The sequence below is a fragment of the Tenrec ecaudatus genome, chromosome 2, assembly GCF_050624435.1.
Source record: "Tenrec ecaudatus isolate mTenEca1 chromosome 2, mTenEca1.hap1, whole genome shotgun sequence".
NCBI lineage: Eukaryota > Metazoa > Chordata > Mammalia > Afrosoricida > Tenrecidae > Tenrec > Tenrec ecaudatus.
The window spans coordinates 43,041,044-43,113,132 of NC_134531.1; positions in this window are offsets into that span (position 1 = coordinate 43,041,044).

Genomic DNA, 72,089 nt, shown 5'->3' on the forward strand with positions numbered 1-72,089 from the left:
AATGCTCCTTTCTCTAATCCTGATCCTGGGTTCTTCTTTGTATAGTCTAGTTCCTGAGATTATTTGCTCAGCATATAGGTTGAATAAATATGGTGAAAGGACACAACTCTGATGAGACCTTTCCTGATTTAAATCATGAAGTATCTTGTTCTGTTCCAGTGACCACTTATTGATCTATGGATAGGTTTCACATGAACACAGTGACGAGTTCTTGAAATCCTATTTTTCACCTGGTAATTCATAGTTTGTTTTGGTGCCTAACAAAGTTGAATGCCTTTGGACAGTGAATAAAATATGAGTAGGCATCTTTCTGGTGTTCTCTTACATTAGCAATGCTATCTCTATGACATGTCCTTTTCTGAATGTGGCTTGAATTCCTAGAGGCTCCTGAACTATTGCAACCACTTTTGAATTATCTTCAGCAAAATTAAGCTTACACGTGATATTAATGATAATTTTTGATAATTTCCGTATTCTGTTGGGTCACTTTTCTTTGGAATGGGCACAAATATGAATATTTTCTGATTGATTGGCTAAGTAGCTATCTTCCAAATTCTTGGCAAAGAGTTGTGTTTCCAGAGCTGCATTAGTTTGTTGAAACTTTTTCAATAGGTAGTCATAAATTTCTGGAGCCTTGATTTTAGTGCAGCTTGGATTGCTCCCTCGAATACTATTGGTTTTCGACAATATATTGCCTCTTGGAACACAGTGATACCTGTTGAACTCAATTTACTCCAAATTCATGTTTGAACACCTAAAAGTTTGAGAATTGAACATATTTTTCTAATAGAAAATCAAACAATTGGTTCCGAGGCACAAAAATTACACTTGTAAATTCATTTTTCCAGGACTTTAACACAAAGTTAACAGCTCTAGGTTGTAGAAATACCCCCTAAAGAAAGAGGGACTACACTTCAACCTGGTGCTCCAAGACAAGAACATAACACTCTGATATGAAGCAGGGAACCAGTAGAGAGGCCTGAGCAGTCAGCCCATTACCAATCAAGTGGATAGCACCACCCTGCCCCCCAAAAGCATTAAATTCAGAGGACAGCACTGAAGCTACAGCTCAGGGAGAGGGACTTGTCTGGTGAGAGCACACAGGAGCCAATGAGGGGGGGAGGGGAAAAAAGAGTGAAACACAACCTGGCTCACCAAGCCCTAAGGACAATGTTTCTGCTCAGAGCAGCAATGTACAGAGATGACCACGGGGCTGGCCCCACCATAGGACACAGCATTCCTCACTGACTGACCCTTAGCACCATGGGGGACAACACTAGAGATATATGGCAGGAATTGTGCCCACCTTGAGCCCCTTCCCACCCTGAGCCATCCATGCTGAAGTCAGCCACTGGGGGCATGCAGCAGAGGAGGAGAGTGGGGAACAGAGAAATGAAGTCCCCAGGGATAGATGTGGGGCCAGGGCATGGCACCCCATCAGACTCAACTGGAAAGCACTCGTAAAGGATGACAAATAGACCCTGAACCATTTATAGGGTATTTTGTTATTGCTGTTGTAGTTATTACAGCTATTGTTTTATTTTCTATTGTTGCTTCATTGTATTCAGTCTTGTGATGGTACATGTGTGGTTGCTGTATGTCTACCTGGAAGGGATAGGTGGGATAAACAAGACTGAAGAGAGAACAATGGGATGACAGTTCTGGGGGACATGGGAGAAGGGGAGGTGGGGGAAAGGAAGAGGGTGTTAACAAACCCAGGGATAAGGGATCAAGAAGTGATCCAAAATCAGTGGCAAGGTGGATGTAGGAGGTTTGGCAGGGCTGGATCAAGGACAATGTAACTGAAAGGAATTCCTGAAACCCAAATGAAGGCTGAACATGATAGTGGGACAAGAGAAAAGTACAAAGACATAGAGGAAAGAAGTAGGAGGCAAGGGGCAGTAATAGAGATCTAAGTACAGGCATATACAGATGTAAATATATTTATATACAATGAGAGGGCAATAGATCTATGTACATGTATTTATAGGTTTAGTATTAAGGAAACAGCTGGACAGTGGGCCCCTACTCAAGTACTCCCTCAACACAAGCCCACTTTGTTCTAATAATTTGGCAGTCTGAGATGCTCACCTTCCTGGTACAATCGCTGAAGACAATGGGTGTACAAGCAAATGTAGTGAAGAAAGCTGATGGTGTCCAGCTATAAAAAAATATAGCATCTGAGGTCTTAAAGGCTTGAAGTTAAACAAGCAGCCATCCAACTGAGAAACATCAAAGCTCACATTTAAGAAGCACACCAGCCTATAAGATCAAAAAGCATAGATGGGATCAGGTATCAGACATCAAAAACCAGAAAAATCATAGCATTGTGAATGGCAGGTGGAGTGGGGACCCAGGGCCCATCTGTGGGCAATTGGACATCCCCTTGCAGAAGGGTCATGTGGAGGAGACGAGCCAGTCGGGGTGCAGTGTAGCAATGATGAAACTTATACAACTTTCCTCTAGTTCTTGAATGCTTCCTCCCCCCACCCCACTATCTTGATCCCAATTCTATCTTACAAATCTGGCTAGGCCGGAGTATGTACACTGATACAGATAGGAAATGGAAACACAAGGAATCCAGGGCAGATGCTCTCCTTAGGACCAGGGGTGAGAGTGGTGATACCGAGAGGGTGGAAGGAAGGTGAGGGAGAAAGGGGGCATAGATTACAAGGATTTACATATAATCGCCACCCTGAGGGATGGACAGCAGAGAAGTGGGTGAAGGGCGACGTCAGACCGTGTAAGATATGACAAAATAATAATAATTTATAAATTATCATGGGTTCATGGCGGAGGGGGGAGCAGGAAAGAAGGGGGAAATGAGGAGCTGATACAAATGGCTCAAGTAGAAAGCAAATGTTTTGAGAATGATGATGACAACATATGTACAAATGTGCTTGACACAATGGATGTATGTATAGATTGTGATAAGAGTTGTATGAGCCCCCAATAAAATGATTAAAAAAAGAAATGCCCCCTAAAACATCTAAACACAATAAATACAGTATATTAAATATCAAAACACAAGACAGCAAATAAAATTAACTTATTTTTCAATGTGTTTTGTTGTTTTAAAACCTGTGTCTTTTTGGAATACTACACTAACATGGGCTTGACTTTAAAATGCCCCCTAACATTCCCACACAGCAACAGTGAGCCTACGTTTCATAAGCTTGTGGCCTGGCAATGCCTTTTCCTCTTTAATACTGAATGCCCTGTTAGGCATTTTTTCCCTAAAAAAAGTCCAGTTTCTTTGCAGTTGAACACTTGCTGGGGTCCTAAATCCCTTAGCGTCCATGTATTCAGAAAAATTAAGCCAGGAATTTATTGGTTTCAGCTTTGTTTCCTTTGCCCCTAACTCATGCTTTACTACACGGTGTATGCCTGTTCTGTTTGTGACTTTTTCTAACCAGCCACGCTGGCTTTGAATATTTTGGGTTGTTCAGCACTTGCTCTGGCAAGGTTTTTCATTAAATCACGGTGGAAGCTTTTAGCCTGCCTTCAGGTTCCTGTCCCAGATACGCTGTTGTCATTGAGTTGTTTCTGATTTATCTAAATTGACCGTATCTTTCCAACCTCTTTGATGGTTTTTGCTACATTAGGCACTTTAATAATACCCCAGCCTCCGAATGTTAATGATACCGGTTTAGCCACTTTGTATTCAGCCATCAAACCAGGTGCGCAGTGACCAGATTCACATTTTGAAATGATTTCTTTCTTGAACTCTATTGTGGTTCTCGAAGTTCTTCTTTTAGCTTTACTGCTGGTATCACTGTGGTAGTCACCCAGTCTGGTGTCCATTTAAGGATGAAGAGTGTAGGGGTGGAGTCTAGGCTGTCAATCTGGAGATAGCCAATGAGGCTTCTGAGACTTCTGGGAAATCTGGTATTTTCTCCTTGGAGGCAGAAGGCACCTCTCTGTCTCTCTCTGCTACTCCCTGGGAGACATTGCAGAAGACAAGCCACATGGACACAACCAGACCTCAGAAGCCAGAGAAGCCACAGAGAGACCCCTGCCAGTACTGAGATGCTTACAACACCACTGGACACAAAGACTTTCTACCCACTGGCCTGTGATCATCTGCATTTGGCATAATTGCATGCATTTCATGAGTCTGAAGAGGATTTTATAGATTGATATCAGAAATATGGGCTAATATCAGACGAATGGATTTCATCTGGACTGGGCTGGGATGTTTTCTCAATGTTCAATTGCTCTTGTATATAAATCTCTTTCTTATACACATATGTGTGTCCATGGATTTGCTTCTGTAGTCTACCCAGCCTAACACAATCACCAGCTTTCTCGGGAGCCATGGTTACTATATTTTACATACATAAGGTGTAAATAAATGAAGAATGACTAAAAGCACAATGACAAATGCTTTAAGGCACCGACACAGGGAGTCTGTATGTTGTCTGAGTGAGGACAGCGCTTAGCCTGACGCTGCATCACCTCTGTGTGTCAGTTGTGAGACATGACTTCTGACTCAAGCTCAGCCCTACAGGTTTCCTCAGTCTGATTGTCAGTTAGACTAGCAAGCAAAGTTATGAACCCTGAGCAGAATTTTTCTCGAATTTTGCTGTTCAAACAGTGGAAAGTTTGAGCTCAGAGCTGTTTGATAACCAGGGTATTACTGTGGTTGAATGTAGATAAATCCTTTTTGTATGCATTCCTTCCATAACTTTTCTTGCCTTGTTCACTATTTTGCCCATGAAATTCCTCAACATAGCAACTTGAAGTTTGAATGTTTTCCTTCAATTCTTTTAGCCTTCAATACACATACTGTTCTTTCATTTTGGCTTTCTAGAGAATGAAGCTCTCTACGCCTGAGAGTTAGTCTTGGAGATCCACAGGGGCAGATCTACCCTGTCCGGTAGGGTCACCGTGAGTCAAAATGGACTCAATGGCAGTGAGTTTGGTTTTGTTGATTTCACCTATTCCATTATAATCCTCTTTTTTTTTTGGTGTTTCCCTTTGAAGTGTTGTAATCACCTCTTTTACTTTGTCATTTATTCCATTTGCTTTAGTTACTCTAGTTCAAGAGCAAGTTTCAACGTCTCTCTGACATCTATAACTGGGCATTTTCTTCCTTTCTGTCTTAAACATAGTTTTATTGATATAAAATTCACATATCATACACTTCCACAGTTGAACTCTTTTAAAAAGAATTGTATAAACATCACGAAAATCATTTCTAGTGCTCCCTTCCCACTTCCACATTCATTTTTGCTCCCCAATTGCCGTAACTAACCCCTCTTCCCAATAAACCACTGCATCAGTTATTGTCTCTTTGCATCCCCTTCTTCTGTGCTTCAGATACTGGGAAACCTAACAGAAAGAACAAAAAATAAAAAGCAAAATTAAGCAGAAATAATAATTATAATATAAAGGTTACAAATAAAAAGTAAGAAAGAAAAGACCAGTAGCAATATTTTAAAAGACAGAGAAGAAATTTCTGTCATGGAACAAGCAAGATTTATTTAACTTAGAGCAAATTCAGGATGGGTCAAGGGGGAGGTCAACTGATCAAGTATTATATCACTCCATAGTTCCACCCACAATAATCAAGTTTACAATAATCTCTTTTTCCTGTCTGTTTAATGACATTTTTATTTCTTCATGTATAATGTTCTTGATATCATCCCACAACTTGTAAGGTCTTCTGTAGGGACTAGTGTTCAATGCATCACCTATGTTCATGAGGTGTTTTCTAGAATCAGGTCAGATATACTCAAGGTTGTAGTTTGGCTAATATGGCCTTGTTTTAATTTTCTTCAAACTTCAATATGAATGTGCATTTGAGCCATTGAATGCTAACCCTTTTTGCAGTCAACTCCGGGTCTTGTTTTAGCTGATATTGAACTGCTCCAACTTCTCTTCCCACAGATGAAGTCAGTTTGATTCTTCTGTATTCTTTCTGATGAGGTAGAATTTTGGTAGAGGTTGATTTTTTTTGACCCCACCCCATTAAAGGTCAGTTTGTTAAAAGAAGGTATTTGCCCTTCTTATTGCTAAAAGAAGGTATTTGCAATGAAGAAAAATTGGTTTTACAATTTCTTTTATGTGATTGCCAGACTGATTTCTAGCACTAAGCCATATTTTCCAACAATTATCCTTCTTTTTTGTTTCCACCTTTCCCATTCTAATCCTTAATGATTGTTAATGCATCTTGATTACATGTTAGATCAACTTCAGTTGTAAATGGTAGGGTCCTTCAATTTTGTCCTCACTAGCTTTCAGTAGTTAATAGTAGTTGTATTAACTAGATTTCCTTGTAGGTGAATAGATCCCATCACATTGTCCTTAAGGAAAGATCTTGAAGTGTTCTTTTTGATAATGAATGCAAATCCATTTCTTTAGAATTTGTCACACCTGGCAAGTGATCAATATCAGTCCATTTCAGCTCACTAATGCCTAGGATATCAATCTTCATGCACTGATTTTCATTTTTGAGATCTTCCAATATTCCTAGATATATACTTCCTACTTCCACATTCCAATTTTTGATTAACTTTGTAGCTGTTCTCCCCCACCCCCACCTCCCCTTTTCATTTCGAGTGTGGCTCCTAAGCAAATGAAGGATCCCCAAACTTTAGACCATCTGCATCTTTAAGGCAGATTCTGATTTAGGGAGGCAGCTCTTCCCCATCATACAATGAGTGCTGTATCAAACAACACAAGCTCTGGGGGCACAGTGGCTTGGTTACATGTTGAGCTGCTCACTACAAGGTCAGCAGTTTGAAACTATCAGCTGCTGTGTGTAAGAAGGATGAGGTTTTCTACTCCTATAAAGGTATACAGTGTCAGAAACCCACAGGGACAGTTCTACTCTGTCCAAAAGGAACAATATAAGTCAGAATTGACTTGTTGGCAGTGAGTTTGGCTTCATCAGACCATATTCTATGGCTATTCATAAAGTTTTTAGAAGCTAATTCTCTAGTAATCAGAAACCTATTTCTTCTTCCTACTCTGTTATTATTCTGCAAACTTTGCTGAAACCTGTTCACAAATGGTGACTCTGCTGATGTTTGAAATACTGGCAGCTTAGTTTCCAGCAGAAAGATAATGCACAAGTCATCAAAGTATGACAAACTGACTGATGAATGATGGTAAATTCTCATAGCTGTTATATGTTATCAATGTATTTTATATGAGAGACTTGCCTTTCTTGACTTTTTGACCACTTGCATTTCAGCACTTTCCATTTAATTAAGAGGACAGAGTATCAGCCCTCTCCTGTAGTAGTGATCTATTGTTACATAATGGAGGAAATGCCTTGCACACTGATTACTGCGTGGTGTTGTTGAATATTTGGCTGGATTCCTAGAGGAGGAGAAATCATTAAGTGTCATCTAAACTTTGCAATTCTCTTTTAAATGTTCTTATACTATCTGGCAGATGTGAAGTTGAAGTTTATGTTGAAATATAATAATAGAAGACCAGGGATCAAGAACCCAACCCAACCCAATGTGATTGAGTCAAATTCCTACCCATCGGGACCTGTATGATAGCGTAGAACGTCTTATAGAATTTTCAGCACTGTAAATTATTATCAAGTCTGCAGCCACTCTTTCCACTTCTGAGCAGCTGGTTGGCTTGAACCACTGACTTTTCAGTTAGCAGCCCAACCACTATACCATGATGGTTCTTTTGTTTAACAAGGGAAATCTATACATAGAAAATGGAGTAGAATAATTTCCAATAGGTTAACTCATGAAAATGTAATAATTTAAACTAAAGAAAGTAAGATGATAAAATACTGGACTCTACTCCCAGTACTGATGGTGGAGGGGGCTTATATTTCAGCAAATAATGCTTGCTCTATTCATCAAACTCTATAGCATGATGTATAGGAGGCAAAAGAGTATAGCCAAACCAAATGCATTACCCTCAACTCATAGAAACCTTCTAGTACAGAGTACAGAGTGGACTTTTCCCATAGGAAGCAGACTGCCATATCTTTTTCCCATAGAGCGCTTGGTGGGTTCAGACTGCTAAACTTTTGGCTACCAGCTTAATGTTTAACCAGGACTTCAAGTTGGGGTAGCAATGAGAAGCATATAAGTTTGATTTTTGTCACTTATCAAAACCACATTAAAATTTCTTTTTTCATTCTATGATTATTTTATTTTGGGTACTTTTGACATCTCTATCTAAGTGTTACTGAAAGGGAATGGAGACTTCAAGTCCCCCCTCCCTCCATTCTTGTCACTCTTGCAAGAATGTTCTCAGAGAAGAGATATCAGCAATGTTCAACTGGTATGAATGAGTTTATTTAAGGTGATGTCCAACAAGACAGTGCATATGGGCATCTCAGCTGGTCTGAGATGGATATTCACATTTTTATACTGCTGATTCCACATTTCCTTTTATTGGCTAGCTTCTAGGCACGTACCTTCTCTTTATAATTCCCTTTTACAGATGTTGCCTGGGCACCCCAAATTCTTGCTGTGTCATTTTTGGGTCCCCAGATCTGAGGTTGTCTTCTTCCTGACATTCTAAGGTCAATTCCTTCATTTGTGGGGGCTGTGTGTACCACCTACCCATCCTAGTCCACCTCCAACCTTCTCCTGCCTCCTCTACCCTTGAAAATCAGTGATAAAGGAAATGTATCTTCTTTACCCTTTAAGGCCCTTTGTGCTGGGAATTCCTTACATTGTTACCCTTTCTCTGATTCCCCAATCTTCCTAACATAAGATACACCGGTAAGGAAATGTACAAATGTATATACATTTTCATAGTTTTTCCCATCGATTCTTTTTTTCTCTGTAAAGAGTCCAAATGATATTCTTTTTAAAAAAAAAAAAAGGACAGTTTTTAGGGGTGGCAATATCTAGATGTAGCATGGGTATGAACTGGCTTTCTGACCAATCCTATTCTGTCTGCTGCATAATCTCTTAGAAAATAATTTGGAATCATTAGAGATTACATATAGAACTATCATGGCAACAATAAGAGAGCAAAGCAAGCAGGTGAAGAAATGACAGCCAGCCAGGGATTCTCTGGACTTGAGCAGATACAGGGAAAAGCCTTCCAAGCATCTGCTCTTGAGTCAAGGCACAAGGAGGTGGGGGTGGTAACAACCTGTTCACTGGCAGTAGCTATCATAATATAAGGCCCAGGCAAACAATCCTGGGAGGGGAGTTGTCATGGACTGCAGTGGATTTATGGGTCTTTTGGTATTTGAGTTTCAATTAGAAAGATTATTTTTTCTTGCTACCAATGACTCCTATCTGAAAGGAATATGAGGGGGAGTCCCAGGTTTGATAAGCTACAGGGTGTGAAGAGGAAGAGAGAAATGAGCTCAAATACCAAATGAATTGCAGACAGCTGGAGGCAGATGGATTCCTCAAGGATCTTGAGGCCTGTACGACAGTAAAAGAAGAGGGAGGAGTGGCTGTGAGTGTGGAGGACAGAGTGGGATGCTGGTGTGTTTGACAGTTTTTGATGATGAATCTTAGCAATTAGTGGGGCATATGGTTGACTTGTTAAAGATTGGGGGCCGGGGGAAATGCACTTGATGAAACGTTTCCTGCTTCTTTGTACTTGTCATTTTCCCCTGAGTCTGCATTTCTTTCCCCTCCTCATGTCTTAACTTTATTTTACAGCCTGTGGTATAAGGAATTTCTACTAATGGGAAAACTACTTTTGTGTCGCTTTCCTAGGAATACTCATACATTAAATATATTAGGTAGTAGCATGTGTTGATTAGATAGCAGTTTAATCGCTTGTCGTAGAGGTGGAGAGCCACATGGCGATCGAAAAGATAATGTCCCACTTTTTGACTGGCCTGGTCCATGGACCCGGCACACAAGGACATTTTTTGTGGCCGTTCCGATGTGTCAATTAAGTTACAGCCTCCTTGACACTTCCTGGATGTTAGAAGCCTTTTCTCTAAGAACTAGGGAGTTTGGGAACTGCTTCTGTCTCCACCATTCTGCCTTCCTGCTGGGACTTCGCTAGAACTTGGCTTGTCTCCAAGGGTGGCCCAATACTGGCCGCTGAACACTGAGCGCTGCCGGGTGCCCTGCTGTGTTTTCCCTGATTTTGGAAACACACCTCTCTGCACCCACCAGTCTACGATCTTTCTGTGTCACTGGCATGTGGCCGCGGAGTTGAAGAGGGTCTTAATGGACTAGCTTTGGACCTATGGACTTGAGTTGGCTGGAGCTCCCTCATGATGTAAAGTTGCTGCTTGATATAACATTTTGTTTCTTATACGTAGAGAAGTGTAACTAGATTTTTTTCTCTGGACAACGTGGCCCAGAGCAGCGCTGTTCTCATCTTTCCACTACCTTGTCCATATTCTGGTAGGAAGCAAAGAGGAAGAACAGCGCATCCTTTTCCTTTAAGGCTCTAACCAGGAAGTTGTAAAAATCCTTTTGCATTTCATCGGTGCGATTTCATTCGTGGTTACATTGAGGTGCAAGAGAGACAGGCAAATGTGACATATCTTTCATCCCCAAGTGGAGTGACTGCTCCTGGATGAAAATTGTGAATTCTGCTTCAATAGAAATGGACAATAGAAGAGTATTTACTCGGTGGCTGTCAATTTGTTGTATTTTATTGGCATATAGCTCACATGTTATCCAATTCAATAGTTGATGATATTGAGAAGAGTTGTGTGATCACTGCCACAATCAATTTTAGAACATTTTATTCTCCCTACTGCTCCTGGTGAGCTGCCCAGTTCCCTCGGATCTCTCCTGCCAAGCCGCTAGGTAACTTCGAATCCAGTTACTCCTTCTCTACATTTACCTAGCCTGGATTTCATATATAAAAAATCATACAAATCAAAAACAAGAAACAAACACCCTACAACAATGGCAAAATAAAAAAAGAGGAAGACTTCAATAGAAAAGAAAGCAGAAAATATGAAACATGGAAATACCTTTAAAATGGTTCAAATGGGAGAGAAAATGAAAAGGTGCTACATTTTAACCTAGCCAAATCTGCCATAATTGGCTTTACAATACTTTCTGTTTGATAGGAAGGCTGTTCACGGTCAGCGGGGATTGGTCATAGTCTTAATCTGTGTGGAGACACAGCAAATTAATTTTGAGCTTTAATAGCCAAATGTAAATATATGCTGCTAATGTAGTGTTATATATAAAAAAATAGTCCTATGAGATTGTATAACACCAAAACTTAGCATTGTTTAGCAGTCAGAAAAAAGATTTCCTTGAGTGAAATTTGAGCAGCGATCTAAGCGATAGAATGGATAGAGAGTGGGGCACCCTCAGCAAATAAGATAGCATTATTAAGATAGCACGTACAAATTGAGAAATATTTAAAATACAGTATGGAATTGACGTACTTTAATTGACACCATGCCTTGTAGAAAAAGAGAATGAAGTCTTGGAGGAAATGGAAAATTTGAAGGCTATTAGGAGATGAAGGAATCAGGAAAGAAGCTCAGGTACAAAGTATGCAGAACAATGGAAGGCAAATTGGGAGCTCTTGGTGTTGAAGAAGGCAAAATAAGTTTCCAGTGCTAGAGTCGTTCGTTGTCATCCAGTCGATTCTGACTCATAGCAACCCTACGGAGTACAATTGCCTGTGTGGGTTTCAAGGTTGAAAATCTTTACTGGAGAAGGAAGCTTACTTTGTCTCTTATGATGTGGCACCTAACTGAAAAACACAAACTTACTGCCTCCAAGCCCCAAACTCACAGGGACCCCCTGTGGGTTTCCACAACTGTTGCAGGAGTAGAAAACCCAGTTATCTCTAAGTTGCTGGTGGTGGTCCTGAACTGCTGATCATGCAGTTCAATACAGAACCATTGCATCATCAGGACTCCTCATTGACCTGCAACATCAGGGCTCCTTAGATGCTAAATAGAAGTCATATAAAATGGGAACAGAAAATGTCCTCTGAATTTAGCAAAAAGATTTGTTAGCAAAATGAGAATTAATTTGGATGCACGAGAGCCACTGGATTAAGGAGAGAAGAAATAGCGACAGCAAGTTGGCATTTTAGGGACAAAGTGGGTTACTGACCTTTTATGTCTAGCTCATAGACTCAACTTTATTTTCTTTCTTTCATTTGTGTACTTTTCCCCCGCTGACCTCAAAACACTGTCCTTTGTCCCCAGTGACCACTACTTAAATAAAATTGATTTGCCTCACTCATTCTATTTTAAAAAATATCTTTAATTACAATTATACTTTATCCTTGAAAAAGATATAATATTGCTCTGATTTTTCTTAATATTTCTTTTGTATCCAAATAATATTGTAATGTGCATATTACTCACTTTCTTGAAATTTTTACCCAATTATTAACAATGTTCTTCAATTCATGTAGATCTAGTTTAATTCTTTTCTTGATGTAATCTATGTCTTTTGTGTTTTATTTTGTTTAAAGTCCTCAAGCCTTCACTACCATAAAACAAACAAACAAACAAAAAGCTCACTGCCATCTAGTGAATTCTGACTCACAATTACCCTATAGGACAAGGTAGAACTGCCCTTGTGGGTTTCTAAGACTGTAAGTTCTTAGAAGTAGAAAACCAAGAATTTCTCTCAAGGACTGACTGGTGATTTTGATCTGCTGGCCCTGCAGTTCCCAGCCAAACTTTAAAAATTAAAAACAATGATATGATTTTTTGTTCTTTGATGCCTGGTAACTGATCCCTTTGGGACCACTCGATCACACAGGCTGGTGTGTTCTTCCATGTGGACTTTGTTGCTTCTGAGCTAGATGGCCGCTTGTTTATCTTCAAGCCTTTAAGACCCCAGTCACTATCTCTTTTGATAGCCGGGCACCATCAGCTTTCTTCACCACATTTACTTGTTCACCCACTTTGGCTCCAGCCGTTGTGTCGGGAGAGTGAGCATCATAGAGTTCCAATTTAATAAAAGAAGGTATTCATGCATTGAGGGAGTGTTTGAGTAGAGGCCCAAGGTCCTTCGCCACCTTAATACTTGACCTATAAATATAGACACATAGATCTATTTCCCCATCCTCCTATATATATTTGCATGTACATGTCTTTGTCTAGACCTCCATGAATGCCCTTTGACTCCTAGCTCTTTCCTCCATCTCCCTTGACTTTCCTCCTGCCCTACTACCATGCTTCATCGCCACCTGGGCTAGAATATACCTCTTCTCTAAGCAACCTTACCCTTGATCATTTCCCACCAGGCCTGCCACTCCCCCTTCTCTACCATTTGGGGTCCCATGTTTTTCCCTTGTCCCTGGGTTTGTTAACACCACTTCCTTACCCCCCCTACCCCCCCACCCCAAGTCCCCCCGGAACTGTCGGTCCCGTTGTTTTTCCTCCAGATAGTTCATCCAGCCTGTCCTATTCAGACAGACCTGTGGAGTCACTAACATGCACGAAAACTAGACAGAGGAAAACAAAGCAACAGTATACAACCAGACAACAAAACAACAAAAACAAACCACTGACAAAGAACAGAACAAAACAGTTCACAAGAGAAAAGCTTGTAGTTAGTTCAGGGATCGTTTGCTGGCCCTTAGGAGCGTTTTCCAGTCCAGTCTGTTGGGGCACCACGCCCTGGCCCCAAAGTCCACTTTCAGCATTCCCTGGGGACCTTGCCACTCCATTCCCTTGCTGTTCCGCTACACTCCCCCAGTGCTTTGCCTCGGTGTGGTGGGATCAGGTCAGATGCAATTCCCACACTGTGTCTTCGGTGCTGTCCCCTGTATCGCCCTTAGTCACTGAGGGGCGTGCCCGGCTATCAAAAGAGATAGTGTCTGGGGTCTTAAAGGCTTGAAGGTGAACAAGCGGCCATCTAGCTCAGAAGCAAATAAGCCCACATGGAAGAAGCACACCGGCCAGTGCGATCACGAGGTGCCCAAGGGACCAGGTATAAGGCATCATGCAAAAAAAAAAAAAGATATAAGTGTGTGTATGTATGTGTATATATGTGTATATGTATATATGTATGTATGTATATGTATATATATATATATCACATTAAATGAAGGGGGAAGTGCAGAGTGGAGACCCAAGGCCCAAGTGTCGATCAATGGAGATCCCCTCATAGAGGGGTTTAGGAGAGGAGATGGGTTAATTAGGGTGTGAGGTAGTATCGATGAAGAACACAGCTTTCCCCCAGATCCTGGATGCTTCTTCCCCCCAACTACCATGATCCGAATTCTACCTTGCAGGGCTGGATAGGGCAGAGGTTGTACACTGGTGCATATGAGGGTTGGAGGTACAGGGAATCCAGGGTGGATGATACCTTCAGGACCAAGGGTGTGAGGGACGATGCTGGGAGAGTGGAGGGTGAGTGGGTTGGAAAGGGGGAACTGATTACAAGGATCCACATGTGACCTCTTCCCTGGGAGAGGGACAGCAGAGAAGGGGGGAAGGGAGACTCCGGATAGGGCAAGATATGACAAAATAACGATGTATAAATTACCAAGGGCATATGAGGGAGGGGGAAATGGGGAGGGAGGGAAAAAAAAAGAGGACCTGATGCAAGGGGTTTAAGTGGAGAGCAAATGCCTTGAGAATGATTGGGGCAGGGAATGTATGGATGTGCTTTATACAATTGATGTATGTATATGTATGGATTGTGGTAAGAGTTGTATGAGTCCCTAATAAAATGTAAAAGAAGAAAAGAGAAAAAAATGATTAGGGCAAAGACTGTACAGATGTGCTTTATACAATTGATGTATGTATATGGATGAACTGTGAAAAGAATTGTATGAGCCCCAATAAATTGTTAAAATAAAAAAAAAATTAAAAACAAATTTTACTGGGGGTTCTTGCAGCTCTTATAATATTCCATACATCAATTGTATCAAGCATATTTGTGTATATACTGCTATCATTTTCAATGTTTATTTATTTTATATTTGAGCCTTTGGTATAAACTCCTTTTTCCCTCCTTCCCTGCCCTCCCACCCTTGTGACCCCTTAATAAATGATAAATTATTATTGCTTTCATATATTACACCGACCACTGTCTCCCTTCACCCACGTTCCTGGTGTTCATCTCCCCTGTGTGGGTGGGGGCTTATGTGTGGATCTTTGCAATCAGTTCCCCCTTCTTCCCCTTCTTTCCCACCATCTAGCTACCCTCCTGGTATCGCTACTGCATTTCTGTTCCAGAGGGCGTTATCTGACCTGGATTCTGCATGTCCTGAGAAGTTATCTGCACCAGTGCACATGCTCCAGTCTAGCCTGAAGTGAAAATCAGGACTGAGGTCATGATAGTGGGTGCTGAGGAAGCCTCAAAGCACCAGAGAAATATTGTGTGTTTCATCAGCACTATACCAAGCCTGGTTGACTCATCCCTTCCTTGTGACCCTTCTGTGAGGGGATGTTCTATTGTCTACAAATGGGTTTTGGGTCTTTGCTTTGACCCCCCCCACCCCTTGTTCTCAGTAATATGTGCTTTTGTTTTGTTTGGTTCTTCTGGTGCCTGTTACCTAATTCCACTGAAACCTCATGATCGCACAGGCTGGTGTGCTTCTCCTAAGTGGGCTTGTTGCTTCTCTGCTAGATGGTCACTTGTTTATCTTCAAGCCTTTAAGATCCCAGATGCTATATCTTTTGCTAGCTGGGAACCATCAGTTTTCTTCACCACATTTGCTTATGCACCCATTTTGTCTTCAGTGATTGTGTCAGGAGGGTGAGCATTACAGAATGCCAGGTTATTAGAACAAGGTGTTCTTGTGTTGAGGGTGGGCTTGAGCTGAGGTCAAGAGTCCTCCCACTTCCTCAACATATTGCCATATAAATACATGTACATAGGCCAGTACCTCTATTTTTATGATTTAATGTGTTTACATGAGTGCACACCTATGTTTAAACCTCTATGCATATCTTTGTTTCCTAGATCTTTTTCCATTTCCATTTACCTTCCTCCTGCCCCAACATCATACTCACCCTTCTTCTGCCACTTAGTAATTCCTCTCAGCTAGATTGCTGTTGCTCCAACACCACTGGAATCTTACATCCCCCTCATTGTTGTTTTTAATTCCTTAGTTGTCCCCCTGTCTATGGCGTTATTTTCTCACCACTCCCTTCTCCCACCTCCTCCTACCCCCATGTGCCCCTGGAACTGTCAGTCCCATTGCTTTCTCCTCGGGCTTGCTTCCCATTCCTATTTTATATTGGTAGGCAAAGCAACAATAACAGACAAAAAAAGAGAAAGAAAGAAAAATGGATTGAATAAAAAGAGAGGGAAAAAGAAAAGAAAAAAACCAACTGGTCAGAAAAAAATCAAGAATGAAAAACATGCATAACTTCACGTCTGTCCACTGACCTTTATGACTATCTCCCCACCAGTCCTAGGGGGTTCTAGGAACTGTCACTCCTAGCCTAAAGTCTATCTTTGGGGTTCCTCAGGGGCTTTGTGGCTTTACTTTGCTCCTGTTGCTGACCTGTTATGTTCCCTTCTTGGTTCTCCCCACTGTGGGGGTGTCAGATCAACTCACTTCCCACTGTGTGTCCCTAGTATTGTCCTCTGTTGTGGTATGCTCCAGCGAGGGGACATCATGTCTCAGCTGTTGTCAGTCCCACAGTCCTCTCTGTGCCTTAGCAGCTCTGTGCAGGGACGTCATTCTCAGGGCTCGGTGTGCCAGTATGGGGTCTAGTCTCTCACTCTCTCTTTTCCTTCTTGATTTGCTTCTATAGGGACATAGCAGGCCAGGCCCCTCTCCCCAAATGATAGGTTTTGTGTTGTCCTCTGCAGCCCATACTTCCAGAGTGTGTGTGGGGTTGTCAGTTTGGGTCTGATTGGGGCTGCCCCTGTAGACCTCTCTGTTTATGAATTGCTCGATATGGTTATGTTGCCGTCAAGGTTTGGTGTGCTGTGGTGGGGTCTGTACTCACACTCCCATTTCTGTGGAGACATAAGCAATAGTCTCCCTCTGACCAGCCCAACCCTTAACCACCACGACACCAGGACTACTTGTTATTGTAAATGGTATTATGACAAATGCTATAGTGTATGTGGCTAGTTTTACTTGCTTTTGGTGTGTCTTTGAGGTCTATGCTTGGGAATGGAGTTATTGAATGGCAGAATCTGCACAAGCTCAGTTCCATAAAGTACTTTCCGGCCATGCTGCAGAATGTCCGATCAGTTTGCATTCTTGGCAGCATTCCCTCACATGCTCTTTAGTACTCGCCTTATCTTTTTTTGATATGGAGCATTTATTTTATTCCAGTTTCTTTGATTTGATTTACGGAGATATTATAATGGTAGATAGTGTTGAAGTACACAATACATCTTATGTAATGAAACTTTAAGGAGAAAATGAATGTACGTACAATTAACTCAAATATTTAATAGTGAGATTATTCAACTCAGGCTCCCTCTTCGTGGTTGGCCACATCTCTTCTTGCTTTATTTATACTAAAATGCTTATAGGGAAATCCTAATAAAACCCATCATGTTCCCTTGAACTTAAACTGGGAAATTACCAGTTAACAGTAGGTTAGTTTGCAAATTCTAAAAAATTACGTTTTTTAGTGGGAAGCTACTCTTTCATGGTTTTGCGCACCCTGAGATCATTCCCAGAATTTTGAGAACGCCTTGCATGATAATAAGGCTTTGAGCCACCCAGTTCCAGGAAAGTTCTAGAATTAAGAAAATGCATTGTTGCTGGAAAGCTGCTGTCGCGCCTTTTCCAACCCACGCCGACCTTACCCATGTGGAATGTGGCTGCTGTGGGGCCACTGTCCCGGTGATATAGTTATGCTTGACTCTGCTGCTGTGGGTTCTTGTGTTGATCTACTTCGTTGAGAGTTTTTCTCATTTTGGCTGACCCTTGCCTTTTCTAAATATTGGTCTTTCTTGATGCCATGTTCAAAGAAGGGAGCCCAAACCCGGCCAACCTGACTTTTAAGGAGCATTTTGATGGCGTGTTTCTGAGATTGATTTCTTTGGTCTTCTGGCAGTCCACCATCATATAATCATTATTCTTCACCGACACCACAATTTGAGCCTATCGGAGTTCTGTCTGTTTCATTTTACACTATGAAATGTTTGCTTGCACCCAAGGGAAGTGAAAACACCACAGTGTGTGTCAGGGACTGAAAATACCATGGTTTGGATCAGGCACACCTTAGTTCTCAAAGTGGCATCTTTGCTTTTTGAAAATTGTAAAGAAAAATACCAATAGATAGCTTATATTCTTATTTCTTTGGTGAGCCTCCTGCTTGGCGTTATACAGGCAGTCATTATAACTCTATATTCTTCTCTTTCCAGGAGCTATGCATAGAAGTATTTTCAATCAATGTATTTCATTCTTATTTATGCTCCATGTTGCAGTTTACCCACTCAAATTCAGGCATTTCTGCTACAAAAATATTTTTATTCACCCTTTAAATAATAAAGTTATATATGTGCTTACTAAAAAGAGAAAAACAAGCATGTATAACTCAGAGGTACCCAGACAGTGGATTGCCTTGCCACCAATCCTTCCTCACTAGGACTTTGTGAAAGTTTGGTAGCCTGGGGGCTTGGGATGTATCTCAGCATTTTTCTATTTGGATACTTTGGTCTTGATTCTTATTTTTACCCCATTAATCCTGTTGACTGAAGAAATAATTATCTTTTTGGTTCTTTTAAGTTGTAAGAAACAGAGGCATGCTCAGATTACCTTACTTAATGGGGTTTATTGTCATGATACCCTGGGAAATTAGGAAGCAAGAAACAGTTTCAACCACCAAACTTGTAGGCCCCCAGGGCATTATTGAGTTTGGGGGTTGCAGTTATTAGTGTCTCTGACACCCTGAGAACCTGAAAATCCCTGCTTCCTATTCCCCGGCTCACCACCATCTTGCTGATATGATTTGCTTCTTCTTTATCTACCACTTGTGTGACTTTTCATGGACCCTTTCTTTACACATGTGAAGTTCACACCCCCACACCCCAAAGGGTGGCATAACAATGGTCCAATTTTGGGTGCCCCTCCCACTGTTCAGAGTCCTCGTATGTGATCAAATTAGCATTTTCTAGCCGGTCTTGAGTTAGTTGCTGATTCCTTGTCTAAACTCCTGTGGCTACTTGTGTTTGGCATCTCTTAGTGTGTGTGGGAAGTGCAGAATTCCACCCCCGTCGAAGACTTCTTCAATGTGGCATATATTATGAGAAGGTACCTCCTAGCCGAGGCGAATGGAAATGATGTCTGTATGTTTTGTTAAGCATGTCGAGTGACTTACATCCTTCACCTGACGACACTTCCATGCCAGAGGTGACTGTTTTCTGTTTCCTTCAAAACTAACTTGGCTCCCAGGTGACTGACTCGTTCTGCTCCCCTGAGATTTCTGGGCTTTGCCCTGGGTCCTGGGAGACCTCTCGTTACAGGAACACTAGGCGGGCTGATCATCACAATGGCGTGGTCTTTCTCTTTGCCTCCATCTCCTTCCTTTTTTCTAGCCCTCTTTCTTCCCACAGATACTTATTGAGAAATGGCAGTGCACATTCCACTTGTTCAGGCTTGTGATGGTCTCTCTGGCATGTCCACTTGGCTGGGCTGCCAAGTCCCCAAGCCCACTGCCATTGGGTTGGTTATGACTGCTAGCAACCCTATGTAGGGTTTTTGAGGCTGCGGATCTTGACAGGAGCACTTTGCCCCATCTTTCTCCTGCAGTGAGTTTGAGTCGCTGGCCTTGATGTTGGCAGTCCAGTGGTTCCCCTGCAGCACCCCCAGGGATCCACTAGGGAGTGGATAGTGCCGTTCAAACAAGTTTACGAACAAGTGGTGATTTGCGGGGAAAGGAATTATAGCCTATTCAATGTATTAAGCTTAAGAGAGGTGGTGAAGCACAAAGATTGCTGGTTAATAATTTTAACTTAAGAGTGACATTAGAAGCCATTATGTATTTGCACCAGTGTTGGAGTGATGTGATCATGTTAATTCCCTAAGTCATTCAGGACAGACCGAGAAGCCTGGAAAAGTCAAGGCCATGGTAGGAAGACAATCCTGTTTTATAACATCAAATGTTTTGGGGAATAAAAAAAAATTCTTGAGCTTAGAAAATGACTTTCAGTAATGGTAGTCTATTTACCCAGCCATATTTTCATGGGAAGGAAAATGATGTCTCTGAGCAATCTGAACACTGCATTAGTTTCCAACAGTTGCAACAAATCACCACCGATGTGGTGACTTGAAACAACACAAGTGTGTTCTCCTACAGTTTTCTGCAGGTCAAAGTCTAAAAAGTATAGGCCACCCTTCTTTCATTCTGGAGGCTCGGAACGAGAACATATTTTCTTGCCCATTCTAGCTTCCTCAGGCTGCCTGCATTCTTTGTCTTGAGACTGTCTTTCATCTTCAAAGCCAGAAATGCAGCAACTTTGAATCTCTTTAACCATCATCACATTGCCGTTTCTGACTCGGACTTTCTGACTTCCTCTTCTAAGGAATCTTGTGATTACACTGGACCCAAATAATTCAGGAACATCTCCACCTCAAAGTTCCTAACAACCCACACTGTCAATTTCCCACTACCATTTGTAAGCGAATATAATCACAGATTTAGGAGATTAGAATGTGGACGTCTACAAGGGACCACTATTCTGCCTGCGACCCCACGCTGTGGGGATGAGTACCTGAGTCTTAGAGTTTGAAAAATAATGTTATCTATTTGTCCCTGGAAATTTACTCTGACACTTTAACTGGCCCATTTTGAAAAACTAGATCATTAGACGGTATTCTTTCAGAATGAGAAGATGTTGGATGACGTTTTAAAGAAAACATTCATCTTATTAATTTTATGGGAACATTGTAGATCGAGAACATGAGTTCTGTTTGGGTCAGTTTGGTTTTTTCTTTAAGCAATCTTCTTTTATGAAAGGTTCAGTTTCTTTAGCAAGACAAATCATCAGGACTATTGGCAATGTCTTCTGTGTTCCCATCCAGCAGAAAGACCCAATTGGGCTCAATTGATCCTTTTGAAGAAAAGCGAAAAAGGAGCAAATAGAGATGAGGAAAAGGGTAAGAAAAAAGAAGAGAGAGCAATGATGAGCTGAGGCGCAGGGATAATGAAGGATTAAACTGCTCCACCCAAACAGGCGTTGGCATCCTAACCCCCATACCTCTGTATGCAGTCTTGGTTCAGAATAAAATTTCTTTGTGATGTTAACGAGCTCATGGCTGAGTAGGAAATGTTCTAGTTATAAAAGAACAGTTTAGTCATAGTGCGGTAGAGTAAAATTTTTTTAATATGACTCTTCTACCCATGTCTCTGTAATTCCCACCAAATGATTGGGTGGGGCTATGCGAGTAGGGCGTGTGTAACACTAGTAGAGGGGAGTGGTCAGTTTTTGTTACCACCCCCGGGCTACAAAGAGGATCCATCCTTGAAGCAGTAACAAGGGAGATCCTAGGGATCTTGGATGATCCTGCTCAGGATCTCTGTCAGACGTGTCGGAGACTGCAGAGACCAGTGTATCCCATGGCCCACCAGCCCGGGGCACGGAAATTCAGAGGAGCGGCACTGAGACTCTGGCACTATGGGGCAGAGGGACAGGCGGTCTACATTCCTGGCCCGTGGAGGCAATGGCCAAGGGGCCACGTGGCGGAGAACTTAAGAACCAGAGAGAAACTAATTAATTAACTAAGTCCCTTTAATTGTGAGTATTATCTGGGAGCGCTGTGTGGCCATTGCAACAAATGATCGAAACCCGAGTGGTGCGGGAGGCAGAGTTGGTGTCAGAGTGGGCAAATAAAGACGGAACGCGGAGCTTTGTCGGACCCCTGCCTCCTGGCTACAGGGAGGTCAGACGAGGTCCGATATGGCCCTCCATTGCAGTTTCCGCCCACGAGGTGGGGTGGATGTGTGTGTGTGTGTGTGTGTGTGTGTGTGTGTGTGTGTGTAACAGGGCAAGCCAGAAGGAAAAATCCCGAGGATCATTTCCAAGCAAAGGAAAAAGGAACGCTCTCAGGCGTACCCACAAGGAGAGAATTAACAGGGTTGAGACCCTGATTTGAACTTTTAATCTTGGGGACTGTGTGAAAATAAATCTCCGTCATGTAAAGTCCCTCACGAGTCACATTTCTATTCCAGCAGCACGATGACCTAAAACAGGGATCCCAGCGTGGGAGGCCCTAGGTCGGGATGGTTTTTATGTGTGCTTGGAGAAGCCAGAGATAAAGCAGAGCGGACCAGTCTTTTTGGTGAGTGTCAGCCAGGGAAGGCCGTGGGGAGAGGAAGCAGAGAAGACTCTTCCTCTTCTCATGGGATCATCACAGGTACTCTGGGCCAGCAACCTAGAGATGGAGGGAAAGGGGTAATGACGATTTGGCTAGAATGAGACGTACCCTAATCCCATGTTCCTAATTTTCTGGGAGAGCCCCGATTTAATGCTTCTTTTCAATGATACCCATAGAGCGTTTTTTCCCCCCATTGTGAAACCATGTGTCTCAGTTTACTAGAAGCCATGTGTTTTAAGTCCTGGCCAGCACTCTCTCCGTTAGACTCACCACGTTATCTCACAGAGAGTCTGCTGAGTTCTCTCATTTCAATGAATATTATTCCACGAGATTTATCGGAAGTGAGATTCTCCCAGTTGGGATGATTTACTCTTAAACTATGGGTGACTACTGGGGAACCTCCTTGAGAAGGAAACGTTTGTAATCTGATTAAACTATGGTCTCCAGAGATGTATGGTTTTACTCCAACAATAACTATCTGGGGGAAAAACCAGCTATTTTTTGTTTGTTTGTGTTTTTGCTTTATAAAGAAGAATAAAGTGAAACATTTTATCTTCCTAACTAAAAGTTTGGAGCTTTTGGCAATGCACATGTGAAGGACATTAGAAGTAGGACTGAGATGCAGTGTCTCCCAGCAAGAGAAAAATGCCTTCGCCTGATAGAATCTACTAATCCGTTAGGGTGAAAATGCCACCTATGATTTGGGTTTTAGGAATTTCTTTGTTTAAAATCTCTATATCTTCATCTATCTGACTAGCCATCATTAATGAGTTTTCCAACGGGAGTCATCTTAAAGATATAGATAATATGTAAATGAAGATACTGAGCTATAGGTAAGGTAGTAAAAGGCTTTGAAAGTTTAATAATTTCTAGTTCTTGGGAGAATTCTAGCATACTTTCTGATAGAAAAAAGCTTTGTATAATGAAATTTTGACTGGAAACACAGTATATGGTGCAGGTTGGGGCATAATTAGAAGAACAGATATTGTGGAGAATTTCTGATACTGTATTTTTTTCCCTCCAGTGTGTGATGGTCCATCTTTGGAGTATGGACCTTTAGCATTGGGAAAGCAATGAAATCAGATCTCGAGGTCCTAGAATCATCATCAGCCTGGATGTTAAAGTCACTGAGAATGATGGATGATGGAGGGTTGAAAAGGAAGACTATATATATGTTGACGATCACATGAAAGTATATAGCAATGTTAATTTTGCCTTTCAGCAAGCCTATGGGACAGGATAGAACTCCCCTTGTGGGTTTCTTAGACTGTACAGCTTGGTTGGAATAAAAAGCCTCATCTCTCTCCCTCAGAATGACTGGCGATTTTGCTGGTGATATTTTGAACAGCTGACCTTGTGGTTAGTAGCCCAATGTATAACCTACCAACGCTTTTGAAACTGGTGATTGATGGAAAAGATGGTCAACACTGGAGGAGAAACTGAGGAGTGGGAGTACCAAATGGTCTAGTGGCAGCAGGGGTTCACTCACTTCAGAAGGAAAAGGAGAGAGAATTGAGACAATCCGCATTCACTCAAAGCTGAGTCCTCCGAGGTGGAGGCTAGACACACCTTCTCTATTCAACCTTCTTGACAATTCTGGCAGCAACCCTCCCTCCATGGCACTCTATTCTTCTGCTGAAGAATTGTTGCCACAGCCGCCCAGAGCTCAAAGACCACTCTCATCGGTAAGGCGTTTAAGTGGGAAGTACCAGATACATGCCATCAGGCCCTGGTTGAGCCTAGGCCATCATGCTTGGCTTCCAGAAGATCAGCTCTTTCTCGTGACTCCCTGAGGACAGACCCCTCTCAGCCTAGCCTCTGCCCTGTTCAGGCAGCTGTTACAGAGCTCTATACCTCTGCTTACAAAGGCTTGAAGGCACCAATCTCTGTTTACAAAGAAGCTTCCTGCTTGAAGGTACTAGACTTTCTTGTTTAAGGAGTTGACATGCCCACAGTAGTCACCATGCTCTGGGGGCCCGGAAGCACATGGCTCCATACCCTGCTGGTTTCCTGGTTCTGTTGCTGCAAGACTCTGTTAGTGGACTTTACTGTGTTTGCCACTGCTACTTGTCATCCCTGGTTTTTACAATTCTCTGTGTTTCCTGGGTCTGCGAGGTTCTTAGTACAAGGACCCTGGATCTGAAAAGTGCACTCTGTTGATGGTATTTCCTCTTGGTGGTAGTGAGGTTCCTTTTCCCATCTTTGTAATAGCTCAATTTACTCCTAGAAGGATAGGAAAACTGACCAATCCCCTTATAAGGGTTCTATGTGTCTTATCTGCATGATCCTACCCCTGTATGGGTTCCATGCATCTTACCTGCATTGTCAGCAAGCTCTCCAACCCCCTTGGTGGGCCATAAACACCATATTTGCCAGGTTCCCACTCAATAGGTTTGTGGGATTTACCAGACTGTGCCTGGCTAAAGGGGCCATATTAAATAATCCACTAGACCACAGTACTTTGCAAACAGTGATTAGATAGAAAAGTGAGCCTTATCACAGGAACCTCAGGAGAGGAGACTTAAAGATGGTGTGGATGCAACCTTTCGTCTTGTGACAGGTGAAATGATATTCTTAAAAGGTGCTCTGGCTCCAATTCAGAGTAGGGGGTGGAAAGACGAATCCAATAAAGCTTGAGCTCTTAGAGGTGCTAAGTATTTGCTCCCAGTTGGATACGGCTCTCACGGTGGGAGAGACAGATAGGGAAAAGTAAGTGTGCCCTTGGAAGGGCCGCAGGGAGTAGGAAAGAGCATAGGGGAAATTTAGAAGGGGTCGAAACTTGCTGTGAGGATGATGAGAGTGAATGACTGAATCTGGAGATGCAATAATTAAGGAAGAGCCTGGAGGGGCATAGTAATAATAGGAAGATATAAATGTGTAAGTAGTTGCTACTCTGTCGTTGTAATAATTTCCTGGATTGAATTCAATAGGCAATGGATTCCAGCGGACAGCGTTCTCAGCAGATAAAGAAGATTTCTGACTAGTGAAATGAACATGGTTGAGCCTGTTTCTTAATCTATAAAATGAAGGGAATGGCAATAAAACCTCAGAAGGTTGTTTTGGAGAGCATATTCAATATACATGGATATGAAGGAATATTATAACATGTTGAATTACTTGGTAAACTACAAATTGTTGCTTACATTTAATAATCATAGGTATTTTCCTTAGAGAAGTTAATTTATCAGGCCCAAAGGTTCAAGTGGAATTCTGATAGTAATTAGGTTTCCCTGCATGAAGGCAACACAAGGAATGACTTACTTCATGCAGAAAATCAGCATTTCCATTTCAGGTGAACCGCACTAGATGAACTGGAGCTCAGCAAAGTTGGCACCACAGAAATTAAATTCGAGAATCCAATGAATATGAAGGAGATGAAAGTTGTTGTTGTTGGTAGGTGCGGACTCCTGTGACCCTGCGCACTCCAGAAGGAAAGAAACACTGCCTGGGCCTGTGCCACGTTCACAGTTGTTCTTATTTCTGAGCTCACTGTTGCAGCCTCTGTGTCAACTCGTCCCGCAGCACCTGTCTTTCTCACGGCCCCTCTACTTGACCAAGTATGATGTCTTTTCCCAAGGCTTCTCTCTCCAGACAAGTTGTCGTGATACAGTCTTGTTATCCTCATTTCTAGGGAGTATTCCGGCTATATTCCTGAGACACATTTGTTTATTCTTCTGCTAGTTTTTCACAAACTCCATAGTTCAAATGCGTCAATTCTTCTGTGATCTTCTTTATTCAGTGCCCAGCTTTCACATGCACATGAGGTTTGGTAATTACATAATTTCAGGTCAACTTGATAAATAAGTGGAGGGGTGGAGTCTAACCTGTCAATCAGGTCACAGTCTGATGATGCCTCCTTGTGGGTGTGGTCTTCTCATGAGAATTCTGGGAACTTCTTCTCTTTCTGTCTTCGTATTCCTGTTGACAAGCCACCGGGAGACTTACTGAGTCCTGCGAGAACCACCACACCACCCCCCCCCCCCCGCTTCCTGCTGTTAAGTCACTCAGAGAGTTGCTGGAGCCATACTGAGACCAATGAGAGCCTGGAGATGCTTCTATCACCACTGGATCCACAAGACTTTATACATACTGGCCGGTGGTCTTCCCGCAGTTTGCATTCATTGCATATACTGCATGAATCTGAAGAGGGACTTATGGACTAGTATTGATTGGAGTGATGGGCTAATTTTGGATTGATGGACTTGACCTGGACTGGGCTGAGACCTTTTCTTAATATACAATCACTCTTAGATCTAAAGCTCTTTCTTATACATACATGAGTATCAATGAATTTGTTTCTCTCATTGACCTGGACTAACACAAGAGGTGATTGAAACATCATGGTTTAGGTCAGGCACACCTTAGTCCTCAAAGTGATATTCTTGCTCTTCATGTCTTCAGGAACTGGTTGATGGCTTATTGGGAATGCAGAGGGTTGGGGGAAGTGGGAAGGAAACGGGGAGCAACACTGCATACAAAACCGAAGGAAGCGTTCTAGAACAGCGGCTGGCGGATGGCAGCTCGTGCACCACATGGGGCTCTTTCAGGATGCATGTGGGAAAATGGGAGATAAAAATAAAACTACCATAGTTTCATTTATAAAACATTTTAAAGGGTATTGTTCAGATAATGGTGATTTCATTTGTTTGTAAACATATATTTATGGCTCTCAAATAACTTTTAAAAATTATTGTGAGGGACAGGATCGGCTCTTCCATCTCAAATGTTTGCCAGCCCCTGTTCTAGAATTGATTGTAGTGAGTTTTACACAATTCTTAATATGACCGAACTACAGAAATATATATAAATCATATCTTAATGAAGCTATTTATAAAATTCAAGAAAAGGGGTGTCCAGCACTAGATTGCAAGAGCTGTAAGTTTATTAGAATATATTGTAAATTAAAAAGCAAACAAATGCTACTGTAAAATCTCTCTCTCCAGGCTACAGTTACACCTCGGTCCTTGACTCCGCACGAGAAAGAATTCACACAGAAGCTGGGCTCGTTTTCCAAGTGAATTTAATGAGAGTTAAAAGAAGCTTCTTGTTTTACACGGTACCTATAGGATTCCTTTTTGACCATGTGGCCTGGGAGAGACTGCTCGGCGTCATGCAAAGATCTCTCTCCCAAGTTTTTCTCCAAAAAAAGACCTGTCTCTAGTTCTTTCTCAAGCACTCTCACCAGTTCCTCTCATTTCTCCTCTCTCTCTCTCTCTCTCTCTCTCTCTCTCTCTCTCTCTCTCTCTCTCTCTCTCTCTCTCTCTCTCTCTCTCTCTCTCTCTCCCTCTCCCCTCCTGGCTCCTGACTTTTCAAGGATTCCCAGGGGAGGCGTGGTGAACGACCCCAGGTCGATCCCATTGGCTGAATTGCAATCACCTGGCCCAGGTGGGCTGATCCAGGTTTAATGCTCATCCATGACCACCGGCGGGGAAACCTAGGCTTCTGTTCTATGCTTGGCTCTACTGGGCATGCGTCCATGGACATCCCATCCCTGCCTATCTGCCTAACACTACCAACTGCATTATTTAAAACAATCACCACCACCACAAAAACCAATCTTTACATTTCTGTTTTGTCTTTCCATATCTGGGCTGGTGATTTTATTGAAAAATGTTGTCCATGCAATGTGCTGTGTTTGGGAAGAAGGCGCTAGAGAGGGGTAATTACAAGTACGTCTGGATTTCCCTCTATACCCATGAATCTTAAGTGACAGTTGTTTGAGGGACTTGTCATTCAATTAAGTGGCTTAAAACTCTGCCAGTGGTTAGAAAGGCTGTGGGTCAAGTAAGTTTGCAGCTTCTGGGGGCCAAACAGTCTCACCACAGCACTTGTGTTTCATTGGGAACCACTGCTTTGTGGGCCAGGAGGATGCTGGGCAGACATCCTGACCATGATGTTTATTTCTTGAGGGCAAAAATCCCAATGGAAATTGGACTTGAGTGTAGCAGAAAATGTTTTTCCCTCCAGAAGTATCACGTGGTAGCTAGAAATGAAATGGTTGTCTGTGTTTTTAAGTCTATTGAGAAAGTGCAGAAAGGGTAAGTACCCTAGAGCCAGTCAACCAATAAGTAGTGAAGTTTGTTTTATAAGCGGTATTGAACATTTCATTTTCCCATCTAACAGAGAGACAACTTGGAAGTCATCATGCTCACCCTCATAGTAAGAAAAACAACAGAAAAAACTAGAAACCAAGCACTCTTTTTAGAATCATCAGAGAATTTAGATTTCAAGGAAAATCACTGTCCCCCAAATTGAAGAAACAAATAAGACGCTATAGAGAATCACTATGAGGGCCAATATGGAGGCTTTGTAGGAGGTGGCAACTGAAAAAAAAACAACAACAAAGAACCCACCTCATTTATTTTTATCTAATCCACGAAGCTCACCTTTCAAAAGGTAAAAAACATGCTAACAAGCAAAAAACCAGTTTGATGAGGGTAAGCATCAGACGTAGACTTGGAGGTTTTGGAGTGACTACACAAGATTTACAGTGACAATACAAGAGCTCTGCCGGCCTAGTGGTCCCACTTTGAGGTCTCCACTCCTGGAAAGAGTTAACAGGCTTGGAAACACACAGGGACAGCTCTACTCCATCCCACACAGTCTTTGGGTCAGAATCAACTGGATGACAGTGAGTTTGGTTTGGGTTGATAATAAATATTCAAAAGGACATAATGGGGAAAAGGGACAATGTTCAAGAACAGATAGGTGATGCAAGTGAAGAAGCAGAAATTCTAAGAAAGAATCAAAAGGAAATGCTAGAAATAAAACAAAACATGAGATTATAGAGAGGAATGAACATGGGAAGGGAAAGAATCGGCGAGTTACAACTGAAATTCAGAGAAAAGTGATTGAAAGGAAAAAAAAAGCCTTAAAGTCTTATATTAAAACAAATAGGTATCTAAATGAGAGGTCAACTAAGCCCACTTGAAAGAAGCACAGCAGCCTGTGTGATCCAAAGATTGTCAATAATACAATCCAACTCCGAAGGAGGGAATGAATGGAATCAGAGTTTAGATTGTGAACACACGGTTTGCTGAGAGCTATGAGTGACAGTGGACGCCCCCAATCCATTTGCAGGATCCCACGTGGGTTAAGCCTCCAGTGCATCCCCCAGTTCAGAGATGCAAATGGTCTTGCTAACAGACAGAGAGGTTGTAAAGTCCATTGTGGTAGATGTCCTTAGGTTAAAATGTAATACCTTAGCATTTGATCTCCCTTTTGTTCTATTTTAAAGTCTTATGGGTGTTTTTAGACATTTTATTGGGAGCTCTTATAGATATTAAAATCCATAGTTCCATTAGACCAGGCCTAATTGTACGATTGCTGCCATCATCATTTTCAATACATTTTCCTTCTTCTTGAATGCCTTCATATCGGTTCCCCTTCATCCCTTCCTCCCCCTCCCCTACAAACCCCTTGAACCCTTAATATAATACGTTTTGGCCATAATTTACAGCATCCCATGTATCCATTCATCTAAAATCCTGAAGTTCATTCCCTTCCCGTGCGGTTAGACAGTTATCATTGCTATCAGTCTCCTAAGGTCTTAGTTCTTAATATGTTTTTTCTTTCTTTTTGATTGAGGTTTTTAATTTTTCCCTCTATATTTTGTCCAGTCATTGTTGCTGGGGTTTTTGTTGTTGTTTGTTTCCTTCCTATTTATGTTTTGTATCATTTTATGTATATGAAATCCAGGATAGGTAAATACATAGAGACAGTAACTACCTAGGGTTATATGTGTTGGGTTGTAATCCACATGGTTGACAGTTCTAAACCATGAGCAACCCCGTGGTAGACAGACTGCTTACAGTCTTGGAAAACCACATTTGCCGATATGACTCAGCATTGACTCGATGGCAGTGAGTTTGGATTTTTGGAGGGGCATGGCAGGGGAGGCTGGAGGGGGCAACGAGGAAGCTGACAGCAAGGAGAAAGAGAAGAAAATAAACGGAAATTGATTGTGGTGATGATTGCCCAACTCTTCTTAATATGACTGAATGATTAAATTGTATGATTTACGAAGTATATGTCAACAAACTATTTTTTAAAGGAACAGAGAATGTCCAATGACTGTGGGCCAATAGGAGTCCCTGGGTTGTACAAATGACTAGACGACACAGTTGCTAACTGAAAGGTCGGTGGTTAGTCTTCACTTAGAGGTGTCTTGGAAGAAAGACCTGGAAATATACTTCTGGAAAAATAGCTATTGAGAACCTTCTGGAGCACAGTATGCTCTGCTGCACTTGAGGTTATAATTGGTTTGATGTTATAATTGGTTTGATGGTAACTAGAAGAATCTGCAAGTGAAGTTTCTAATCACCTCGTTTCTCAACGAGAATGAGAATGCCACAAAGCTCAAACTACACGACCCCCCCTACTCCCCCCAAATCCGCCGCCATGGAATCCATTCCAACAAACAGTGACCCAATATCGGATTTCTGCCCTTGTCAATCTTTTTGGGAGTAGATAGCCTCATCTTTCTCCCACGGACTGGCTGGAGAGTTTGAACCCCTGACCTTGTGGATAATGGTCCAGTGCTTATCCCACACAGCCACCAAGACTCCTTGAATACAGGAGGAGGAGGTTATACTACCCTCAGCCAGTTCCTTAGCTATTATTGTGGTCCATTTCTTCCTTTGTGCAGGTTGGTTTCTACTTAAATGCCTATTCTTGTTTGTGTTAGTCCAGATTGACTAGAGAAAAAAACCCAGAGCCACTTTATGTGTATAAGAAAGCGCTTTATACCAAGAGTAATCGAGTATTTAGAAAACATCCCCACCCGGTCCAGATCAAGTCTATAAGTCTGATATTAGCCCATATGTCTGATCCCGGTCTATAAGTTTTTCTTCAGACTCACACACACATGTGATGACACCAAATGCAGGAAGATCACAGGTCAGTGGGTAGAAAGTCTTGTGAATCCAGTGGTGGTGGAATTATCTCAGCAGTGATGTGGGTCTTCACGTGGCTCCTCCAGCTCTAGGGTTCTGGCTCCACCAGCATGGTTCCATATGTCTTGTCAGCAGAGAGTGTGTGTGTCCTGTCTCCAGGGAGGAAGACAAGAGTTCCTAGAATCCTCAGGAGAAGGCCATGTCCACATAGAGGCATTATTTGCTATGACCTGATTGACAGGCTAGACTCCACCCCTTCATTCAAGTTGACAGGAGATTATGTAACTGTCATGTTCTTGTAGTGTACTGTCCATATATTGGAAAAGGCGGCTTAGATACTAACCCCAAAGTTGGCGGTTTGAATCCAGATATGACTGTTTCCATGAGCCTTTACAGCCCTGTGGGGCTGAGTTGTCTCTGTGAGATACCATTTCATGACATAAATTCGGCCTTTTGAAACCTTTTAGAAATTCAAATTCAAACCCGAAGATTCTTTCTTAGAATTTGTACTGTAGACTAGTGGAAACTAGTAAGTTTCTTCATCTCAATTTAATTCTATTGAAACTTCAAAAGCATATTGGACGAGTCTTGTGAAACTAATGTAACATAAAGATATTTAAGTATAAAAACACAAAAGGAGCCTAGATGACTTTTCTGTCCTTCCTGAATGTCATCCAAATGACCTATTGCCAGAAAAAAATAATTTAATTTTAAATGTAGTGATCAAGCAGGAAGCCTTTCTTATCAACACTTGTCCTTACACCACCAATCTAAGACGTTTATTCTCTCAGAACAAAGAATCTTGCAGTTCAAAAATTGCCCCCTGTCACCTCAACCTGGTATCTATTTTCCTTTAAGCCTTCCATAGTAGATCATTCCTCAGGCACACAGAGGCATCTCCTCTCCCAGCTCCACATTTATCAGCAGAAAAAAAGCAAACACCGCCATCTCCCAGGTACACAGTGTCTCCATACCCATCATAGTTGAGGGCATTGGTGACCACCCACGTGTAGCCTTTGATGTTACCATCTAAACACCCCACGTTTGAAGTTCTAGAGACCTGTTTCTACCCATATTAGAAGTGATACCAAAGATGGTCATGCAGTAACGGCCTTTCACCTTAAGACAGGCCAAGGAAATGAGGGAACTGTCCCCCCACCCCATCTTTAACCCCATTCTTCACCACCCTTACCTACATGACACATACCTGTTGACGGAGGGTGTGACTGGTGCTGGGAGAAGAATGAACCTTCCAGGTGATTTGAAATCACCTCTTTTTGAAAGTGAAAACACCAAAACAATATGCTTTGCAGGAAATAATCCTACATTGTCTTTTCCCATAAAAGTGGGTAGCATTCATACTTGGGGTTAAAAACTTGGTGGATGGATAGCCTAGTGGGAGAGGCTATGACCTACAGCCTCATAGAAGGGTGAGAACCAGCAAGTGGCCAAGGGGGTCACGAGTCTCAGCTTTCATTTTCCAGCCTGAGACTGCTGTCTGTTTGAGCAGGGAGGAAGCTTAACTATCACAGTGATAAGAGAGTCTTCTCACAGACGACAATCTTCTTGCTGGGAAAGAATCTTATCCTTTATGGAAAGATTCAATGATTAAATTACGACACGTGTGAGATCGTGTTGAAAAGTTCTGAGGAGCTATCTTTTATTACAATGCTTATATTTGGGGGATTAATATAGAAACAGAACGCATGTAATACATATGAAAAGACATTGGGGGCACAGTGAAGGGACTGGATAAACATTGGGCTGCTAACTGGTGTAAGGTTAGCAGTTCAAAACCCACCTGTCACTCTTTGAGCAAAAGCTGAGGCTGTCTGAATCTGATGCGTAGAGTCACGGAAGTCTTGTAACTTCCCTGGGGCAGTTCTATGCCGTGTGACAGTATTGCTGTTAGTAGCAATCAACTGAATGGTGGTGGGTTTTGAGAGGTAATGCACATGTATTACTATAACTCAATGCATATTTTAAATGAATAAGCATAACAATTATTTTCTTAAATAAAATTGGTATATGGCTCTACTACGTCTTTTGTCCTAAATTAATTTTCCTCTCAATTATGTGATTTAATTTCAAGTATAATTTTGCGCCAAGGCACATAATGGTCATTTTTTTGTTGTTGATGGACTCATCGTATTAATAATAACATCCACTTACAATGTGACAAACAGCTCTGCTCATGTAAGTGTCAGGGGATTGGCAGCAGCTTGACTCCACCAGCCGCTCAGTGGGAGACAGATGAAGCTTTCTCTCTGCTAAGATTTAAAGCCTTGGAGTAGAAGGGAAGCACTACTCTGTCACTGCGAGCCAGAACCAATTCAATGGCAGTGATGTGACTAGGACTTCCGGTGGCCCAGGGGTTAAGTGCTCAGCTGCTTACTGCAAAGTTGACTATTTGAAATCATTGGAAGCTCTTTAGAAGAGAAGAACTGGCGATGTACTTTTAAGCAAAGATTACAAAAATCTCATTACTACAAGCCAATTCTGCAAGTTGTACAAGCTCATTACTACCAGCCAATTCTAACCTTAGCCCCTAGAGTTTCCAAGACTGCAATGTACACACAAGCCATGTCTTTCTCTCATGGAGTCTCTGCTGGGTCAAGACCATTGACCTATGGATGAGAAGCTAAATGTTGACTCATTGTCCTACCAGGTCTCTTCTGTAATGATGACTGCCTAGGAAACCCTATGGGACCACTCTCCTCTGCCATCTAGTGCCGCTGAGTCAGAATTGACTGGACCACAGGCACCAAGGACTAGATGAGGACATACCTCACACGCCTCCTTTTGAGTCAGAATCATTGATTTTTACTATGACCCTATGTGGTAAGTACTATTATCTTTGCAACCATCTGCATAGGACAACTGTGGCAAACTAACTAGTTCAAGGTCACCCATCTAGGAAGTGGCAGAGGTAGACCTCAAAGCCAAGCATCTGGCTGTTAAGTCCATGTCCAAACCTGAAAGACTGAACCCAATAGCAAGGAGTTGATTTTGACTCATAGCCACCCTATAGGGTAGGGCAGAACTGCTTCCTGGGTTTCTGAGTCTCTTCTTCTCCAGTGGAGCAGCTGGTGGCTTTGAACTGCTGGTCTATGGCTAGTAGTCCACTGGAAAACCAACTAGACCACCAGACCTCCTTGAGTCCTTGCCCGAAAGCACATTTTATTATAGTCAAGCAGTGTAAGAAAGTCAGCGATACGATTTCCCCCCATTTTCCCCAGTTTTAACATAGAAGTAATTAGAGCAGATTTATTTTGAACATGCAATTACATGCTTGTGTTGCTTGCAGTGTGTCAACACTTTAGTACATATTTTCAACTGATCAGCTTCTGTGCTTCCCTGCCAAGCAAAAATGTTCGCAAGGAAGAAAATCCTTACAAAGTTTTTGCTAATTTGTCCTGTTTGCATTGATCTCTGAGGGGGATACAAGTCTTTGGAAACTTCTGACATTGCTTTCTTTGGAATTGTTCAAGCCTTTTGTTCATCAACCAGGGTACCCTGTTAAAAGTAAAACTTCCTCTGTGCTCCAAAGTTTGCTCCAGTTAATCTTTCAGGAGTGTTGAAAACAGAGCCTGAATTAGCAATTTTTATCAGTTAACCCAGTCACTCATCTGTAGTTCTTATCTGGACCCTTCAGAGCGCAGGCACTTAGGGACATCAGAAAAAGGCTGCTTGTCAGTGTGCTAGTTAAGAGGACTTCTGTGAAGGGAGAAACAAGATCTCAGCAATGGACAGTATTAAATGGAATCTGATACCAAACCAAAGGAAATGCTCTCACCGAGGAAAACTGGAATAGAACTTGGTTTCACTTGTATTTTTCTGTAATCCGCTATGGTATGTCACCCTTGTTAGTAAAGAAGTCAGTGGTCTTGTGCAGCCCGAAAATAGGAACTGAGACAGGTAGGATTTATAGTCAGTCACTGAGTAGAACAAAATCCTGGGGGAGTTCTTCTCAATCTCAAACCACTGGAGAACTTGGGAAAGAAGCATAGGGTCCAGAGAACTGTTTCCTGATGAAAACCCACCAAACCCACTGCCACTGAGTCGATGCAGACCCACAGGTAGGTCCTCTAGCACAGGGTGGAACTGCCTCTGTGAGAGTAACTCTGGAGGTTTGGAATGGCCAAACCTGTGGATTGCAACCCAATGTGTAAACACCACAGCACTGGATGAAATTGAGAGGGACAATACCTTTAACATAATGTGTTTTAAAAAAAAGTATTAACATTTTGCCTTCTCTAGTAGTTCAATCCAAAGGAGTCCCCAGGAGGCATAAAAAGTGGAATGTTTGACTGCCAGCCAATTTGGTGGTTCAAACCCACCCAGAAGACACGCCTAGTTACCTGCTTCCAAAGGCTGAAGTCCCTATGGCACGCCATTCTTCTCTGCAGACTTGAGGTCGCCATATATTTTAATCCGCTTGATGGTTACTACTAACAACAAACACAACCCAAAGGTCCCTCAAACTCACTGTTATCAGGTCAATGCTGACTCAGGGCAACTCTAGGGGGCACAAATGACTTGCCCTGGACAAGGTCAATGGTTCAAACCCACCAGCTGCTCTGAGGAAGAAAGCTGAGTCTATCTGTCCCCATAAGAACCTACCTCTTTGGGAACCCTATACAGGATTGCGCTGAATCCAAATCAACGGAGTGGCACTGGGTTTGGTGCTGGTTTATTTAAAGACTGGTGTTTTGAAGCAGCCTCATAGCACCATGGAAGGAAAAGATTTGGAGATTTGCTTGCTTTAAGACTATCTTCAAGAAAATTCTAGAGAGTTTTACTCTCTACTACGTGAGCTTAGCCAGAGTGGAAATCTACTCAGGGGTAAATAGCAACAACACAAGAAATCCAATCAGGGTCACTTGATTCCCTTTGGAAATTCAATTTATTTATTTATTTTTGTAGCATCCTTTGTTGCTTATATTCCTGATGTACTTAGACATCACATTTTCCCCCCTGCTATTTTTGGACTGTGTTAATAAGCATCGCTACTGGAAATTAACCTCTACCACTTCAGACATGAAAATCATTTAAGCGGAAGACACAGACGTAATTTCATTATCTCGGCACGGACTTGCTATCATTGCAACAGCAGGACAAGCAACGGGGACAATCCATAAGGGGTACACTGGAGCCAGGAGATGTTTATGCTTGCCTAAGCAGTTCTGATGATTTGATAGTTGAAATGTTTATGCTTTTGTTCACTTAGATAATGTATTTCGGACATCTTTTTTAAACAACAGATAATCGGACTGCTGTATTGAGGGTGCTGACTAGTGGTAGTTGGTATTTGAGGTTTATTAAAACAAACCTAGATGATGGTAGCATAAGGTGACTATTTTTTTTGGCAAAATGATTACTTAGCAACTTCAGCTAAAGACGATAGTGTTTTAGATTGATTATAAAACCAAAGAAAAACACGTTTTTCTTGAGGGGCAGAAGGGGGAGAGCTATTAATTAGAGTAGAAAGAACACGTACTGGTTCTTACTTTTCACTTGTCCATGCTTAAAAAGTAAAATCAGTGTATGGCTTCATTTTGTCCTTTGTTGAAGATTCCTTTTCATCTTTCTTGTTTGACCAAATTTCAAAGTAGCTCAAAGTGCCAAAATGAAAGAAGAGGTTAAATTTTCCCTGTAGGATATTGAATGTCATGGCCATTATTCTAATAATAAGAGGTTTGTTTAGCTGCTTTGATTTTCACAAGCCTGATAGCCCCCGTTCTGAGAGAAACATCTGTTCCCTAAAGCTTTCTCACAAGTAAGCAAGCTAAATCTCATGCCCGTCTTTGAACTTACAGCCAGTTGGAATTCCTACTCCCTTCACTTATATATTTGATATTATATATAGGGTATTAACAAAAAGATGCAAAATTCAAGGTACTCTGCTTTATTTAACCAACGTTCTCTACAGGTAAACTCTATGGGTGATGTGAATCTCACACTTCCAGTGTTACAAAATGATTGCATCTCTATGAGCCTGGAGGTATCTCAGGATTTAATTATACTACTAATACTTTCATACATATGTTGTTATTACCTGCTTTTGAATTAGATCTGACTCATGGAGACCTTATATTTATCAGAATGAAACATTGACTGGCTGCTGTGTTTGAGTTCATTTTTTCAATGTCGAAATATCCATATGTAAGACTAAAGGTTGCCTAAACCAAGCCATGACATTTTCAATCACCTCATATGCGTATGAAAGTTGGGGGAAAAAAGAAGAAAGAGTGTAGAAGAATCGATGTATTGGAATTATAGTGTTTCTGAGGACAATTGAAAATATCGTGGTCTGTCAGAACAAACCAATCTGTCTTCGAAGAAGTACAACCAGAATGCTCCTTAGAAGCGAGGAGGCGATTTTTGTCTTACTGACTTTGGACATGTTATCAGAAGAGACCAGTCCCTTGAAAAGGATATCATGCTTGGTAAAGGAGAGGGCCACAAAGGAGAACGGTTGTCAGAGAGACAGAGTGGCCCAGTGGCTTCAACAATGGGCTCAAACATAACAATTGTGAGGATGCCACAGGGTCAGGCAGTGCTTTGTTGTGTTGTGCAAGGGGTCGCTATAAATTGGCATCTACTTCACTCACTCCCACTCATTGCCATTGAGTCCATTCTGACTCATTGTGACTCCAAGGACAAGGTATATCTGCCCACGTGGGTTTCTGAGAGTGTACCTAAGTATGGGAGTAGAAAGCCTCATGTTTCTCCAGACGAGCTGCAGGTGGTTTTGAACTGCTGGCCTTGCGCTTAGTAGCCCAATGTATAACCACTATAACAGCAGTGTTCCTACCCATTGGGATAGACTTTATGACACCTAACAATTAGATACACACATCCACACACATACATATATTTACAAGGGGGCTAAATTTCATGATTTTTTCATTTTATTTTCCCATATACTTTTCAACCCCCTTTTGTGTGTATATGTATATATAATCCATATGTACATATAATTAATAATAACTGCTACTCGTTATTAGTAGATATGTTTCTAGCCACCACTTTGCAATTTCCTAGCTCCTGCACTCCGGTACCCAGGTACCTACTTCTATCTGGGAGTTACAATATGTTGATGCATTCACCTTTCCCTATTCTCAAATCCTTCTTTCCTCCATCTCTGGCTTGAATTGTATAATTATATCCACTAATTTGCAGGTACCATCAATTCCCTTGTTTCCGTTACACTTTATGGTGTTCTTTCTGGCTCTGCCCCTGTGCAGCTGATCGTGCTGGAAAAATACACATATACTTGCTGACTCACTTTAAGTCATGACCACTGACCTCAAGTGAGCTCTTAGATGACCTGTTGATTTTCCCTTTGATTTCCCACTCTATCTCCAGTGGAGCCAGTAGTTCTCAGAGAAGATTATGCCTCTCAGGGGTCACTTGGGAACCTCTGGAGCACTTCTGGTTGTCAAAATCTAGAATGCAGGGGTAACACTAGCATTGAGTGAATAGATATCAGAGCCACTGTTAAACATCATGTTGGGCACAAGTAATATTACTGTACAGACAGAAACCACATTGGAACGTTAATTAGGGGGAGGGAGGAGTTGTGAATAAAGTTTTTCCTTTCTACTAAAATAATTCTCAAAGGCTGCATTATCGTTGATGATGTTAACTGAATATTTTGAGATTGCGCTTGTTTTCTGTCCTAGTGCAACTATTGTTGTTGCTCATTGTTGAGTCAGCTTCCATTCATAGAAACCGTAGTATAGCAGGATAAAAAATATCTGGATTTTCGATATGGTTGAGCTTGTTGTTGAGGTCAAGGTGTCAGTCTATTGTATTCAGCACTTTCCTCATGTTCCCTAACTTTATACAAGCTGTATTGTTGCTGCTCTGTACCATCTAGTAAACGCTACATGACAAAGTAGAACTTCCCCACAAAGTTCCCCAGACCAGATTCTTTATAGAGCAGTTTTTCCCCTTCATGAGTAGTTAGTGAGTTTGAATAGCTTTCTATTTCGTAGCCTCGTTTTTAACCATTGCACTCCCAGAGCTATCTATTTTTTTCTGTCTGTGGAGACTTCCTAAACTCTACCTTCATGAGCTTCCAAAAGGAGATGATGTGTATCCTTTTAATAGGGAAAAAAACCAGGTCGTGTTTAATTTGCTCAGTTGATTATGAGAGCACATTCCTATTTGGGAGGAGACATTACATAACCCTAACACTTAAAAGAGTTTCTACCTGATTCTTCACTTTACCATCATCAATTTGGGGCAAAGGCTTACTGCAATCACTTTGTATGCCAATGGAGATCATAGACTGGATACCGCTGTCTGATGATTTACACCAAGTCTATGATTTTGTAACGTTTTAAAGGCCATTGATTAACTTTTATGGGATTTCTTTCTATGGGAAGTGAGAAAGACTTGTCATATGGAACAAACTCAGTGAAAGATATTAACTTGCATGGGAGTAGACAAGCATGAAATCTGTAGGTCATTAATCTGAGTGACAGCTGTGGGTCACCAAATAACTCCGAGGAAGGAATTCTCTTTTGCTTAGGATGATAGCATCACAAAGGTCTTAGATCTTATTTTAAGGGAGGTAGACAGTGTGATCTCTTGATATGCCTAGGAAAAGGGGGGAAGTAGATTTTGGTGAACATGTAGCAGTTTCAACCTCAGGCAAGACCCTGGGTAATAGATTATGCTTGGCTCTATTTTGTGGCTCATGGTTTTGATTTCTGTGACTATGCTTATATCAAATCCCTGCCCGCTTTGGTACCAGTTCTCACTATCTTTGCACCACCAGAACTGGAGTCCAACTACAAGGTTGGATATGCAGGGATGTGTCTTTAAATTAGAGGAATCTTAGAAATGGTTAAATGTTCAACTGTTATTGGAAAGGTTGGCAGTTTGGACCCACCCAGAGCGGTCTTGGAAGAGAAGGCCTGAGCATATGCTTCAGAAAGAGCCAAGCCTTCAAAACCCCCAGGAACCTAGTGCTACTCTGCACACATGGGATTGTCGTGAATCTGAATGGACTCAGAGAAACCTCACAAGAACAAGATGATCTCAAGGAGAACCACCATTAAAATAATACATCGGCCCGCACACACACTTTTGTCTCAAGCATTCTTTCATTGTGAGCCAGAATTAACAGCTTTCTACCAATTTCTGGATCATCACACAAAAAAAGCAACAATAGCTCATTACCACAAAAATGGCGACTTGCAGCCATACAAAGTTTCTATTTGGGGCATTTAGTGTAAAGCAGTGGTTCTCAACCTTCCTAATGCCGCAACCCTTTAATACAGCTCTTCATATTGTGGTGGCCTCCAACCAGAAAATTATTTTTGTTGCTATTTCCTAACTGTAATCTTGCTACTCTTATGAATCATAGTGTATCTGATATGCAGAATGTATTTTCATTATTAAAAATTGAACATAAATATTGAACATAGAGGTTAATAACAAACAATACGTTACTACATATTATAAAATATTTATTTCTAATTACAAATAACTGAAATTTTGTCTTGAAGCATGGTGTAGCATTGGTAACAGTCTTCACACCGGGTACTTGTATGTGGGTGTGTCTGCATGAGGGGGGACCATCTGGAGACGGCTAGGTTCCTAAGACCATCAGAAATATGTGTCTTCTAATCATCTTAGGTGACCTCTGTGAAAGGGTCATTCAACCCCCCAAGGGGTCGTGACCCAGAGTTTGAGAACCGCTGGTGTAAAGAATTGGTCAGTGACTGATAGTCATCTCAAATCTCCCCACTCCCACCCCGAAGTGGCATTTTTCCCTACCTATGAACTAACTGCAGGGAATTCTAAAAAAAAAAAATAATTTTATTGGGGGATCTTACAGGTCTTAAAATATTCCACACATCAGTTATATCAAGCATATTTGTATATATGTTGCCATCATCATTTCCAAAAAATTTTCTACTTGAGGCCTTGGTATAAGCTCCTCTTTACAGGGAATATTTTTAATTGAAAAAGAATAAATCTATGTGGAAACACCGCACAAAAACGTGACAGTCATTTTGATGTCATCCTTTTTGACAGTGTCACTGGTATAGACATATATGCCCTTGCTTCTTCCCTGTGACATCACTGTTTGAACTTACGGACTTTTAAAGGTATGTCATTACTGACTCATAGTGCCCCGCTGTGGGTTTCTGAGACCGTAAATCTTACGGGAGTTGCTGTGGAGGTGCTGGTGGTTTTGAACTGCCAACCATGAGGATCATTGCCCACCACATGACCACTACATCACGTGGGCTCCTGTGTATGGCTTACATAGACAATAAATGCACACTTCCCCAGATATACTTAAATAAATTCAGTTGGGTATTCTTCATTTCCTTTTCTGGACCCACTCTCTGGTCTTCTTCATACAGCTCTGTTCACCAGAAGGCTGATCTTTTTGAACTGCTATCAACTGGGGACACTTGACCTCTGGGCTATGCGAGTAGGAAGTACCAATAAGAGATTGGATGGCTGGAGAGAAAGGAGTTGTATTTATATCACAGCCTATGTTCATCTGGGTTGACTAGAGAAACAAATTCATAGACACTCATGTGTGTAGGAGAGAACTTTATATCAAAGAGTAATTTTATCTTGAGGAAACATTCTGGTCTAGTCCAGATCAAGTCCATAAGTTTGATACTAGCCCATAAGTCCTATATTAGCCCATCTTTCTGATACTAGTCCATAAATTCTTCTACAGACTCACACAGCACATATAATGATGTCGAATGCAGGATGATCACAGGACAGTGGGTGGAAAGTCTTCTAGAGCCAGTGGTGGCGGAAGCATCTCAGCGCTGGCGTGGGTCTCTACTTGGCTTCTCCAGCTCCAGGGCTCTGGCTCTATCAGTGTTGCTCCATGTAACTTTTCAACTGGAATGTCCCACAGGGCGAGAGTGTGTGTCTGACTTCCAGGGAAGAAGACAGGATTTCCCAGAATCCTCAGGAGAAGGCCATGCCCACACAGAGGCCTCATTGGTTGTGACCTGATTGATAGGCTAGACTCCACCCCTTTGTAAGTTGACAGGAGATTATGTAACTACCACATAGCCCTTTCCCAGAAGGTTGAGGGCAAGCATGGTTGTGCTTCTTTACCATACTCCTGTTCCGGGTCCCTTTCATATAGTTAGAACTTTCTCCTTTTATTTCAAGTAATTAGTTGCAGGACTGGTAATCTCTGGAGACTCAACATTCTTTGTGGTTTTAATTCACTGATTTGTAAATTGTGTCTTCACCAAATTCAGATCAATCACTCTTTTTGACTGCAAGCTCTATCCCACTGGTATTCTGATCTATATATCTAAAGACTTCTGTGCTGCAAACTCATTATTTAAACAAATGCTTTAAGTTTTGCTGTTAGCACACCATGACGCTAGGTTAATATCTTTGACTGGTGACCAAAACATGGTAGATTTAATCCTCTGTCTCTTAGTTTTTTCCTTTCTTGGTGGTACCCGGGGTTAGCATTAAATTCCAGGTTCAAATTGCCATCACTGTAAGCATTTCAACCTTATGTAAATGCTGCATTCCTCCCTAAAGTAGCAACTTTTCTTTGTCCCCTTACTCCTAAATTTGTGTGTCTCTTGCAGAAGTCATCTTGAGTTTTTTTGTTTCGCTTTTCCCATCTCATTTTTTTGTCTTTCAGCTTTAAATGTATCAGGGCCCTTCTAGAAACCTCATTGCATGCTGCAGAATTTCTGAATTTTGTTATTTACTAAGTACTTTATATTTTTTAACTCTGTTTCTCTCTAAAGAGTATGCACATTTTAACCATTATTTTTCTCTCTTTAAATCATAAATATCATTCTTCCACATTTTTCTCAATATAAATATTCACAAGTTTAAAGCCCACTTTACATTGTAATAGTGTCAATCGTGGGAGATAGTAGAATTTTAATCCTTAGGGAAGTTTAAGGAGAGGAGTTTGTATCCTGGAAATCAGTGAAGCTATCTGGAGTGTGAAGTCATAGGCAGAATGATATCATTTGGTCAGATATAGAAATAGATATAGATGTAGAAAGATTATTCAACCTCTAAGAGCATGCAGGGAAGTCCAATTATTTGTCAAGTGTGTGGAATTTCCCTCTATAATGTTATCAAATGCTATTTGTTAAATGACCACAAAGTCATGAAACATATCAGCCATAAAATGTTTCAAGTTTTCAAATACATTGTTGATTACACACTAAAATATATGCTGTTATCATTTACTCACAATTCTGATTTTCACTCACTCAGTTAAAAGAACTCCACTTTCATTACTTATCTGTACCTATCCATCAGGAAGGATTTATTGAGCACTTACTGTATGTCAAGCATTGTCTTATGCACTGGGGACCCAATGATGAATGATAAAGCCATAGTCATTGTTCTCACGACTTTACTTACTCGTGGAAGAGACAGACAAACCAACAGGAACCTAAAAAACAGTGTGATAAGGTGAAGTATGAAAAGTCCTGCTGGTGAAATGGCTAAACACTTGGCTGATAACTGAAGGATCAATTGTTTAAAGCGACCAGTGGCTCTGTATGCTGAGCAAATAAGCGGAGCAGCTGCACTCTATGAAGGAGAACCAGAGCATGAGGGTGGGAGGAAGGCTTACCCACCACCTGCGATTATGCAAATAACACCACTTGCAACTGAAGTAGGCTGCTCTCATGCTATTGGTGGCGAGACGCCACAGAACCGCTTTGCAGTGGAGCAAAATGAGAAAAAAATGCTGTGAAGTGTAGCAAGAGGGACAGGAGAAAGCGTCCTAGAGGCCAGGTCTGCGGCCACACAGGACAAATTAGGGGGATCTGGAAGGGGTTTAGTGTTTGTATTAAATAGGTGGAATTCAGCTAAAGTAATGTTTTTTTTTTTTCCTCAGGCTACTTTTATGTTCCTGTTTTTACCCCCAGGTTAGTATACATACTAAATATAAATCACATGTGTCATTATGTTTCCTTCATTTCCCCAAATGCATAAATAAATATTCTTTGATAGAGGGATGTTGACCCTCAATCTAATACAAGGGTCAAACATAACATAAGAGAAGTAGAAGGGACAGGCCCCTCCTCGGATGTGATCAGGACCTGGGGTCCAACAGCCCCGTGGCATTGCAGAGCCTGGCTTCCGCTCTCAACAGCCAGTCCTTATTGGTGACTGGGCTCAGTGGCATCAGTCTTTCTGAGAGGTGGTCTCTGTACTGGGGCCCAAGGCTGGTAGTTCCAACAGTGTGAAATGGAATGCTCCTAGTCAGAGCTCCACTCTTTCTCCTGACCTGAAGGGGTGCTAGGGTCCAAGTCTTGCCATTGACTGGAGCTGGTTGTCCAAAGCACTGAGTCATGGCCAGTTTTCATGGCACTTAATAGGACAGCAGTCTTTTCTCTGGGTGGTCAGTGTGCAGGGTTCTAAACATGTGGAGTCAACAATGATACAGAATGGGTCACTGGCTTTTTAGATATGGATTTACTAATTTGATTCTGCTTGTACATCAGTTAGCCTTATAACAGGTACAATTGAGTTTTTAGGTGTTTTTTTGTTGTTGTTGTACTTAAGAACAACAACAAAAAAAACCCCACAACAAACTTGTATTTTTTTCCTTGCTCCAAAAGTAATACCTGCTCTGTAGAAAAATTCAGATAAAAGTAATGGAAACAGAGTTTTCTCTTCCATATCTTTTTCTTTCTATATATAGATAAATGCATACACATACACTCTCACACACTTACACAGGAGATAGCTTAAAACAGTTCATGGAAAAATAGAGTAAAAAGATAATAGAATTTTTCCATGAACATTTTTTGAAGGACAGACACACACACAATTTTTATTGATAATCTGAGACTTTATATGAACCAATTATCCTGGACATTTGAATATTGATCATGTATAGGAATTTCACTCAAATATACATGTGCAGTTATGGAAAACTTTAGAGAATATTAGGCATTACTTATGATTTATTTTAAAAATTAGATTTAAATTGTTTATAATTCAAAATGTACAGCTCCAAATTATAAGACAATTTTGGTTATAATAAGTTAAATGTTAACAGAATTTTAATGCACGTAGAGAAGTCTATCAAATGATAAACTTATTAACTAAGAAATAGTATCTAATGGTCCAGAAAGCCTGTACTGTCTGAGAGTAATTAGGTAACCAGGGTCACTATGAGATCATGATGTACACTGTGCTGATAGACAAAGACGTTGTTCTTGTTGTTAGCTGCTGCTGAGTCATAGTAACCATCTTTTCCTGTTGTGACTCAAGTTCTCCCCAAATGGGTCAACATTAACTGAGGAGACTCCCAAACTAAGGTTTTGCAGTCCAACTGGGGAGGAAACATTTCCCTGAATAGAACTAAATTAGTTTGTTGAGTCTTAACGTTATTCATTACTGTCCTCCGGAATTTGGACTCTCATCTTGGAAGGCAAGGAGTTTGGGGACAATTTGTGCCGGATGCAAGTAGATTGAGAAAACAAAATTCGATTTTATTCTTTCTTTTCCATAACTAATGGTTTTAAAGAAAACTGTGCACCACAGAGAAATCATTGACTCCCAACTACCTAGAAGCCTCGAAGAAGTAATTTCTGGGAAGAAGGTGACGCGCTTTCCCCACAATGCATAGAGCTCATCAAAGTGTTGTTCTTGAATGGTGAAGTTTCTTGGTGGCTTATCATTAGTCTTTTATATTTACTTTTATCGACACTGTGCAGATACTAAACAAAAGCATTGCCTCGAGAGTTTGAAATCTAAATTAAACCACTCCCAAACATCAAAGAGAGGAAGGCCTTTAGGAATGCCAAATTCTTCAAGATGGGATGGAGGGTAGCCATATCTCCTCCATTCAACCTCTTTATCAACTCTGGCGGCAACAAACAATGCCAAAGTAGCCTTCAAGATCAGATTTGCCAAGCTAAATAAGATATTTTAGATTAAACATTTATTTTTCTCAGTTTTGTGCATACACTATGCAGTCACGATAGCATCCCGTTTAATATCATTTTAGTATATTGGCGGTTTCGATGTAGGCATCTTCATTATTGCACATCACCTGTCTGAGCAGTGATTTTCAGTGCAGACCTTTTGAAAGGAGATGTCATTCTTTTTGATCCCTAGGAGGCACTAATGTGAGTAGCAGGTTGGGACCAGGGATAGAAAACTAATGCCCTGAGTAACAAGAGGTAGGTTTTAAAGGACCAAGGGCGTGAGGGACGATGCTGGGAGAGTGGAGGGTGAGTGGGTTGGAAAGGGGGAACTGATTACAAGGAGCCACATGTGACCTCTTCCCTGGGAGAGGGACAGCAGAGAAGGGGGGAAGGGAGACCCCGAATAGGGCAAGATATGACAAAATAATGAGGTATAAATTACCAAGGGCATATGAGGGAGGGGGGAAAAGGGAGGGAGGGGGGGAAAAAGAAGAGGACCTGATGCAAGGGGCTTAAGTGAAGAGCAAATGCCTTGAGAATGATTGGGACAGGGAATGTATGGGTGTGCTTTATACAATTGATGTATGTATATGTATGGATTGTGGTAAGAGTTGTTGGAGTCCCTAATAAAATGTAAAAGAAGAAAAGAGAAAAAAATGATTAGGGCAAAGACTGTACAGATGTGCTTTATACAATTGATGTATGTATATGTATGAACTGTGAAAAGAATTGTATCAGCCCCAATAAATTGTTAAAAAAAAACAAAAAAAAAACCTCATTCTAAAAAACAAGCAAACAAACATATAGCTTCTCTCTCTTTTAATCTCTATAATGATATGGTAAGGCGTTATTCCTGAAGTGTACTTTTTATTAGCAGCCCCAGCCTACTCTTGTGAAAGAATAATTCTGCCTTGCCGAGTAAAGTGCGGCTCCTTGGTTTTCCGTATCTGTTTCTGTCTTGGATTCAAGTGAAGCATTTCCTGATGCAACTTTTCCCTCAGCTCTGGTGCTGGATAACTCGGAGGAGACAGAGGGATACTAAGAATCAGGTTGGACGCTGGTCCCTAGAACAGGCATGAAGGGAGGAGGGGTGGCCTTTCATTTTGTAGGAGGCGTTATGTTGGCATTGGCACACAGAGGAAGGGGCCTGGCAGCCATGCATAGTTCAAACTTAGCTATCACCCCAGTCTCGGTGGTTCAAACATACCCAGGGCCTGGCCAAAGAGCGGACAGTGATCTGCTTCTGAAAGGGGGCGCCCAAGGAAACGGCACAGCTCGACGGGCTGCAGGAGTAGGAATCAACTTGAGGGGATCAGGTTAGGCTTGCTTTGGGATCCACTTTTTACTAAAATACGACTTATATAGAACACGAAGTGAAACGTTTTATTATTGGATTCTGAGGGAGAAATTCTGGAAGCGTGTAGATTGCAGTGAGGTACGGGAGAGCTGACCTTGCAGAGAAGGTTTGAACAGGCAGTGCGGTTGGGTGGGTGGGCCAGAGAGAGGTGGAGAAGAAAGGGACATTTTTGTTGTGTTGTGTAATTCCTGCTCAGTCAGCATGCCAGGAAGATTATCAATTGCAGTGACGTCTCTTCAATTGTAGCCATCCTTCCCTCCAGTGGCTAAACCAACCCAACAGCCAGCTAGTCAACTCTGATTCCCAGAGACCTTATAGGATGGAACGGAAGTGTTCTCGAAGGTGTCATAGTCTGTATCTGTATGGGAGGAGACAGCCTTATTTTTTTCTCCCTCAGATTGGCTGGTGGGTTTGAACTTAGAGTAAACAGCATAGGGGACCATATCTGACCTACTTTGGCTTCTCTATGGGCAAGAGTCAGGGATCAGTCATGCCTCCATACTCTATCCTTCTTTACCTACTCTGACACCCACTCTTCCTCCCACCTATATTGCTATGCTGTGTTTGAGAAGTCACTGTAATGGCCACACAGAACTCACAGACAGTACTCATGATTAAGGGCTCATTAGGGGAGTTAGCAGGTTACCAAAAGTCAGGATCAGGGAACATTAAGGATACAGGTCCACAGCAACTCTTCTCAGCTAGCAATCCAGGTCTCTCTCTGGTTCTCAGCCTCCCAGCTGTGTGCCTATGCCTTCTTGGGCCAGAAAGCCACACTGTCACTCTACCTCACAGTCCCATAGTCTTGGTGCTGTTCCTCTAGTGCTCCAGGCCACAGTCCCTGATGCTTCTGGTCTTGCCCTCTACCAATTCGTACAGAGATCTGGAGCATGATCTTCCAATGGTCTTGTGTTTTTTTTTCTCTCGGTCTGAGATGGCTCTTATACACAAAGGGATGGATTTGATAGAAGTGTGGTTTTTGTCTTTTAGTCAACAGTACCCCCAAGCAAAACAAAGGATAGTATCTTAAGAATCTTAACAACTTCTAGTAAAACATAATCTAAAGGCACTCCCAAGGAAACAAAGGGTGTGATTTGGTTCCCATTCTCTACCATGGTCAGGACTTAACCATATCTTATTCCTGTCCATGACAATGATAGACGGTGCCCTCCAAAATGGGATCTCCGCCACAGGTGGGTATTACAGGAATTATGGCTAGAAGGGCTATCTTAGTTGACTACATCTCAGAACTCCTGACCTTGTGGTCAGCAGCCCAACTTGCAACCAACCAACTATGCCACCAGGACTCCAATGACCACGTGGGTGCCATTTCCCCATTTTGTTCTCTCTGTGGAACCTTAGTGTGGATGTACTCCTTTGGTCCTTAGCACACATCCTTCCAGGTCTCTAGCTCTGCTATTCCCACCACCTTCATGTGCTGACACTATCTTAAGCTAAATGACCTGAACTGATCCCTATGCTTTAAGTATATCAATCCCAGGTTAGCATTTCCTTATTTCTCTGTTGAGCCTAGTCTCTCTCTGTGATAGATCATTGCAGACATTTTCTCCTCCAGCAACAAATTTCATACTCCATTGTTTGAAAGTTGCACCTGCTGGGCAGAGTCTCCCCCAAACAGGCCCAACTGACTACATCTACTTTGGCTCTCATAGGCTCATAGATTTGTTTTCAACTCAGAAAACTATGGCTAAGTCCTACTGAGTGTTTTCTTTTTAGAGATTGATGGCCCATTTTACCAAAAACGATTTCATCTTAAGTGTTGGGCAGTCTATTTCAATTTGAAGGAAAGAGGGTGGGGAAAAGGGGGGTAAAACTTCCCAGACTGTCTTTATCCTCCAATTGTCACATTTATTTTGCCATCGTCTGCCCATGAACCCAACACAGCCTTCCAATTTGCTGTGAAACTCTTTCATCTTTTGTTCTATAAAATATTGGCATTTGGATGTATGGATTTTGGTAAGAGTTGTATAAACCCCAATAAAATGAATTTTAAGTAAATTGGCACTTAAAGTAAAGTTACTCATGTGGAATCCGAGCACGTAGCTGTTAACTTATTTCAAACTATAATCACTACTCATATCTGAAATACATAAAGCTATGAATCCCATCTCAGGTGTGGTCTGGATTATGTAAGTCATAGCATTTCATCTGCAGTTTCCTAAAAAATTGTGGAGATGCTGGACTAATTTGGTTTCTTGTGTCCAAGCTTGCAGACATGGGAAATAGATTTTAAAAGTAAGAAAATATTTACTGTAAGTATAGAATTAGAAGAAGATGATGATCCCCAAGTGGCTGCCTGGACTCCTTACCTGACCTCTCTTGGGAAACACAGGAACATCGGAGATCAGCACAGAGCCTGGACACAGCCCTGGGCTAAAATTTGCTATTAAGCACACAGCTTCTGACCTGAACTTGAAATTCTAGCATCTGCCTCCTAGAGAGACAAGAATATTAGAGTTCCACAACAGTACCCCCCAGGCTCCTAAATAACAAGCCCTCGCCCATTTCCAGCACGCCACTGGAGTAGGCTGTGCTCTGTTAACTGCAAGGTCAACAGTCAGAAACCACCATCTACTCCATGGGAGATGTGGCTTTGTGTCCCTATTAATATCTACAGCCTGAGAGACCCATGAGCAAAGCTCTGCTCTGTCCTGAAGGGCCTCTGTAATTCGGGATGGATTCAATGGCAGTGGGTTTGGTTTGATTTGGGTAGACAGGCTGAATTCTTCCCTTTCCATTTTGTGGCCCATCTTTCGCTCTATGTTTTAGCTCAAACACTGCTTTCTTCTGGAAATGTCCTTGGTTACTAATGAGAAGGCCAGGTGCCTTCTCCTAGACTCCCGTGATACCTTCTATGTACCTAATAAGCCAATCCACCTCTCTCATAGGGTTTTGCAGAACTCTATTAAGCATGGTGGGGTAGGAGTCGGTGTGCTAACCTCAAGATCAGCATTTCAAACCCACCAACTGCCCTCAGGGAGAAAGTTGAGGCTCTCTGCTCCTGTTAAGATGCATAAGCTCAGAGGCACCATCTGGGACTCGATGGCTTGTGGGTATGAAGCCCATGATTGTTAGTTGCCATCAAGTACATCGAGTCTCAGGGCAACCCCGCACATGCAGAGTAGAATTGCTCCGTAGAGCTTTTTACCTACATAGAATTGTATTGTGTTTTGGGGGAAGGTTTATATAGCAGCTTAAATTCTCGTTCAGCAATTTCCACACAGATTGTTTGGGGACAAGGGTGAAATAATTCACAATGCCCGATCATGCCGATGCTTTCTGATTGTTCCTCCTTCATTCATCTAGTTTCCTTGACGCCTCATATTCTCATTTTGGTTTTAAATGGATTGCTTACCACTTGGCCCACAGACATTTCAAGCAGCTAACATTTTGTGAACCGTTCCTGGGCCTGACTTCTGGGGCACCTCAGGGTAGTTTTGATCTGCCAACCCTTTGGCTGCTGGTCAAGAGCTTAACCCTTTGGGTCACCCAGGGATTCCCTTGCAGAATTCCATTTCATTGAATTGCTTCCCAAACAAAGCGAAACAAAACAAACACAAACAAACTGCCCCCCACCCTCCCACAAAGAAAAAAAAAAGGGGGTTCATGATTTACTGACTTTTGGAAACTCTGGGTAGCTTCAGCTTCTCTTACAAATTTTTAATTTTTGTATTTGCATATTAAAGCCCTGAGAAGTAATTCAGGAAAGAAGCTTGTTTTGACTCCATGTGTCCATAAGTAATCAGTCAGGAAGCATCTCTCTGGAGGGACGTTTGTTGGCAGATTTTTAGGAAATCATGCGGAGAATGTTGACTTGCTGCATTGTGATTCGCTTTATTTCCATTGTGATTCGCTTTATTTCCATTGTGATTCGCTTTATTTCCACGGCTGTGGCACGAAGGAGCCCTGGTGACACAGGTACTGTGGTCAAGTCCTGGCTTGCTAATGGCCCTCAGTGGCTTAAACCCACCAACTGCTCACAGGGAGAAAGATCGGCTATCTATCTGTTCCTGTGACCATCTCCAGTCTCAGAAACCCCAAGGGTGATTATGAGTCTGAAGGGACTCCACGGAAGTGGGCTTTTCCATCAGCTGTAATCACTTGTATCCCCCATGCTTGGTGCAGTGTTGGCACATTGTAGTAGGTACCTAATGGCATTGTTTGTGGAATAAGAACATGAGCATAAGGATGGCAACATGTGTTTGAAACTATCCCCGAATCTAGTACCATAAAACGGCACTTTTATTTTTTTTATGCTTACAGATTTTGTGGGCCGGAAATTGAAAAGAGCAATATGGAAAAAGCTCCCTTCTGCTTCATGACATCTGAAGCTTTTGTTGGAATGACTCAAACGGTGAGTGTGCCTGCGATGACTTCCATGATGGTAACTCCACCCACTTCGGCTGCTGGAGCCCAGCCTTACGCCTCTCCAGGGTGATGGACTTGCTATCTTGGGATGTTTTATGAATTAGTCTAAGAATTCCAAGTCACAAAGGCAGAAATTGTAAAGTCTTTTTGACCCAGCTTCAGAAATCTCAGGCACGTCGCAGGCAGTACAACCAGGCTTAAAACTGGCATGACAATTGTAAAAGCAGGCAAGCTAGTATTTGGAATAGGGATTTAGGAGAAGAGAGGGTTTGCTAGGTTGGAGAGAGCAGTAAACAAAGCATTTAGGTGTGAAGTGCATACAAGCCTCCAGGTAGGAATGCCCAAGGTAAAGTTTATACTGTGTAATTTGATAAGAATAAATTATATTCGCTAGTTAAAATGTTCTTCCCACAGGAAAGAAAAGAGGCTAAGGTAATATAGCTCTGGGTAATGCCAACATGTACAAGGAATTGAGGGAACTGAGAAGATGCAGATTCAGAGATGGGAAGAGAATGGACAGGTGGTCCCATGGAAGCTCCAGGGAGAAGGCATTTCATGAGCAGGGTGGGCAAAGGTTTCCCACACCTTAGAAGCCTCGAGTGAGTAAGGTCTGAAGAGTGAGCAAGGGATTTGGTCATTATGGAATACTTTAGTAAGGACAGCCTCAGCAAGGAGGACCTGGGGCCCAGGGGCTGTGGCGGAGGGCAGATGTCAGGCTGGTAGGGAGCTGGCGTGCGAGATGGAGGAAGCAGATGGAATGGATGTAGGCTCCACACCCTCCCCTGGACTGTATTCAGGTGGTGAGATAGCTCCCTTTCTCTCTCCACAAAAGCCTGTCCTTGTGACTTCACTAGGGAGTCACATGGCACCTCATTCACAATTGTTACAAATGTGTAAAAGTCATTGAATGGAAAAAGCTTTTAGGAGCATAAGGCAGCCAGGATGTATCATATAACAGCCCAAGGATGTGACACATCCCCAGATAAGTCTGAAGCCATAGCCAATAACGGTCCCTGGAATCTGCCCGGGAGTAGCTGTTACGAGTAGCAAATACATTTCCTCTGTTTGGCATCTGCTGGCTGCTTAGAAGGGCAGTTTGCAAAGTTAGATTTCCTGAAGGGGTAAAAGCCAAGATGACTCTGTGACGATGAAGCTATGTCTCCATATGGGGGTGACTAAGGACTGTTGCACAGGGAAGTGTTATGTCATCCTACACCTTCTACTAGTCCTTCCGACGTTTCCCCTTCTGGAAAAGGTGGACACAATTCCGCAGGAGAAACATTTCAATGCTCATTTTTCTTTTCTCTGGGACTGAAGCGTAGTTGTCGGGAGCCAAATGATACAGTTGAGAAAGTGTGATTTGAATGAATTTAAGTGACTTAGGAATGTATATAAAGCTCTTAGATGGCACCATATTACTGTAAATCTTTATTATTATTATTATTAATAGCCTTTTATATGATTATAGTTTGATGTGAAGGAATTTATTTTCTTTTCCCTTACCTCACATTTCTTCGATAAGATAAACATCATCTTTTAGATCTTTTAACGAACGCTTCAACACATGGGAGTAAAAGATTTTTTAGCTGAAAATATAAAGGCACACCATTACCAGAGAGCAAGAAAGAGACAAAGCTGCATGTGTCCTCCGACTAGTCCCAGCTCAACAGCTGGGTGGATATTTTAACCTAAGTATACGTCCATTGTGGCTCGTGGGCTTTGATTCGAGCGATGTGGGGTTTGCCTGCATATCCAGTGTGAGAGGCATCCTTTGGGGAAGAGCAGTGTGCTCCAGTGATAAAGCGAACGATGTAAAGTGATCTGACTTGAAGGCCTACTGAAAATTAGGAGCCTCATTGTACAGCTCCTGTCTCTTTTGCCCTCGTGGTGAGAGAGAATGCTCGAATATCAAGTTCATGTCAGTAGCTGTTTACCTAATAGCAAATCCTAGCCTAAGGCTGTGTCCAGGCTCTGTCCTGATCTCTCATTTTGCTTTTTCCTGTGTTTCCCAAGAGAGGCCAGGTGAGGAGTCACGGCAGCTGGCTAGGGAGGTCTACAGCAGGATCTCTGGAGCTTATCTTAGTCCTTTATTCTTCCTTTGACAATAAAATCTTGTCTACCAAAAGCTTCGTCTCATGCCTATACTTTGAATACCAGATTCCAGTTTGATTCAATGCCCGGACAAGTCTTACATAAACCCACATCAAGCTGTGGTTTATATAGTAAGGAAAAGTGGATGTGATTTCTTGTTTCAGAGAGTTCATGGTCAATTTCAGATATGTTTAAAATTGGTTTATATGTAAAAATATAAGTGAAATGTAAATATGAGGCATTTCTGCTGAAATATATGTTTCATAATCAGGAAAACAGTGGGGAGATTGATGCAAGTTTAGAGGGATATTTTGGAAAGAGATAGCAGTAAGGTGGAGCACATGAGAAAAATTAGAAACAAAGATTTATTTTTAAAAATGTTTGCATCATACAGACCAGACAAACATTTTAGGGCATTTTTGGGGCAAACTAAAAAGGAGCAATTATTGGCCCTTTGCATTGCATTTGTATTTTTGCATTGAAGACCATGTGGAATATGATCATCTACCATAGTATGAAGGGATGGAGCGGCCCAACGGATACACTGATTGTGTCTCTAGAGAACACAGGGAGGGTGGTCTCTGGTCCTTAAGCACGGGGATTTCGTTTAATCACAGGGACAAGAACTGCGTCTCGCACGAAGCAGGTGTTCACTACGGTTGATCATAATGCAACACACATCTGAATTCGTAAGGCTTCTTTGGATCCCAAATTCCTGAAATGCTTCCCCCTTGCCCTTGCTGTTTTCTCTAACATTTAACTGGGATTTTTGTGGATTGTACCCACAGGATGACTGCTTGAAACCTTTGAGGATTCATACTGTGCCTGTATTGAGAAAATGTCACAGGGGCATTTTTTTCTTTCAGCTGCCTAGGAGAAGAAAATAAAGTTGAAAACAGCCCCCCCCCTTTCTTTCCCTTAACTATTGATTTAGACAATATGTCTGTGCATATTGGCTCCTCAATGCAATGTCATGTCTAAAGCCAACTGTTTCTCAAGGGAATTTTGTGGGTCTCTGGATAGAATTAATTTCTATGGAATTATGTTTCTGAAATGCGCCTCCTCATTCATCTGAAGACTAGAATTTGGGATCTTTAGGAAACCAAGCAATCCGGTGTTCAGTAAGTGTTAGCAGCAAAATCCACGGGCTTACATCAGATTTCTTTGAATAATGTGTGTGGCAAGATTAAATGGAGGATGAGATTATTTCTGATTTTTTATTTCAAGTATTTAGACTATTGGGAATGCTTTAAAAGGTTGAATTGTGTTTTGCATGGAGATAGATGCTATTAGAGAGCTTTGAACTCACAAGATACACACATAGGATTTGGATGGTCAAGGAAGAAAGCAATATATTATATTGGACTTCATATTCAAACATACATTTGAACTAGCCATCACAATAGCTTAAAGAAGCCATAAAACTCTGTGACCAATAACATCATATCATCATCATAGTGAGGCGAGGCATATGAAAGCAGCAATATAAGATACAATATTCAGTGATCGACAGAAGATCGAAGACTTTTCTATCCATTACAATAGCTTTCAGCCACACGTAGCTACTGAATGTTTGAAATGTGGCTAGGATGGCCAATAAACTAAATTCTTATTTAATTTTAATTATTTTAAATTTAAATATAAAAACTCACATTGGGTTCACTTCTTGGTAAGTTTTTATGTAAGTTTGCAAGAAGTTGCATAGGTCAATTTACTTTTGAATTATAAATTTTATGTAATACACATAAAATGTTTTCTATGAAAATTTATTGGGAAAATTGCTATGCGTTATTTGTGTAAGGCGCCCAGGTGGAGTTGTGGGTAGGGCACTGGACTACTCACTTCAAGATTGGTGATTCAAACCCACTGGCTACTCTGAGCGAAAGATGAGGCTGTCTGTTCCCATAACTGTCAATAGTCTCAGAAACCCAGTAAGTGAAAATCAACTCAATGAAGATAAATTATTTATTTATTGTTTAATTCATAATAGAGCTGGTGTGGAGTGAGCGCTATCGTTGCTCATATCAGACGTATCTGAATGTTGCTGAAAGAAGAGAACACTAGAAGGATGCTTATCTGCTTTTCGTTGCCTATGAACAGGCGTTAGAGTGTGTGAAACATAATAAATTATGGATAACGGAATGGGAATTCCGGAACACTTAATTGTGCTCACGAGGAACCTATGCATAGGCCAAGAGGCAGTCGTTCAAACAGACTGAAGGGATAGATGGTGTGGCTTCAGTAGGGAACATGTGCATCAGCACTGTCTCCTTTTGCCATCCGTATTCAGTTTGTCTGCAGAGCAAATAGCCCAAGGACTGGACTATGTCAAGAAAGTGGCATCTGGTTTGGAGGAAGACTCATCCCCAAACGACGACAGACAGATGACATAACCTGGCTTGCTGAAAGCAAAGCGCTCTAGAGGCATGTGCTCATGACAATCAAAGACTACAGCCTTCGGTATGGATTATGCTTCATCATAAAGAGCATAAAAGTTCTCACAATTGGACCAACGAGTTACAGCATGATAAGTGTATTATGGTACTGAATTGGGCAGATTGGCTGCCAAAGGTCTTCTTAAGTGCTGGCAATGAAAGATGCTGCTTTGAAGACTATGGTGCCTGTCCAAGCCACGACATTTCCAGTCAGCTGGCTGTGTGGGCAGAGTACTCCTTACGAGTGAGGACGGTGAGACTTTTCACAGCTCTCTGGCCATGTCATCCGGAGGCACCAAGCCTTGGAGAATAACATCAAGTCTGGTCAGCTGATATGCGAAAGGCCCCAAGAAGAAATATGGACACAGGCGCCAAACAATAGGATCAAATATAGACATGCTTGTGAGGATGGGGCAACTTTTTTTTTTGGGCTTTGTAGTATAGTACTTGGGGGAGCTATGAGCTGCAATGAAGTTGGTGGTTATTAAGACAAACAATAGTTGTGTTAAATGCACACTGAATTTTGAAGACTTAATCAAAAAAGGAAACTATGAAATTAATAACTCTTTTGCCTTGATGGCATATTTAAATTATAACATTTTTCAACCTCATTTTTTCTTAAATTTTGTGCTGAAACATTTAAAATTATATATGCAACTTGTATTCCACACCTGCTGTACATCATTGAAATAAGAAATACGTGGTATAGATTTCAAAAGTAGAAAAAGAAATAATGAAAGCTTGTGGTAGACCTGGGAACCACTCGAATGTCTACTCACTCAGAGGAGGAGAGGAAACATCGCAGACAGAGGGAGCGATACGGGCTCAGGCGACAGGGTGTGATGGCGCCCCAGTGCAGCTGTGCCCGTGGACCTGATGAGGCACCCTAGGAAGTCTGGTTCCAGAGTGTGCATGGCTCATTGTGCCAGGCTAAGGAGCAGGGATTTCCATTTCTAGGCAACTGAAAGACTAAGTGGAATTATTTGAGAAAAGAGGCTGTTTGATGGAGATTGCTTTTGTTTGATTGGAAAGAGACATATTGGAAAGGTGACCGGTTAGGAGACTCTTACTATATCTGAGGTAGAAGGAGGACCAGGGCTGACTTGGGTACTGTTTTTGGGAATAGAACCCATAGTGGTAATTACATGACTTATGGCTAATATTTAGATAGTTAGATGTTTAGAGGCCCTATCAAATTGACTCTTGGCAACCTTATATAGAAACCAATGAGAAGTTTCCTGGCCTTACATTATTCTCCAAACCACCAGTATATTCTTGTTCACCATGGGGAATATTGTGTCAATCCATCTCATCAGGGTTCTTCCTAGTTCCTGTTGACTGTATTCTTCACATATATCTTTCTCTAGTGACTGAGTCTTCCAAATGACATATCCAAAACAAGTGAGTTGGATCAGTGATCCAAAAGGTTTTCACTGTTAAATTTTCAGAAGTATATTGCCAGACATGTCTTTCCAGTCTGTCTTAGTTTGAAAGCTCAATTTAAACCGATCCACTACGTGAAATACTGTTGGTATTTGAAATAAGTCATAGTAAAACAAATGCCATCATATTATTACAAACTGACAGATGGGTGGTTGAGATATTATTTAATGGGCACTAATTTAGGATCAGAAATAGCAGTTTTCTGTTTAGGAGTGCCTCTTGTCAGGTGGTGTTGTCATGAAAGCTTTGAACTACTTACCGAAAGATCAGTGGTTCACACCTATTAGCCACTCCTTGGGAGAAAGTTGAGGATATTTGCCCCTGTAAAGATTTACAGCTTCAGGAAGGTTGCCGTGAGTTGGCATCGACTCAGCGCTGCGGGTTTCTGTTTGCTTGTTTGTTTTATTTTGTGCCAAGAATTCAGGCTAAACATTTTGTATGAGTCATTTTATTTATTAGTCATAACCTTTCTCTGAGGGAGGTATTATTCTCGCCCCTAATTTATAACCGATGAAAGGGAAGCAAACAGAAGTGGGACAACTTGTCCTAGATCACCCCATAAAAGATGAAGCCAGAACTAAGAAGATCCACTAAGGAGACCTGGGGGATCAGTGGCTAAGCAAAAGGTTTTTGGTTTGAACTCATAGCAATTTGGTAATTTGCCTCTGTAAAGATTCAATGCTTTGGAAATCCTGTGGGGCAGTTTTTCTATGTCCTATAGTATTGAAATGAGTTGGGAGCAATGTGTAGGCAGTGGGTTTTATTTAGATTTGAATGATATTGACAAGTAATGCTTATGTTCAATTTGAGACACAGGCATTTTTATTAGGCCGGGTTGACTAGAGAAACATATCGGAGACACTCATAGATGTGTAAGAAAGAGCATTATATCAAGAAGTAAGCATGCATCAATAAAACATCCCAGGCCAGTATCACTCACTCAAGTCCATAAGTCGATACTAGTCCATAAATCCCTTCAGACTCACACAGCCACATGCAGTGATGCAGAGTGCAGGAAGATCACAGGCCAGTGAGTGTGGAGTTGTGTGGATCCAATGGTGGTGGCTGCATTACAGGGCTGGAGCAGGTCTCAACGTGGCTCATCAACAGAAAGGCGAAGGCAGAGAGCGCGTGCAGTGAGGGGTGGGGGGGGGGGTCCCCAGGACCCTCCTCATGAAGAGGACACACCCACAAGGAGGTACCATCAGGCTGTGATCTGATTGACAGGCTAGATTCCATTCCTACACTTCTATATATAAAGTGGACATAATAAAATTATGTAACTCCCGCAGCATGCATTTTTCCTGTTTCTCACATCTTTCCTTGAGAGTCATCAGTACTGAAGAGATCAGCACAGGGGAAAGTACATAGCTCTCTACGTTGAGGTTGAGGAAGTTCTGAATTAGGGGTAAGTGGTAATATCTTGGTTCCTAGAGTTAGCTTCCTACTGCAAATAACTATTTGTGTTTTGAGGCTCAGTTTCCTTCTCTCTCTCTCTCTCTCTCTCTTAGAGTCATAGATTAATAGATATGTGAATCCAACAGACTATAAGTAGAGAACGTGCCATTTAAGCCCAAAGACTTGAGTTCAAGTCCTTATTTTAATTCAAAGAAGCTATGTATCTATTTTAAATTGTTAATTAGCAGGAGGTACATTTTGGATCACCAAATTTGTACTCAACAGTTTAAATTACTGGTCAGCACCCTCAAAAGTTCATCCTTCACCCACTCCTTTGGGGTAACAGATGCGAACACCCACACGAGGGAGAAGAGTGGTGCTATCCTCCATTATGCCAAAGCGAACACCCTTCCCCTGTCTTGTCCATAACTTTCTCTTCCCTCCTTACCCCTCCAGAGCTTTGAGTTTTAATTTCCCATCCACAAAATGGTGCTGATGTAACCTACTACTCCCAGGATTACTGTGTTGACGTTCCCTCATGTTCAAACAGAAGGTAAGACTGGCATCTGACCTTTGACTACACAAGGGGAAAGGAGATTCCAACTTCACATCAGGATAAGACCAGTTCTTCTGAGGCAGAAATTATACATTCCTCTACCCTCCAACCTTCTTCACCCTATTCTGCCATGAGCAGTCCTTCCCATGGCACTCTACTTCTCAGCTGGGTTGAATAATCCATTTCAAGGGCCATGGAGAACTTGGAGAACTTGGTTTATTAAGAAAGTCAACAGGTTACAATTCAGGATCTTAAATAGCAGTCTTCTAGTCAGGAGTGCCTCTTTACAGTTTGCCTACAGCTACTCTCTCTCTAGCCGTCAGCCCTACACTCGTGTGCCCCTTTGGGTACCACTACTCAGGCAAGTGTTATGAAGTTCCTTTAGGGCTGCCAGTAAATGCCAATGTGCTGTCAGGAGAACTGACAAACATATCTCAAGAAACATAGCCAGAACTGTAGCATGGTTCCACTTGGTCTCAACTATTTTGGACATGTTATCAGGAGAGACCAATGTCTAGTGTCATACTTGGTAGAAGTTCAGTGAAAGAGAGGAAGACCCTCAAGGGGATGGACTGATGCAGTGGCTTCAATAATGGGCTCAAACAGGACTGGGCAGTGCTTTGTTGTTCTGTTTTACATAAGGTTGCTATGAGATGGAACCAACTCCACCTTTAACAGCAACAATATGCATATAAAGGTTTGACAATGCATAAAGACAACTGAAGAAGTGTTGATGCATTTGAATTATGGTGTAGGTGAAGAATATGGGAAGTACCAAGAACTGCCTCAAAAACAAATAATTCTGCTTGGAGGAAGTACAGCCAAAATACTTCTTAAATTGAGGATGGGGAGACTTTTGAAATGCTATCAGGAGAGACCAGTCCTGGAAGAGGATTTCATGCTTGATAAAAATCCAAACACAACTCACTGCAGAATTGAGTCAATTCTGATTCATAGGAGCCCTCTTGGTGAATGGTTAGGCTTTGGGCTGCTAACCTCAAGGTCAGCCGTTCAAAACCACCAGGTGCTCAGTGGGAGAAAGATTGAAGCTTTTTACTCCAGTACAAACTGAAGAGTTAAAGTCTTGGAAACTCACAGGGGAAGCTCTGCTCTGTCTTCTAGGGCCACTATGATTTAGTAAAGTAGAGAGTGAGAAACAAGAGTAGATGAGTTGACATAATGGTTGCAATAATGGCTAAAATAAGATAATGGTAAGGATTCTATTGTACACAGTCTTGTTATGAGTCAGAGCCACATTGATGGCACTTAACAGCAACACTCAAAATTCCTTCGCTAGGAGTTACAGACTATAGCTAGAAGAGCCACAGATCACTGCATCATGTAGACAGCACATATATATTAATGCATAATGAATTCTCAGTTATACGTAGATAACATATATGTTGACATGTCAACCCTTTTAAGAAAGAAACTGAATTCTGAATTAAAAGTTGATATCAGGAAGTTATTGCTGATTAACAACTTCTGACAAATATCGTTGGTATTAGGATAATATCCATACACAGAGGACTAGTTACTACTATCATTCAATTCTCTGCAGAAATACTAATGCCAAAGATGAGAAAATTGAAGGTTTTATTTTTGTTTAGCCTTATCAATTTCAGCAGTCTGAAATTGATCAAACAGGAAATCAACTACTGGTGACTGGAATGCAAAAGGTGGAAACAAAGAATGATCCACCCCCAAACTAATTTCACTGCCATCTAGTCAGTGCTGACTCATGGTGACCGTCCTGTGGGCGGAGTCAGTGCTGTCTCACGGTGACCCTCCTTGTGGGCTTCCGAGACTGTTTACAAGAGCAGCAAGTCCCATCTTTTCTCACTCGGAGCTGCTGGTGGTTTCACACTGCCCACCACGGGGATCACAGCCCCATGTGTAACGGCTGCAAAAGAAGAATCACATGTGGAAAATAAGCCCTTTCTGATAGAAATGGCACCAGAAGATGTATAATAGAATTTTGAAGAGACAACCAACCAACTCAGAGAAATACTGCTTTTTAACAACCGAAGTGGCAGTTCTGTACGTGGAGCTCACCAGATGCACAGAAATAAACTCTACTCTATTGAGTTTCTTGGTCCCCAGTAAAGTAGAGCCAGACCAAACTCGCTGCCATCAAGGCAATCAATGCTGACTCATCGTGACCCCCTGGGGGTTTCTGAGACTGTGACTGTTTACAGGAGTAGAAAGCCCAGTCTTTCTCCCGCAGAGCTGGGGTAGTTTCAAACTGCTGACTGTATGGATTGCGGCCCAAGGCATAGCCACTACACTGCCAGGGCTCCCGTAGTGAAAGAGAAGGGCAGTCAAGACGATGAAAACCCTTGACAAGATGGTTTGACACAGTTACTGCAACAGTGGGTCCAAACATAACAAGCTTGTGAGGATGGCACAGAACTGGGCAGTGTTGCATTTTTGTTGTACCCAGGGTAACTCTGAGTCAGAGCTGACTTGAGGGGTGGCGCCTAACAACACAACAACACATCTGTAGAAAAATACAATGGAGAGGCTCAATGTCATCACTTAGAATAAGGCCTGGGGCTGACTGTGGGACAGCCCCTCAATTGTTAGCTACTGTTGAGTCAGTTCTAACTCATGGCAACTCTGTGTATAGCAAAAAACGAAACACTGCTCAGCCCTTTGCCATCCTAACAATCATTGCTCTGTGCTTGAGTCCTTTGCTGCGGTCACGGTGTCAAACCATCTTTCTGAGAGGCTTCCCCCTTTTTCCTTTTTATTTATTTATTTTCTTCCCCCTTTTTTCAATTTCATCTTACATACATTAGCAATATTGCCAGGAGAGACCAATCCCTGGAGAAGGCCCTCATGTTTGGTAAAGTGGAGGGGCGGTGAAAAATAGGACGGCCCTTGACGAGATGGACTGATACAGTAGCTGCATCAGTGTGCTCAGGCATCGGAACAATGGTGAGGAGGCACAGGACCAGGCAGTGCTTTGTTCTGTTGTGCACAGGTCACTGTGGGTCGGCGCCGACTCCATGGTAACTAATAATAAATCCACTGTACACATGGACCAGATAGAATATATAGGAATCATATTGATTATATCTTCTGGAAGAGAGGATGGATACTCAATGTTCACAGCCCAAATGACTATAGCACAGACCATTAGTTGTTCACATGTAAATTCAGGTTGAAATCGAGGAAAAGGATAACAAATCTATGAGAGCCAAAATACAACCTTGGGTGTACCCTACCTGAATTTTGAGATCATCCTAAGAACAGATTTGACACATTGAACAATAATGACAGAAGACCTGATGAGCTGTGGAATGACATCTAGAACACAATACATGAAGACAGCAAAAGGTTATTAAATGAATAGAAAGTAAAAGATGAAAATGGATCTGAAACTTGCTCTTGAACATAGAGCAGCACAAGCAAACAATGTATGATGACATGAAAGAGCTCAAAGGAAATGGCAAAGCGTTTTAATGAAATGTGCAAAGACCTGGAGAGAGAAGGCCAAAAAGAAAGTGCGGTAGTTACATAATCTGGTGTCAAGTGGAGAGAATTATGAGTGAAGGGGCGGGATCTGGCCTGCCAATCAAGATATAACCAATGAGGCCTCTGCGTGGGCATGGCCTTCTCTTGAGAATTCTGGAAACTCCTCTATTTCCTCCTTGGAGGTGGGGGCTACTACTTTCTCTCTGCTCACTCCCTGAGAGGTGCTTTATAAACAAGACAGATGGCATTATGCCCTGGGAGCTGGAGAAGCCACATGGACCTACCCTGATGCAACCAGACCTCTGGAACTGGAGAAACCATGTAGAGACCCATGCCAATGCTGAGATGCTTACAACACCACTGGATCCACAAGACTTCCAACCCACTGGCCTGTGATCCTCCTGCATTCAGCATCATTGCATGCATTTCATGAATCTGAAAAGGGCTTTATAGATTGGTATCGGGCATAGAGGATAATATTGGACTTGATCTGGACTGAGCTGGGATTTTTTTCTCAATATTCAATTGTTCTTGTATATAAATCTCTTTTGTTATATACATATAAGTGTCTATGAATTTGTTTCTCTAGTCTACCCAGACAAACACAGAAAGAGTATGCTCAGAAGCCAAAAGAATAGAAGAAAACATTCAAGCCTGAGTTGTAATATATAGGGATTCTTTGGGAAAAATATTGAATGATGCAGGAAGCATCAAAAGATGATGTAAGGACACAGACTCCTTGTACCAAAAAGAATCGGTGAACATTCAACTATTTCAAGAACTGGTCAACATTCAACCATGATGAAAATACTTGATGGTACTGAAGGAATAAGTCCAAACTACACCAAAACCACTAGTAAAAACAAGACTCTGAGAATTTATGAAATACCTACTGACGTGTTTCAACAAGCTGATGAAGCACTGGAAGCACTCACTGTCAATGGCAAGAAATTTGGAAGACAACTGTTTGGCCAACTGACTGGGAGAGTTTCATCACGTACCCATTCCAAAGAGATCTATACTGTACACATTTCTTACAACGGAATGGGGGAAATGATTGAACAATATCATAAATATTGTGCAAGTAAACTTTTGCTGAAAATGCTTCCAAAAAATGTTTGAAGCAGTACATTGACAAGGAGCTATCAGAAACTCAAGCCTGATTTAGATGAAGACATGTCACAAGGAGTATCATTGCTGATGTCAGAGGATCTTGACTCACAGCAGAGAATACCAGAAAGATGTTTGCTTGCGCTTTATCGACTACGCAAAGTCATTTAACTGTGTGGATCAGAAACTATGAATATCCTTGAGAAGAGAGTCGCAGAACACTTAATTGTACTTATGCAGAACCTATACGTGAACCCAAAGAATAAACAGACTATATGGACACTGCATGGTTTAAAATCATGAAAGATGTATATCAAGGTTGTATTCATTCACCAAATTTATTCAATCTGTATGTGGAGCAAAGATTCCGAGAAGCTTGACATGGCATCAGGATTGGAGGAAGCGTATTAACAACTTTTGATATGCAGTTGACACATCCTTGCTTGATGAAAGCAAGAAGAACTTGAAGCCCTTGCTGCTGCTGCTGCTGCTGCTGTTCAAGACCTCTTTAAAGTGTTGAAGAGCAAGGATGTCACTTTGAGGATTAAGGTGTGCTTGACTCAAGCCATGGTCTTTTCAGTTGCCTCCTGGGCATGTGAAAGCTGAACAATAGACAAGGAAGACTAAAGAGCAATCTGTGCATCTGAATTATGGTGCTGGTGAAGAATGCTGAAAGCACTGTGACCTCTGCCACAAGAACAAATAACTCTGAATTGGAGGAGGGGAAGTCAGAATGCTCCTTAAAAGTGAGCATGGCAAGACTTTATTTCAAATATTTTGGGCGCATTGTCAGCAAAGACCAGCAGAGCCCTGGAACATGACATGGTGCTTGGTAAAGTGGAAAGTCACTGAAAAAGAGGAAGACCTTCAGGAGATGAATCGATCCAGTGCCTGAAACATAGATTCAAATATAGCAACTGTAAGAATGGTGCAGGACTGAGCATTGTTTCCTTCGATGGGACATCGGGTCACTATGAGTCCAAACTGACTCAAAGGTCCTTACACAACTGAATATGAAGTTATTATTACTAGAGTAATACTAGGGGATTGACACAGTGACTGTAACAATGGGATCAAACATAGGAACAATGATGAGGATGGTACAGGATAGTGCAGTGTTTCCTTTTGTTGTGCACAGGGTCACTATGGGTTGGAAGCAACTCAATGGCATTAATAACAACAACTAGAGTTTCAGTGCATAAATGCATGTGCTATTCTCAAGACAATGTGTTTGAACATCTCTTTGGTCAGTGAATGTTTGCAGATTCCTAGTAACAACCCTTTTCTTAGTTTCACTAGTGTGTCTTCCAAAACCAAAACCCAAATCAAGAAAACCTGACCAGGTCAATGGTTCAAGAGTGACTTAAGACACTCCTGAGACTACAACCCTTAGATGCTCTTGAGGGCTACAAATGAACTCACCTCCAGGGCTCAAATTTTAGTCAAGTATTAGATAGGCCTATAAGTGGAACAATAACACTATATGGATAATCAACCAGTTGAGGCCTAAAGTATAGCATTTATTCAAGGACAAAGCATCAACTAAAATAACCAATCATTTGAGATCTGAATGATATCATTTACCCAAGGATAGGGTTCAGAAGGGTTCAAAAGAAGGAGTAATGGAAATAGGAAACACAGGAGATGGTGGGAGAAGTCATGTTGCTTTGTGGGGATTAAAGTTAATGCCACCAAACAAAATATGTATGAATTGTTGAATGAAAGACTAATCTACTGTATAAACCCTGACTCAATTCACAATAGTATATATCTATATCTATATCTATCTATCCATCCATCCATCCATCCATCCATCCATCCATCCATCCATCTATCTATACATACATATCCAAAACAGTGGCTTCTGAAACAATCTAGTAGGCCAGTTGACTTCAAAGCAGAGGTCAGCTGAGAAGGTTTTAGTCACTGGTTTGGGAATTCCAAAAGATCATCTTGATAGATTTTCTTTAAGAATATAGATGATCATGATGACTTGTTAGAAAGAAGTATTCAGACAATTGAAAACTGCATTTGGGTGAAGAAGCCAGGGAACTTATGCCAAAGGAAGAGTCCGAGATTGTAACTCTTTATGGGAGTAGAAAGCCCTATCTTTCTCCCGAGGAACAGCTGGTGGTTTTGAATTGGTGACCTTGTTGATTGAAGCCCAACTCAGAACCACTACACGGCCAGGGCTCCTAAACACACCATAAGTTACTTTTGAAAAGTTCAATGAAATTCTTCTAGTTTAACTGTCCCGTTGATTCAGTTGTATTCCTTTCAGATTCTAGGGAACAGAGACGTTGCTTTATTCTATATAGTTGACCTATACCAACACCTACACACAAAACCTTATAACCATTTAATTTTTCTTCAATTACTTAAACTTGCCTAGGGTCTCCTCACCCTACCTTATTCTTGAGATTAAAAAACCTTATTATATCGTAAATATTTCATAATAAGTTCATACTGAAAATATATCAGAATAATCTTTCTGGATTCTTAAAGTGACATCATACACTAAATATACATTTTGTAATGTAAAGTTCCGTGTTTCACATGTTATCAGCTCTGCTTTCTAAAGTTCCAGTTGTTAAACAATTTCATGTCTAAGCCTCAGCAAATGGTGTTAATTTCATGATTTCTAGCCTATAGTTTTGAAACATGATGGTGATATCTTTTATCAGAACAAAGTAAGAGTTGACGATTCAAAGACATACCTTTTTCTGAATGGTGCATTGTTAAGAGAAAATACTTGTGAACAAAAGGTGGAAATAGCCGAAGTAGGAATCAGGTATCACAGGTTGAGAAGAAGAATAGTTAAGAGAATATACGGGCAAAGTCTGAGGGCTTGAATGACAGCTCAAAGACAAGATGGGATTTCATCCACTTTCAAAAGATTGCTTTTGTGCTCGACTTTAAAGGACTTCACTGCTTTTATTTAATACAAAATGACAGTAAATAGTTAATGTTTGAGCATATCAATGAGCTTACGAGTAACCAAGGGGGGCTGAAATATTCATATTTTGTTCAACTCAGTCAGCAGCTAGATTCTTTTTTAAGATTCATATGTTCAGGTGTGTTTTACAGATTAGCGCTTTACATATATGTGTTATAAATGTGGTTTTATTTTTCCTCCCTTAAAATTCTAGAATCATAAAATAGAGAAGAAATGTGAGCATGTGACATTAAATTTAACCAATTTATTAATCTCCTTCTAAACAGTAAGGTCAAGAAATACAAATACCTATTAATGTGTAGGAGTATGCAATAATTAGTTCTAGCTCTGTAATTTTCAAAATGTTTACAAGAGTATTTTATGCTCCAATTTATAATGGTATTTGTTAAGTAAAACCACATGTAATCATTTAAACAATGTAAATGAGGGAAGTTCTAGAGGTCTGGAATACCTTTAAAATATATTTTTTTATTACTGGACAAGGCAACATTATTTACTATTCTGAATGATGTTTCTGTGCGTGAAAGAGAAGCATCACATGCTATGCCTTAACTGCCAAACCACCACTGAGAATCCTGGCTTAGATAAGGGGTCAAAAAAACAACAACCCTTAGCAATCATAATCAGCAAACAAATACCACGAGAGAAGCGAGAGTAAGGCAATGGGAAATGGAGCAAAAGACTACGTGTCTGAGAGCTAGCTCAAAGATACAATTTGAGACAATTGTGCCTATCCGTGTTTGTGTTTTAAGGGAGGTGGCAAATCAAACTAAAAGGAAATGATAACTATTTTAGATGGAAGCTGACATAAGAGTTTTTAGCTGAAGGTAATTTTTATAACAGGAATTGCATGTGGAAATATCAACAAGGAGAATATGCAATCTATTTGTTGTGTGATGTATTTCTTATACATCAACCCATCTCCTGAGGGCCTGTCTCTTTTTCACTGCCTCTCTACCAAACAAGATGTCCTTCTCCAGGGACTGGTTTCTCCTGACAACATGTCCAAAGTACCTAAGATGGAATTTCGTCACCCTTGCCTCTAAGGAGCACTCCAACCTCACGTCTTCAAGACAGATTCAGTTGTCCTTTTGGCAGTCCATGGTACTTTCCATGGACTTCTCCACATCAATTCTTCTTTGATCTTCTTTTATTCAACGTCCAACTTTCATTTCAATGTCAACTCTTTACAGGACCAGAAAGCCAATTTTTTAATAGACTTATTATTCAATAAAACATGGGAAATAAATTAATTGCCAATGAACTACCCCCCCCCCCTCAAGTTAATGTTAAGGAATCAAATCCTGGCTATTTGATTGCCTGCAACGATGAGTTCAAGAAGAGGAACGATTGTGAGGATGGCATAGGATTGGGCAGTATTTTATTCTGTTGTGTTACTATGGAGCAGAACTGATCTGATGACACTTAACAGCCACAAAGAGCTACAGTCTTGGAAACCCACACTGGCAGTTCTCCCCTGTCCTATAGGGTCACTCTGAGTTGACATCCACTAGGTGGCAGTGAGTATGAATGTGTGAGTGTAAGTTCTTTTCTTTTTTAATATTTTTATTGGGGCGCTTACATCTCTTATCACAATCCATACATTTCTCCAACGTATCAAGCACATTTGCTCATATGTCGCCATCATTTTCAAAGCATTTTCTTCCCACTTGAGCCCCTGATATCAGCTCCCCATTTCTTCTCCGTCTCTCCCCCACGAACCCTTGATAAGTTATAGATTATTTTTCCATATCTTACATTGTCCTCCATCACCCTTTACCCACTATTCCATTATTCATCCCCCCCTGGGAGGGGGGTCTAGATTGATCCTTGTGATCAATTTCCCCCTTTCTCCTCCCACCCTTCCCTAATCCTCTTGGTATCTCTACTCTCCCAGTTGGTCCTGATGGGTTTATCTGTCCTGGATTCCCTGTGTTTCAGGCTCTTATCTGTAGCAATGTTCATGCTCTGGTCTAATCCAATATGTAAGGTAGAATTGAGGTCATGATAGTGGGTGAAGGAAGCACCAAAGAGCTAGAGGAAAGTTGTGTGTTTTATCAGTGCTATACTGTACCCTGACTGACTCATCTCTTCCCTGTGACCCCTCTGTGAAGGAACATCCAATTGTCTACAGAGAGACATTTGGTCTCCACTCCATGCACAGCCCCCCATTCACTTTGGGTATGGTTTTATCCTGGGTTTTAGACGCCAGATACCTGGTCCCATCAACACCTCATGATTACTCAGGTTATTGTGCATCTTCCATGTGAACTTTGTTGCTTCTCAGCTAGATGGCCACTTATTTATCTTCAGGCCTTTAAGACCCCAGACGCTATGTCTTTTGATAGCTGGGCACCATCAACTTTCTTTACTACATTTGCTTAAGCACCCATTTTATCTTCAGTGAACGTGTGGGGAAGGTGAGCATCACAGAACACCAGATTGTTAGAACAAAGCATTCTTGTGTTGAGGGAGTACTTGAGTTGAGGCCCAATGCCCATCTGCAACTTTAATTTTTAACATATAGATATAAGTACATAGTTCTATTCCCCTCTCATATATATTTACATATGTACATGTCTGTATTTAGGCCTCTATAAATGTCCTTTGCCTCCTGGTTCTTTCCTCTATTTCCTTTTTACTTCCCTCTTGTCTCACCATCATATTCAGCCTTCATTTGGGTTTAATAATTCCTTGCTGCTACATTGCCCTTGATTGAGGTCCACCAGTCATCCCACGATCTTCCTTCCAATGATTTTAGTTCACTTGTTGCTCCCTTGTCCCTGGGTTGATCCCCTGCCCCCTTCCTTTCTCCCACCTCCCCTTCTCCTGTATCCCCCTGGAAACACTGGTCCCGTTCTTTTCATCTCTGAATTATTTATCCTGCCTATCTTATCTAGGTATACATACAGATACATTAATAAGTGCAAAAACCAGGCAAAGCCAATAAGACAACAAAGGAAATCAAAGCCAGCAAAACAATAACAACAGCAGAAAACAAGAACAAAATAACAATAACAAAAAGAAAGTCACCGACAAAAATGGAAAGCCTATGAAATCGTTCAAGGTCTGTTTGTTGGTCTTTATGAGTGTTTTCCAGTCGAGTCTGATGGGGTGCCACACTCTGTCTCCAAAGTGTCTTTTTTATATTCCCTGGGGGGTTTCATCACTCTGTTCCCCCTGCTGCTCTGCTGCATGCCCTTCGTGCCTCCCCCCAGTGTGATGGGGCCAAACCGCACACTATTCCCACTTTGTGTCTCCAGTGCAGGTGCAGTCCCCCGCAGCTTCATGGTTCAGTGGTGGGACCAGCCATACGGTCCTCCCAGTGCATTGTCTGCTCCAAGCAGGAACATTGTCCTTGGGGCTTGGTGGGCCAGGATGTTTCTCTCCTCTCTCTCCACTCCTTTGCATTTCTCCCATGTGCTCTAATCCGACACGCTCCTCTCTTCAAGCTGTAGCCCCAGTGCTGTTCTCTGAAGTGCATCCTTCTGAGGCGGGGTTTGGGGGGTGTCCACATAGTCGGGATTGGGGCCAGCCCCGCAGACCTCTCTATTGGTTCCCTGGTACATGCCGGTATGTTGTGTTCACATCTGCGCATCAGGTTGAAGCCTGGTCTCTCCTTTTCCTGTGGAGATATAAACAATACCCTCCTCTTGGGTGGATTAATGCCTTGCTTCCCCCTACCCTTAGCTTCCCCCACCCCTCTTATTTAGTTGGCTGCTGTATGTATCCCTGGATTGGGTTTGGCCCTTGCCATAGTTGCTGGACCTCACCCCAAGGATGTATGTATGCAGTAGCTTTCCCCTGTGTTCCCCCCACCTCCTTTTTTGTTTTTTAAAGCTTACCTCATGTTGTGCTTGTCCTTTTGTGCTTGACTTACTTCACTTAGCATGATTTCCTCCAGTTCTTCCCATGCAGAAATGTGCTTCATGTGTTCATTGCTGCATTTTAGGAATGTGTAATACTCCATTGTATGGATGTACCACAATTTTTTGATCCATTTGTCTGTTGATGGAAATTTGGGTTGCTTCCAACTTCTTGCAATTGTGAACGGTGTCACAATGAACATTGGAGCACAGATGTCTGGCAGTGGTTTGTGGAATCCTCTGATCATTGAAAAGGGATATGAATAGCCTTTCTATTAATTAGAGTGCATTGGAAAATGGATTAATGCAAGTGTAATTAGGTTACATTTTAACACCTTAACACTGTTTTCCCTTTGACCCATTTTAAATTTGTTCTAGTTTTTATTATTTTTCTCTTTTTCTTTTGGATTTAGGTTTTTCTGTGTTAGATTTTGTTATTCTTGTTGAGGGTGTGCTTTGGTATATTCTTCCGTATATGAAATTCAGGATAGGTAAATCTATAACAGAAAAGTATTGACAGTTTGTTAGAGTTATGGCAGGAAATGTTGGGGGGAATGGGGAGCTAATCATAATGAATAAAGGAATGAAGAAAATGTTCTAAAATTGATTGTGGTGATGATCGCACAATTAAAAAACATCATTTTACTGGGGGATCGTACAATTCTTATCACAATCCATACATCCACCCGTGTGTCAAGCACATTTGTACACTTGTTATCATCATCATTCTCAAAACATTTGCCTTCTACTTGAGCCCTTAATGTCAGTTCCTCATTTTCCCCCTCCCTCACCACTCCCCGCTCCCTCATGAACACTTCATAATTCATAAATTATTATTATTTTGTCATATCTTACACTGTCTGATGTCTCCCCTTGCTCACTTCTCTGTTGTCCATCCTCCAGGGTGGAGGTTATATGTATATTCTTGTAATCAGTTCCCCCTTTCCACCCCACATTTCCTTCACCCTCCAGGTATCACCACTCTCACTACTGGTCCTGAAGGGATCATCTGTGCTGGATTCCCTGTGT